This window comes from Pollicipes pollicipes, unplaced genomic scaffold (assembly GCF_011947565.3).
Source record: "Pollicipes pollicipes isolate AB1234 unplaced genomic scaffold, Ppol_2.1 Scaffold_6138;HRSCAF=7277_pilon_pilon_pilon, whole genome shotgun sequence".
NCBI lineage: Eukaryota > Metazoa > Arthropoda > Thecostraca > Pollicipedomorpha > Pollicipedidae > Pollicipes > Pollicipes pollicipes.
Genome location: NW_023596818.1, coordinates 24978036 through 25046931, shown reverse-complemented (window position 1 = coordinate 25046931; position 68896 = coordinate 24978036). Strand labels below are relative to the sequence as shown.

The 68896-nt window shown below is 54.7% G+C and overlaps 4 protein-coding genes, 2 non-coding genes and 1 pseudogene across 11 annotated transcripts; 4 read left to right on the top strand and 3 right to left on the bottom strand.

The window, feature by feature from the left end:
* Nucleotides 1-434: 434 nt before the first annotated feature.
* Nucleotides 435-2929, top strand: LOC119105262 (casein kinase II subunit alpha-like; annotated as a pseudogene).
* A 3909-nt stretch (nucleotides 2930-6838) lies between these two features.
* On the top strand, nucleotides 6839-14765 carry LOC119105959 (GDP-mannose 4,6 dehydratase-like). Its single transcript, XM_037229543.1, is given in 9 exon segments — nucleotides 6839-6934; nucleotides 7314-7409; nucleotides 7411-7563; nucleotides 8312-8504; nucleotides 9676-9780; nucleotides 10099-10226; nucleotides 10494-10595; nucleotides 11030-11212; nucleotides 13313-14765. Coding segments are annotated over 9 exon segments (1092 nt in total). The 5' UTR covers nucleotides 6839-6865; the 3' UTR covers nucleotides 13376-14765.
* A 6667-nt stretch (nucleotides 14766-21432) lies between these two features.
* On the top strand, nucleotides 21433-28943 carry LOC119105894 (uncharacterized). Its single transcript, XM_037229455.1, has 4 exons — nucleotides 21433-21664; nucleotides 24960-25197; nucleotides 26081-27845; nucleotides 28777-28943. Exons 2-4 carry the CDS (start codon nucleotides 25018-25020, stop codon nucleotides 28911-28913), a joined length of 2082 nt encoding a protein of 693 aa, XP_037085350.1. The 5' UTR covers nucleotides 21433-21664; nucleotides 24960-25017; the 3' UTR covers nucleotides 28914-28943.
* Nucleotides 28944-31541: 2598 nt separating this feature from the next.
* LOC119106369 (39S ribosomal protein L52, mitochondrial) lies at nucleotides 31542-36099 on the bottom strand. Of its 6 annotated transcripts, none has more exons than XM_037229997.1 (5): nucleotides 36051-36099; nucleotides 34496-34610; nucleotides 33847-33934; nucleotides 32909-33041; nucleotides 31542-31880 (listed from the first exon to the last, which is right to left on the bottom strand). In XM_037229997.1, exons 2-5 carry the CDS (start codon nucleotides 34590-34592, stop codon nucleotides 31737-31739), a joined length of 462 nt encoding a protein of 153 aa, XP_037085892.1. In that variant the 5' UTR covers nucleotides 34593-34610; nucleotides 36051-36099; the 3' UTR covers nucleotides 31542-31736. The 6 variants fall into 6 exon arrangements, with proteins under 6 accessions (XP_037085892.1, XP_037085894.1, XP_037085895.1 ...); XM_037229999.1 differs by lacking the exon at nucleotides 36051-36099 and adding an exon at nucleotides 35113-35136; XM_037230000.1 differs by lacking the exon at nucleotides 36051-36099 and adding an exon at nucleotides 34998-35084.
* LOC119105500 (WASH complex subunit 5-like) lies at nucleotides 35571-64732 on the top strand. Its single transcript, XM_037228966.1, is given in 24 exon segments — nucleotides 35571-35740; nucleotides 37868-38035; nucleotides 38648-38750; nucleotides 39257-39448; nucleotides 41638-41846; nucleotides 42845-43070; nucleotides 43370-43510; nucleotides 43945-44095; nucleotides 44764-44897; nucleotides 46403-46520; nucleotides 47617-47736; nucleotides 48238-48473; nucleotides 49493-49561; nucleotides 49563-49620; nucleotides 50638-50762; nucleotides 51964-52146; nucleotides 53291-53443; nucleotides 54381-54532; nucleotides 54964-55126; nucleotides 55832-55934; nucleotides 57443-57626; nucleotides 58313-58515; nucleotides 59605-59695; nucleotides 64720-64732. Coding segments are annotated over 23 exon segments (3255 nt in total). The 5' UTR covers nucleotides 35571-35740; nucleotides 37868-37907.
* Nucleotides 42306-42413, bottom strand: LOC119106499 (U6 spliceosomal RNA). Its single transcript, XR_005095155.1, has one exon. It is a non-coding gene; the product is annotated as a U6 spliceosomal RNA (small nuclear RNA).
* Nucleotides 45675-45782, bottom strand: LOC119106497 (U6 spliceosomal RNA). Its single transcript, XR_005095153.1, has one exon. It is a non-coding gene; the product is annotated as a U6 spliceosomal RNA (small nuclear RNA).
* Nucleotides 64733-68896: the final 4164 nt, after the last annotated feature.

The window sequence follows — 68896 nt, the reverse complement described above, 5'->3', positions numbered from 1 at the left end:
AGCCTCAGCAGCTGAGCACGTCCTTAAACCCAGCTGACGGCGAGGACTGACGACGCCGCTGACCAGAGCAGTTACGCGCTGCGAGAAAAGCGGCAGCAATCGCATGTCGACGTCGCGACCCCTCTCTGCCCTGAAATCTGGCAAACGCTAGACGATGAGCTCACTGGATACTGGCCTCAAGCCGGCCAGACGGAGATGGCGACCAGTGTCCCGTACCCGATCTTGCCAGGCGTACAGTACAGGTGCTGGAAAAAGCTTGCTGGCGCCGCCGCTTTCTTGGTGGTGTAGAACCACGCCCCCCCCCCCCCACAGCATCCTTCCCCCCCCCTCTCACAGCCCCCTCCCCCCCCCCCCCACCGCTGGCTGTCATCTGGAACGACTGGAACGACTCCTGTGTGGGCGACTGACCGTCCGCCGGCGACTTCTTCCCACAGATGTACGACTACTCGCTGGACCTTTGGTCGCTTGGCTGCATGTGGCCTCGATGATCTTCAGGAAGGAGCCGTTCTTCCACGGCCATGACAACTACGACCAGCTGGTGCGGATAGCTAAGGTGTTGGGCACCGAGGAGCTGTTCGAGTACTGGACAAGTACCAGATCGAGCTGGATCCACGCTTCAACGATATTCTCGGCAGGTGGGTGATCAGGGCGTAGTGAGCCGAGATGCTGCCCATTGGCACACCAAAATTTCGGTAAAGCTGGCGCAAACACGCCTGAGATATGTGCACAATTCGCCCCCTCCCCACCCCCCTCCCACACCTTCAAGTAAAAAAACACTCAGATATGGTGGATTTTCTACGATTTCGACTGGTTTCGAATGTGAGCACTGTGAGTCTCCGCTGCGTTGACTCCTTTCAGTGGATGGGGAGCACGTGTGGGCAAGAACCGCGCAGCACAACTGCGCGAACGCACGGAGTCTGTGCCCATTCGCCTCTCGTGCACGCAACAGCAGATCCCATGGGTGCGCCGCGCCCTGTTCCGTCCGTCACCATGTAGCGGCGCCCCAGATCAGTTGTCGAGGGCGGCTACACCAGCGATGCCCCCCGCCGCTAGGCACTCGCGCAAGCGCTGGGAGCGGTTCGTGCACGCCGACAACCAGCACCTGGTGTCGGCCGAGGCGCTCGACTTCCTCGACAAGCTGCTGCGCTACGACCACCAGGAGCGGCTGACGGCCCGCGAGGCCATGGAGCACCAGTACTTCTGTGAGTGGCGTCCGTCGCCCGGGGCGGGCGCACCTGTGCCCGGTCGCGGCACGGTGCTGTGGTGGCTCTGTTTGTCATCGGACCTTTTATGGGGGCGGCTGGGAAGCGCGAGGAGGGCCAGCACAGCTCATTGGCGATACGCCTTATGTAGAAAATGTGAAGGTTAAAGGCTTAAAGGCAGACCTTGTGATATGAAGGTCGCGTCTCTGTTGATCTGGCCAGGCCTGTGGCGTTCGTTATGGACTGGTTTACGAGGGGCTGACTCTTAGCCCGGAACGCCTGAACAGGTCAATCATTGACATTGCTTTCTACGAATGACTTCGCGTTGCGGCAGATCGACAACGAAAACTCGGACGACAAACATCGAATGCGCAGGCCGAGGCCCGCGTCCAAACTTGTCTGTCGTTTCTGCTCCCGGGAATGTGCGGTTAGATGGCGCTTCTTGCCAAACGTGGCGCCTTGTCTAGGCCTGCCACTCATCGGCGGTCGCTGCTGGCCGCCCGTGCCTGTCGTCTGAATGGCGCTGATCGCGGTGCTCTGTCAATATTGCGAGATTCGTCGGGCACATTTCCTGTATGCGGCATTCCTATCCAATCTCGGAAAAGTCCCGATTGGCTGTCTCGCGGTGAGCCACGTCATGCCGCCGCCGAGGACAATGTCCGCCGCTCTGAACTCTATCTCTGATAGATTGACACGTGACGGGCTCATGCCAGCGCCACAAACCGGTCTGGCGGCCGAGATTGTGGCGTGTTGGCACGCGGCATTCATACCTGCTTATTGAACACCCATTTTGAATGGCTGTTGGGAGCACGGCTAAATCGCCCCACCCGGCCGGCTGGTCTCTTGCGTCCACACACACAAACTCTCACGCCTTGCGCATCCAGCCGCCGGCTCCGTGGAATCGGCTGTCGCGTGCGCGGCTGAATCCCGCTTACTTGATTATTTATGGCGCATTATTGGAAGGGTTTCCTGCAATGCTGCGTTTAGCGACTATGAGTATTAATGAATGTATGAAAGTTGTTGCTCTTGTTGTGCATGGGGCCATATATTTCCGGAATATCTATTTGCGGGTTGGTGGTGTTTGGTGTGGGGCCAGGGTAGTCGTGTAAAGGAAGTGACTGCATTTTACCAAGTTTCGGTTTTCGCTACGGCCCTTTTATGATGCATCGGAGAGCCGCAGTAGTAGAGCCTTGCCGTTATTTTCAGCAGGCTGGTGAGGCCGTGAAAAGCGTATGAAGGATTCGTAGACTTCCCAGCTGTCACCAAGTAGATAAAGTGACGTTCTTGATGCAGACATTGTGACTATGACAACCGTTAACCAGGTCAGCTCTCCACGCCCGTCTCCCTCGCTCTGTCCTCCTCTCCCTTCTCTTTACTCCCGTCTCTCCCTCTCTGTTCCTCGCTCACCGTCTCTCCTCGCTCCGTCCCCCTCGCCCGTCTCCTCGCTTTGTCCTCCATGCTCGTCTCCTCACTCCCGTCTCCTCGCTCTGTTCTCCACTCCCGTCTCCTCCTTATGTCCTCCGTCCCCATATCATCGCTCTATCCTCCAATTCCGTCTCCTCACTGTCCGCCACGCCTTGTGTCCCCACTCAAGCTCCAAATCCCCCGCCGCCGTCGGGTTTCGAACCCGCGCCGCCCGTGGGGCTGACGCGCGCCTCGTCCCGGCAGACCCGATCGTGAAGGACTCGGCGCGCCAGCAGTCGATGTCGTCGTCGCCGACGTCACTGTCGGGCCGCAGCCGGTGGCGGCCTGCCCAGCTCGCCGGTCATGTTCGCCGGCCGCGCCGTCGCCGGCCGCTGCTGGCCAGTGAGCCGCGCTGGCCGCGTGTGTCGGCACCCGTTGTGGCCCTGCGTCGGGCCCGTGTGAGCCGGGGCCGCGCTGCGTGCGGCCCTGGCCGGCTGATGCCGCCACGCGGCTGCCCTCCGCCGCCGGAGCTGATGATGAGTCCGGCTCGGCGGCTGCCGCGACTCCGGCTCCGTGGAGAGCAGCCGGCCAACTGATCACGGCCGGGAAGGAGCTGTGGTGGTGTGGTAAGACGGCGGTCGCAACAGCTGCGAAACCTCCCGGCAGCGTCGAAGGGTGAGGCGAGACCCGGGACAGTTTGGTGCAACGTTAGCGACAGGTTCCTGTGAGGACTGGGTGCGGTGCGATCGGCCCCGCGACAAGGGGATAGATTACGGGACATCGTGGCGTAGAGGGAGAGGTTGGTAGCCATCACACACCATGGCGGGACGAGTTCGGGGCCTCTGCTGGGGCGCAGCGGGACGAGCCTGGCCTCTGCTGGGCACGGCCCAACGAGCCTGGGCTCTGCTGGGCACAGCGGGACAGGTCTCGGGGTGGCCCGGTACCGTGGAACAGCGCGTGCCGGGCGGCGATTGTGTTACGTGTGCTGACGCACCTCACCTGCCACTGTTTCTCGGGGGCATAGTGTTCGCACGGACCGGGCTCTCTTCAGCGCCGAGGTTCGTGCCGAGTTTTGAACGCGAGCGGGGTTACGTTCCGGCTGGTGTTGTGCTGCGTCGTGCGTGCGCATGCGTGCGGCGTTTTCACGTGCGTGAGAACTGTAGTCTGTTGTGAGCTGGCATGCGCGCCGGGGAGTTCTGAGTTGTGATGGAGGCGGTAGTCGGTCGGGTGTTCGGTTACGTGGAACCTGTGTCGATCGCCTTTGCAGAGGTGGCGAATGCCGCTGGCTTGCGCGTGTTGTGAAGTCTGGCGAGGGTCCGCGACCTGCCAGGACGGTGTGAAAGTCTGCCTGCTCATGAGCTACCGCGCCCTGGGCTCCGCGGGGTCCGGGCGGGTCGGCAGACCTCCGGTTGCATTGCTCCGTGTACTCATAACGAGAGTATTTAACATTCTCCATCAGTTGTGTTGATCGTGTCTCACTTGTGTCAGCTGCAGCTAATACAAGATGCAATGGACCTCGTGCGAGCGGCGTGTGCGGTTTGTCCGGTGAGACGAACTCTCCAAGGTTACAAGTGCTCCGAGCAGTTTAATGTTTAGACGCTGCGCCCCGCTTGTAGACATGAGTTGAGAGTGCGGATGGTTTACCCTCGTTTCTGGGTCAGCGGCCCGTAAGGGTCACGTGGAGGCCACCGTCGGATCACGGCGGGAAATTGTGAGGCTGTGTACTGCGGCAGCCATTAATACTGGTCACGCGCTTCTGGAATGCTGTTCACATGACGTGGGGTCAATGGTCGAAGTAACCGGCCGCTTACTTGCCAAGGGACTAAGGCATTCTGAATCGGAAAGAAGCTCTCGAGCCAGCTGTAATTCGCCCCGGGCGACTGATCAGATGTTGCGCGTACTAATTTCCATGCTTACAAGCATTCTGTTTCTCCAATTAAATGCAACGGTAACGCCGACTTCACCCGCATCCTGGACCGGGCAAGGTCGCATGGCTTCTACTGGACCGCTCGGGTAGAGTGGAGACGCCGGGCGCCGTTGGTCCGTTAGCTTCCCTGCGCCGGGTCTGGGCGCCACGTCAATTTGTTCTACGGCGAGTGCCGGCGCGGTTACGGCGGCGCGCTGCGACGTTGCCGGGGTGAGCTTGTGCCACTGTTGGGTTGGTACAGGTGCGTGAGGAGGGCATGTGGGCGTGTGCGTTTAATATTGTGATAGTCGTGTAAATACATTTGTAATTGTTGCTGAAGACAAGTGAGATCTTTAAAGCCACAAAATCTGTAGGTAGGCGCTAGTTTGTGCGTGGGGGCTGTGTCGCAAAAGGGCATTAGTGTACTAAACATTGATGTCAGCAGTTGTGTTAGAATGCTTGCATCAAGTTCAGCACTATTAGGTTGACCTGATTTTCTACAATGTTCTCAATACAATACATGGTTGTCATTAAGTAGCAATCAAGGTTTTGTGTGGAATGGCTGGTGTGCTCAGTGTTGGTGTAATGTAACATTCAGGGTGTTGTCATTGTAGGCTGCAACTCTAAATAATGAAAACTAGCATGAAACTTAGACAGTATTGGTATCAGTGTGCATGTTTAAGCTTCTAGCACATTTTTTCACCTCTATGATAGCAAGAAGGGCAATGAAGAGTGTTACTGCACCTGCCAATTGATCAGTTCTTTAGTGACATGTTATGTCCACAATATGTCAGCTACAAAACTGTCATGCTCTTCAATCATTGGCCCTTACTTTGGTATGTGGTATAGTGGGTTTGGCACTGGTCATGCCAACTTCGAGGTTTTGGCCCAAATGTTGTTAGATTGGCAGCTGTTCTGCTCTGTTCATATCTATTCTTGATGTATGCCACTGCTGGATCTAAAGGAGTGGGGAAACAGGTGGATATTACTGAAGGTATTAGAAAAATAAGTTGTCTGTTTTAGTGGCTCAGCTGGCTAGAGCACCTGCCTTCCAATGCATTTTTTAGAGCTCTGATTTCACAAATATGTCTTTTCCCAAAAAGTACAATTTGATTATTTTGTAGATTTATATAATAGCTGTTAGGTATTATCACATCTCTAGAGATGGTTTTGCTAGTATGTGCTGTATATAGGGATTCTGCCCTCCATCCTATTTTATAGCAATGCACAGTGTTAACCCCATTTGGTTTAAGGGCTACCTTGTTGACTGGTGGTAGGTGGTGAGAGGTCTCCCTCTTTGCCTTTTGCATGCCTTTTCATGCCCCCCCCCCCCCCACTCCCAACTGACCTGGTTTTTTTAATAAATTTATTCCAAATGGCTTGCATGGGTGACTTCGGGCTCAGAGTATCCGCTAAGCATAGCTTGTTGCGTGTACCCCGAACCCACCACCCAAGTCCCAAGTCATGCGGCCCAGTTCAACAGATAGTTTTGCCTCCGCCCTTTTGCCAGACAGGACTGTGGAGGTCATGGCCGGTTGCCAGCTAACCTTTCCATGTCAGTTGGGTCAAACAATGCGCCCACTCTGGGATTCGTACTCAGTGCCGCAGGATTAAGAGCCCAGCATCTTTCCCCTAGACCACGGAGGCAATTTTTTTTCTTCTTTTTTTATTCAGAATCTGGACAAATAATTTACCTGCCTATCCTCTCCATGGCCACTTGGTATCATAGCATGCCTCCAACACCCCAATTTCCTTATTCTGAGCATCCTGGCCAGCTAGCTAGCCCTAAAGTCTGGCAAGAAGTGACCTAGCTTGCTATATTAAGTCCCATTTCACTGCCAGCTCCCTCATGATGAATCTCAGTGACCAGGAAAGTAACCCCAAGACTGGGTTATTTTCCAAGACTGCATTTGCATCTGGAGCTCTCTGAGCAACCCACAGGCTCTTGGGAAAATATTGGTCCTATTAACAGAATGCACATCTATCTCTCAGCATGGCATCCATGCATTGGTGGCAGGCATGCTAGTGCCTTTGGATTTTAGGATCTCTGTCACACTCAGTGTTTTGGTACTGAGTTGTTTTCCTGGAGTTGCCTTCCCCTGGGCAGCACAGCCTCTGTTATCCAGCATTAGTTTATGCTCAAGCTAGTTGGGACCATGGTGTGACAAGCATATGAGCTCATGATAAATGTGTGGATGTGAACATAGGTAACTGTCTTTCAACAATCAATGTATTTTGTGTGTGAACAGCAATGCACAGTAGTAAATGATTCTTAAGAATCTGATTTGAACCAGACTCAACCTAACTCGACTTTGTTGTAGTCTGTTTCAGTCACCTGTCTAGTTTACCAGCCATGGCCATGGTTGGTGACCACCAGAGTTCTCGGCCTAATGTGGCCCTCATCTCAGGCATCACTGGACAGGTTTGTACCTTTCTGAAGGCTTGCCTGTTGTGTATGGCACAACAAAATTCTGCAATGTGAACAATTATGCTTGGCTTTCAGATGTCCCTGCTCATGAGCTCCACCACTCCTTCTGTTGTAATGACTGTGGATAAGCCTCTGAATGAGAGCATTAGTTATTTGCTATTTAAACCTTTTTTCATCTCTTGCCAGGATGGATTGTTGAGCACCATTGCGCCCCATATATCAGGTATCATCTCCCAGTGTTGATGGAATAAACCCACAGAAGACCTCCAGATGAACACTTTCCCACTGGTAGATCTGTATCTTGACATGCAGTGAATGATGGCAGATTCGGCATCATTCAGACGCTGATATCGGCGCACATTGACCTGTGCAGGATGGATCGTACCTGGCCGAGCTTCTGCTCTCGAAGGGCTACGAGGTGCACGGCATCATCCGACGCTCCAGCTCCTTCAACACGTCGCGCATTCCGCCACTTGTACGAGGACCCCCGCTCGCGTTCAAAACAGGGCAAGGACTTTCAGCTGCATTATGGCGACCTCACTGACTCCACCTGTCTGGTGAAGCTCATACACAAGATCAAGCCCTGTGAGGTGTACAACCTGGGAGCCCAGAGCCATGTCAAGGTGAGGACGAGTACGGCAGCAAACCCGGGTGTAACGTCACGCTTCCCAGAGTGTTTTCAATAAGCAGGTTTATAGGTACCTTTTGAGGCAGCTGTCATTGATCGCACTGAGAATAATTTGTGCTTGTGAGAACTACATGAAGGCCTATTGACTGAGAGAGGGCGATAGCGCGCGCGCGCGCGCGGGAGAGAGAGAGAGAGAGAGAGAGAGAGAGAGAGAGAGAGAGAGAGAGAGAGAGAGAGAGAGAGAGAGAGAGAGAGAGAGAGAGAGAGAGAGAGAGAGAGAGAGAGAGAGAGAGAGAGAGAGAGAGAGAGAGAGAGAGAGAGAGATAGAGAGAGAGAGAGAGAGAGAGAGGAGAGAGAGCAGAGAGAGAGAGAGAGAGAGAGAGAGAGGAGAGAGAGAGAGAGAGAGAGAGAGAGAGAGAGAGAGATAGAGAGAGGAGAGAGAGAGAGGAAGAGACGAGAGAGAGAGAGAGAGAGAGAGAAGGAGAGAGAGATAGAGAGAGAAGAGATAGAGAGGAGAGAGAGAGAGAGAAGAGAGAGAGTAGAGAGAGAGAGAGAGAGAGAGAGAGAGAGAGAGAGGAGAGAGAGAGAGAGAGAGAGAGAGAGAGAGAGAGAGAGAGAGAGAGAGAGTGTTACAGCACCAGTTGTTTTGTGTCTGGTGTACCACCCAGGTTGATGTGGGCTTATCTGGCCCAATTCTCCATCAGCTACACTAATCAGAATACCTGACTGGGCCCGGCCGGCAGGTGTCGTTCGACCTGTCTGAGTACACGGCCGAGGTGGACGCGCTGGGCGTGGTCCGGCTGCTGGACGCCGTGCGCTCGTGCGGCATGGACAAGTCGGTGCGCTTCTACCAGGCGTCCACCTCCGAGCTGTACGGCAAGGTGGTGGAGACGCCGCAGACCGAGACCACGCCGTTCTATCCGCAATCGCCGTACGGTGAGCACGCCGGCCCGCCAATAGGACAGGAGGGGACAGCACAGCACAGCACATGTCCTGTGTGCCACCCGACCCAACCCGACCCGACTTGACTCGACCCGACCCGACCTGACCCGACCCGACCTGACCCGACATGGCCTGACCAGATCAGATCAGATCCGACCTGACCTGACCTGACCTGACCTGACCTGGCCTGGCCTGGCCTGGCCTGGCCTGGCCTGGCCTGGCCTGGCCCGACCCGACCCGACGGGAGATGGAATGAGACGAGACCGGGGCGGGACGCGAAATGTCAAGGGAACTGGAGATGGGACGGGGAGATCACTCAGTTTGCGCGGCTCCACACAACATGAGTTACAATAATAATGACACCTGCCTAGTCACAGCATAGCATAGCATAGCGGCGATCGGACTGCACGCTGGCTTCACGCAGGCGTAGGCTGTACTCGCGCCCCGAGCCGCACCGGCCGGAGGCTGACGGCTGACGTGTGCGCTCGGATGCGTCCGCGATTCAGGCTTCAGGCGGTATTTCCGAGAGCCGTCGCGAGGTCGTGGTGGGTGGGCAGGTGGCGGCTGCTCGCTCCGCCGTTATCAAAAGTGCAAACAGTTTTCCTGCGCGGAACGGCCGATAGGCCGCTATTGTCCCGCTCTGGGCGGCAAACCGCCGGGAGCGGGACGGTCCGGGTGTGTGCAGGGTTGTGAGTGGCTCACACCACTGGCTCGGCTCAGCGTGCAGGGGTGTCGCACATATGCTTTCGGTGCGGATATCAGGACTCCGCCTGGGCCGTTCAGCGGCGTGGGCGCCCTCCCCTCCTGCCGCCCCTCTTCACCCACCCACGGATGGAATGTGAGAGCACAGGTGCGCCTGCTGCCGCGGACCACTCTCCCGACAGCTGGACGGACGTGCACGGCTGTTGAGCGCGCTGGCCAGACAGAGGGCCGGGCGGCAGTGACAGAGCTATGCAGCTGTGTGGCTCACATGGCAGGCACGCGTTGCTGCAACGGCGCGGGGACCGACCGAGGGACCGTCAGTAGGGGGGCGGGGCAGACTGTTGAGGAGATGCGCTCATGCCGTGGCTGGTGTCCACTTCCCGTCCGACCGATTCCGGCGATGGGCGGCAGCGGCGGATTCGGTGCTGGCCGCGGCGGTTGAGCCGATTCTGCCGTCCCACAGGCTGCGCCAAGCTGTACGCCTTCTGGATCTGCAAGGTGTACCGCGAGGCGTACAACATGCACATCTCCAACGGGATCCTGTTCAACCACGAGTCTCCGCGCCGAGGTGGGCATGGGTGCTGACCTCTCACGTTGCCGGCGCCCGCGCTGAGGCCGACGCTGGCAGGGATTTGTTGGTTGGATCGGTTCAGGTCCCGTCATATCCGCGTGTGAAATTGGATGCGGCCGCATTCTGGGGAGACACGTTGAACGGCATGCGAATTGATTCGCATTGTATGTTGGTATGGCCCATCTGGTGTATGTATGCATAGAATGCATTGCAGTGAATCGCACTGACCTCGCAGCGCACGGGTGCAGCATTCCGACCAGTGCTGCCATGCCGCGAGCGACCTCAGAACCTGTGCTTGCGTTTGCTCGCCGCCAGGCGAGACGTTCGTGACGCGCAAGATCACCCGCTGCGTGGCCAAGATCAAGCTCGACCAGATGGAGGCGTTTGAGCTGGGTAACCTGGATGCCAAGCGAGACTGGGGCCACGCCAAGGACTACGTGGAGGTGGGACTGGCGTACGGATGTGTGGCGCACAAACTGTGGGGCATGGCTCATGTTCTTATGGAGTCAGACTACGCGAATTAAATATGCAGTTTTTCTTCACTATTTTAGGTCTACATCATACAGGTTTGTTAATCCCCTGCTTAATTTCCCCTGGTAGGTTCCTTGTCAATGTAATTCCCTATGTGCTGTGTCATTCTTTTCCACATGCTGATTGGTGTCCTCCGCGGCTGCTGTATGCGTGCCGTTTGACGGGATGGTCTGTTGCAGGCCATGTGGAAGATGATGCAGCTGGATAGTCCGCAGGACCTGGTCATCTCCACCGGGGAGGTGCACAGCGTGCGCGAGTTTGTGGAGGCGGCGTTCGCCGAGGTGGGTCTATCCACCGGCCTTTACCACTTCTCTGAAGGGGAACAGCAGGCTACACGCTCTGAAAATCACACACGAAAGCGCGTGGGCCACGCACTACTTGCTTTCAAATGCTCTTAGCTTTCATTCATTGTCTAAAAATCAAAGGTGTGATAAGACTGACTTCTCATTTCATACACTCAGGCCCGCGATGTGATTTTAAAACATTGAGGTCTACCTACTGGCCTGGTGCTTTGCCCCTCCCTCCTCTCCTTCCCCCCCCCTCCCCCCCCCCCCCCCCCAGATTGTCATTGGGGCATTACCATAACCTCCCTCCACACTTACAAATCTGTGTTGGGCCCGAATCCCGCCACCGGCGCGGGACCTCCAGCTGCACCGCGCGCTCTCCGAGCCCGGCCGCCGGCGCCCCTCCGTGACCTGTGGCGTCACCTGGCCAGATCGATCGCGCCATCGTGTGGGAGGGCTCCGGCGAGAGCGAGGTCGGCAAGGAGGCCGACACGGGCATTGTGCGCGTCCGCGTCAACCCCAAGTTCTACCGGCCGGCCGAGGTGGAGTTCCTGCAGGGCGACTGCTCCAAGGCCAAGTCCCTGTTTGAGTGGAAGCCGCAGTATGACTTCAAGGTGAGACTTGGTGAGGTCGAGGTGGGGCGAGGCAGCACGACTTCAAGGTGAGACTTGGTGAGGTCGAGGTGGGGCGAGGCAGCACGACTTCAAGGTGAGACTTGGTGAGGTCGAGGTGGGGCGAGGCAGCACGACTTCAAGGTGAGACTTGGTGAGGTCGAGGTGGGGCGAGGCAGCACGACTTCAAGGTGAGACTTGGTGAGGTCGAGGTGGGGCGAGGCAGCACGACTTCAAGGTGAGACTTGGTGAGGTCGAGGTGGGGCGAGGCAGCACGACTTCAAGGTGAGACTTGGTGAGGTCGAGGTGGGGCGAGGCAGCACGACTTCAAGGTGAGACTTGGTGAGGTCGAAGTGGGGCGAGGCAGCACGACTTCAAGGTGAGACTTGGTGAGGTCGAGGTGGGGCGAGGCAGCACGACTTCAAGGTGAGACTTGGTGAGGTCGAGGTGGGGCGAGGCAGCACGACTTCAAGGTGAGACTTGGTGAGGTCAGGGTGAGGCGAGGCAGCACGACTTCAAGGTGAGACTTGGTGAGGTCAGTGTGAGGCGAGGCAGCACGACTTCAAGGTGAGACTTGGTGAGGTCGAAGTGGGGCGAGGCAGCACGACTTCAAGGTGAGACTTGGTGAGGTCGAGGTGGGGCGAGGCAGCACGACTTCAAGGTGAGACTTGGTGAGGTCAGGGTGAGGCGAGGCAGCACGACTTCAAGGTGAGACTTGGTGAGGTCAGGGTGAGGCGAGGCAGCAAGACTGCAAAGCCACAGAGTGGACGCTTTGGTCCGGGGAGACTTAGAGGCTTGTGCCGACACCTGCCCCCGATCATTTGAGACCATGTGCTCACATGAAGGTGTGTATTGTCAGTTTTGTGCACAGATACTGATCGCGTACATACCTGTGGGGTTGGCGCCCTTCGCCCTTATTTGACTGAGGGTATATCCGGTTTGTCTTACTGGTAGGCGTGTGCACTGCATTTCGGTTTCCAGCGTCGTGTTGGGCCTCTGGGTTAGACCTACGACCATCCCCAACCCCTATATTCATCCATGTCCCCTGTAATCATTCCCATCCTTATAGTTATCCCCGTCCCCTATCCTTATCCAAATCATCCCATCACCTACAATCATCTGTCACCTATAATTATCCCCATCTCATATAATCATTCCCATCCCTTATTATCATCACCATCCCCTATGATCATCCTCATTCGCTATCATCATATCCATGGGGATGGTTATCCCTATTTATGGCTCCATGACATCCTCTGTAGCAATGGCCGTCCTTGACCATTCTCGTCAGGATGGCTGTTTCTTGTTTTACTGTGGGGGTCGTGGTGCTTATCAGGATGTCCGTCCTTGTTTCGTTTTTTGGTTGCTTTTTCTGTCTGTTAAGTCCGATCCTTTTGAGTGGATGGATTTCTGGAAGCAGAGCTCATATCAACCAGTGCTTCTTGTGTAAACCCTGACCTGTACCACCCGATCATGAAATTCAGGTTCAGCAGCACAATTTTATGACCGACGCTTAGCTATCGCAACGCACGGTGCGGTCCGCCCTGCCGTCCGGCCTCGTTGACCTTCAGCGGCTGCTGCCACCAGCCGGAGGCCCTCCCAGCTGGGGGCTGGGTCGGGATGTTTTTCACGTGTCCCCTGCCATCTGGATGCACTGTGGCGCCCCATCGTGTTGTGTATTCAGGCGGGAGTCTCCGGGCTTGTCGCTGGTCGGGGGTCGTGTTGGAAGTCGTCGTGGCACTCCTGCGTGTCCGCTGTGCTCGTCCGTGCTGGCCCGTGTTGACCTTTTTAACCTGTGGGGACCCGTTCTGACACTTACTAGCTCGTGCTGCTCCATGTAGACCTATGTTAACCCGTTTTGATCCTTGCTGACCCGTGTTGACATGTGTTAACCCGCGCTGACCCTTGTTTACCCTTCTTGGCCCTTTTAACTTGTGCCGACCCGTGTTGACCTATGTTAACCCATGCTGACCCTTGCTGACCTGTGCTGCTCCGTGTTAGTTCGTGCTGACCCGTGCTGTCCCATTTGAACCCGTGATTAACCGTGCTGACCCATTTCAGCCGTGCTGACTCGTGCTGACCCGTGGCGCCTGTGCCTTCCAGAGCCTGGTCAAGGACATGGTGCAGTCTGACATCGAGCTGTTCCGCAACAACCCAAATGCGTAGTAGCTGTCGGACTCGGCCAGCGGCGGCCGTCCCGGTGGAGACCAGCCGCCACTGCCGGACGGGTCACGGGTCACGCGGGGATTTGGGGAAAGGGGAGGGGCATGGCCTGCTGGTGTCCAGCACTACTGGCACGCACGTGTGCCAATGGCCCCGGCTCAGTATTTCAACGTCCGTGGACGTCTCGGCAGCTGCTGATTGGGCATTGGGTGAAGCAGGTTTTCTGGCGCGATTCTGACGCCCCCTTGGGGTTACTTTCGCTCCCAGCGCGAAGCTGCCACGCTGTTTCGTTTTCAGACATTAAGTATTATCTGCATGTCAAGACTGTGTCGGGTATGAATCCTCTGAAGTCATAGCCCCACCGCGGATGAGAACGGCCGGTGGTCACATTGGTGGTATGCACCTCGGTGTTTTCTGGAACTCTGTCACAGTTCGGGGATCATGTAAACGGATGCATTGACGAGGCCATGTAGTGGTCGACGCCCTCATGTTGCGTTGTTTAATTTGCTTCTGAAAGTAAGCTGTCCCTGTCCCTGGGCTCTAGGGTCGTGCGTCGTGGATTATCTTTCAATCACTTGGATCCCCAAACACGGTTAACTTGTATGTGTCTCGCACACAAACGTGAGCATTCAGTTGCAGTCATGATGTCGCTTTGTTGCGGACCGGGCTTGCCCTGCTATAGCTTCTGGGGAATATTTAGTGATTAATTTGTTCAGGTTGCTGAAAACATGATAATTTGATTGGTTTCTACCTGCAATCAGCGTCAGTATCTCGGCATGTTTTTCATGGCTTGGAGGTACTAAATTTATGGAAACGTGCGGATTTGTACTTGTGGGTCCTCTTGTTGATTTAGTGGGCGTATCACTGTTCATCACGTGAACCTTTGTTACTCATTGGAATGAATCTGCTGGTGCGCGTTTTCGTACTGCGGTACCAGGAGCTTTTGTCCCAAGCTTACCTTTCGGAAGATATTAGTTGTTATTGTTGCACAAGTTTTTTGAAGAGTCGTTTTCACGTTTTTGTTGTTCTTCAGCACTGTATATGCTCGCATTGATATGGTTTCGCCGCTCGTAATGCATTGGTAATCCACTTAGGCCGTGGCAACGGAAAGTGAACATCAGGAGAATATGGGGTCATGCGCAGGGAAGGAAAGCAGGGATGCCTTTGCGCGTTAGGTACCGCATTTGCATATGTGGCAATGTTTAAAGTACATCTGCGGCCGACTCATCCTTGCAAGTGCCTTAAACGGTCTTTTCTAAATGGAACATATGTGTTGTATGTAGCTCATCGGCTCCGTGTTTCTGTGTTTTCCTTGTTTGTTTTTTAAGACGGCCGCGATGTTATGTGAGTGCATACATTCCGAGCTTCTTCCAATAAATTTATAGCCGCGTTGTGGTTCCGTTTTCATCAGACAACGAATGGGCTGCACGAGTTAGAGTAGCGATGCAAGCGCTCATCTTTGGCTTCACGGCCATGATGAACACTGACGTTCTTCCGGCTTCGTTTGGCCCCGCCACCTTCTATTTTTTAAGAATGTTTGCCATACCAATGTTGGATATCGTCAATCAGATGGCCTATACTGGCCCCTCAGTGTTGCGGTTGTGGGCCCGCGCTTGAATCACGAGACCGGCCCGATTTTTGTTTTTTAATTGGATTTAAGAAGATATGGGGGCCCGGCGAACGTAGATTGTAGATCGCAATGGGGTCAGAATTTGCATTTACATGGCCAGCCCATGTTTATTTGGAGATATTTAACCCTAGGTCAGAATCGATCAGTGAAAGAAAAAATGGTGCAGCATGGTTTTGAGCATGGACGATCACAAGACGCCCTCGTCGCGGTCCCCTTAGGTCGCACGGCGTTGACTGCGATTACCGCGAGGGGGTGGTCAATGTGCGATCGAAAATAAAGACGCATCTAAAAGAAGTACTTTTGAACAATTTAAGACATCGATTTACCAGTTAAGAAGACGGTCCCGTCGTCAGCTTCATCTGTGCGCCTTGTAGTCTGATGATGGAACGGATTAGCATTTGTAGTACCGCGAGTTAGTGCTGGAAGCTGACGGGACTATGGAGTTCAAGATGTATATATATATATATATATATATATATATATATATATATATATATATATATATAATTAAACCGTATATATATATATATAACAGCCTCAGAATTATTAATGTTAAACATACGTACTAGGGTAATCCCTGGACGGTATGTCTGACTTTGAAAGATTAGGAAACACTTTTACGACGGTCGTTCCCGCGTGCATTGCGCCGGACGCCTGGTTTTATCTCCGCAGCGGCTAAAGCCGTTCGACACGTTACGGACAGCGCAGCCCCAGTCGTAGCTGCTCTTGTTCCTAAGATTGTGCGCGCGCGGGCTCAAAACCGTTTGAGGCAATATATATATATATATATATATATATATATATATATATATATATATATATATATATGCCGTGCGGCCGTAACCGTCGATCGGGTAAGAAGACAGCCTCAGAATTATTAATGTTAAACATACGTACTAGGGTAATCCCTGGACGGTATGTCTGACTTTGAAAGATTAGGAAACACTTTTACGACGGTCGTTCCCGCGTGCATTGCGCCGGACGCCTGGTTTTATCTCCGCAGCGGCTAAAGCCGTTCGACACGTTACGGACAGCGCAGCCCCAGTCGTAGCTGCTCTTGTTCCTAAGATTGTGCGCGCGCGGGCTCAAAACCGTTTGAGGCAATTGTAGTGGTGGACCATGTGTAGCAACAGATCACGCCCCAGGACAGTGTTAACGTAGGGAAACGGTCACGGCTCAGGGGTGATGCGTTAGCCCGTGGACGCGGTGGGGTGGGACGCGGTGGCGCCGGCGAGTCGCGCGCCGATCAAGTTGCGGGTGGGCTCGAAAGGAGTATAAGAGGTGTTACTCGGGGCGCGTAAGAAGAGTCTCTCTGTCGGCGTTGCGTGTGGCAGTTTGCTGTTGTGCGTGGGTTGGTCCAGCCGCGATGTGACCCCGAATACAGCAATTTGTCTGAAGTCGATTCTGCAAGGCGATAAACGCTTTCAGGCGGGCATGGGTAGACATTTTGTTTATTTATTTTTGGCTTCACTTTGATCCATGCTATCGAACGTTTATCAGAACTTAAGCTTTTTCTGGGTAGGGCAGGGAGCTCCGTGGGTAGAGTACTAGGGGATACCTTACCACCGTTTCCGGCCAATGGCTGGAGAGAAATTCCGTCCCAGCACGGGATGTCTGCCGGCTGGCATTCTGGCAGCATAGGAGTGGGGTTCCTCGATCGATCCGGAGGCCCTTAGAGGGACACACCGTACATGTATCCCCTTCCCAGCGCGGGAAGCCCTGTGACAGAGGTGATGCACCACAGATCGACCCAGGAGCCTTAACTGACGCAACAAGATCTCTCATCGCCGCCGGTGGTTCAATGATCGGCACAGAGACTTCTGTGTCGCTTAACAGCCCTCGGCTGAACTGTGGTGGAGCCCCCCCCCCCCCCCCTCCCCTCCCCCCCCCCCCCGTTCGTCGTCGCGTGGGCCCTGACAAACGCGATGTCTTTCCATTACCTCATTGTGAACTCTCATAGTTCAAGTTATCATACCCCCTTCATTGTCAGAGGGCCCCAACAAACGTAAGAGACCCTCTAGCATTGGGGGGCCCCGGCCCTGTCCCTGTCCAGCGAAGGTTCCGCTGGCCAACCTGGGACCCCTTGCCGACACAGACGTCTTCTTGTTGGACACTGTGCGCAGTAGCGCAGACAGGGGAGTACAGGGGCACGTGCCCCCTCCCCTTAGGTTCTGAGGGGTCCGAAGGGCCCATCAGGACCCATGATTAAAGGTCCAATTTGGGGATCCGAAGGGCCCGAAAGGCCGATCGGAGGTTGCATTGAGGGGCACAGTTCACAAGTCCGGGAACTTCAATGCCACCCAGGGTGACCTGCGCGTTGATCAGGGGCCCCCTGAGTCAACAAGGGCTAGTTAATGTCGGTCAGACACCACCGATTACGCACGGTCGGCTCTGTATTGGCCCATTGATTTACATAGTTTGGGTCCCAGCATCTGTCAAGGGCACCACGGCGCCTAGCATGGGGCCTTGTGTTGGCAAGGGGCCCAAGTCTGCCAGAGACAGTGTTCGAGGAGGTCCGAGGAGCCTGGATGGCACACCCGGTGCGACGATCAAGGGCCCGATTAGGGCTTAAGAGCACGAAGTGCTGGTCAGGTTATATTCAGGGACTCCAGCCTACATGCACGGCCCCCAAATGACAACCAAAGGGCCCTTTCCTCCAATCGAGGACTTTTGATTCGATTTGGGACTATATGTCGGTCAGGCACCACCAGTACCGCACAGTCAGCTCCGTGCCGATATGAGCCTGGAAGCTCACTTCCCAAGGTGGGCAAAGGTGCTCTTGCACCGTCTGAGGACCCCCTGAGACAATGCGGGTGCCTCGGGCGGCCAGAGACCACGAGCACCGAACAGTTGGCTCCTCGTCACTCTGAACCCCAGCGGTCCATTTCCCAGGCAGGAGCAAGACCGGGGGCCACGGCTTGCACTGGTTTGGGTCCCTGAAACAATGGTTGGGGTCCTGCGTCGGTCAGGAGCCCATAGTGCCTAACAGGGGGTCATGTGTCGGCTAGTGGCCCTGAGTTGGTCGCAGGCTTTGTTTGAGGATCACCAACAACGAACGGTCGGTTCCATGTCGGTCTGAGTTCTTGGAGCGCATTTACCAGGCAGGGCAAGGCCGGGCCTGCGATTTTAATTGGTCGGGGCTTCTGCAACAATGTGAGGCTCCTATATCGGTCAGGGGCCCAGTGCCTAACAGGGTGTTCTGTGTGTCAACAATGGGCCTGGAGTCGGTCAGGGGAACATTTGCACAACAGGGGCGGGGACGGGACCCCGAATTACAGAAAACCTCTAACGTTGGTCGGGCCCTCTGACAATGAAAGGAAATTTAACTTGCGATGAGTGTTCAAACTGAGATAATGCATGGGTCCTGTATCAGTCAGGCCTCCCAGTACGCAGCGGTGGGCCCTCCCGCCCTATTCCAGCATGGGCACGTTAAGCGGAACTGGAGTCTCTGCGCCAATTTTTGAACTACTTGCGGTGATCAGGGATGTTGTTACATCAATGAGGGTTTCTTTGTTGATCCCGAGCCAACTGCGCAGGTCAGAGGGCCTTTTCGCGTCAGGAAGGGACCAATACCAGTGTGATATGATGTGTCCCTCTACAGGTCTCCGGATCGACCAGGGGATCCCGCCCGTGTTGCTAGAATGTTAGCAGGAAAACATCCCGCGGTGGAAAATAAATATTTTCTTAAGCTCCCGACCTGGAAAAAAAATGCGCCCCTCAGTGTTCTATTCATGAGACCCCCTGCCCGGAAATAAATAAAGGGCCTCACGAGCGTTGAAAAGAATGGGTCGAAATGAGTTTGAAACTGAACAAGGCCAACATTTGACTAGTGAAACAAATTACATCAAAAGATTCGAGCCTGCGCGCCCGCAATCTTGGGCGTTTCCGTAAATCGAACGGCGCTGGCCACTGCAAGTAACAAAACGCGCCCTGCGCGAAAAGGACCGTCGTAAAATAATGGTTCTGATCGTATTTCAAAATTAATTCTCACCTTTCGAATATAAGACTGGGCGATTATTTTCTTGTTTCGTTACAACTTTGAGGCTGTCCTCTCGACAGATGAACGGTTACAGCAACACGAAACAAAGAGCTTCCACCTTAACCGTTTAAGCTGACCACCAGGTCCCAACCAGCACCAGTTCGCGGTGCTGTGAGTGCCAATCCGTTCTTAACATCAATCTAAAGATCGCACTGGTGAAACATGTGCCCGGACTACCCTTTAAATGAATGTTTTGATGCTCTAAAGCTTTAAAAGGTACTTATTCCAGGTGTGTCATCATTTTCGTCCATCTGTCAGCCATGACTTGATATCAGCCACGAGACGGCGCTGCGCGACTTACGGCGACTGCAACGCCTGGTGCGAGTTTGCTTACTAAGATTTGCGAGCGCACGTGTTCAAAACTACGTGCCTTATTTTTGCGCTACAAACCGATTCTGACTGAATGCTGCATTTCCAGGAAAGCATGGGTTGGCGTATTGAATGCAAAACGCTGACCTATTTTGGACCTACAATCTACAATCTACATTCTACAATCTACATTCGCGGGCTCCCTAATGTCTCTGTAGGACCCAGATAAACATTATGGCGAGGCCTCTGAATTCTGTGGAATTAGAAAGAGCCTACTGGACCATTGTTAGATGGAGAGCGCCGGTGATTTATATCATGGAATCGTTTAGCGCATGATTACTTCAGTTTATTCTCCATTAAATTTAGCCAGAATGTATCTCTCGGTTGCCTCTGGCTTCTGCTCGAGTTATACAAGGAAAAATTTAAAAAATAACGAAAAGCATGCCCTTACTAACAAGCGGGCGTATTTGGCGATGTTTTGGCGGGGCCTTTTCACCATCAAGGGGCCCTTTGTCAATCCTGTGCCCTCTTTGCCAAGGCTCTGGCTTCGCGACTAACTGTGCGCCCCCGATCATCGCAGAGGCCCCTTAATGTTTCAGGGGCCTCGACCGATACAAAGCGCGTGCTCCGGCCTCGTTTCTGCTTTGGAAGTGGATCCCCAGAGCTCAGACCAACACGAAGCTGACTGTTCGATGTTGGTGGTCTTTGGCCGAAAAAGGGACCCGCATTGTCCAACAGGTAGCTGATCGGCGTAAAAGGTACTCTGACTACGACTTAAGATCACGGCCCTACGGGCGGAGACCCTTAATGTGACCTACAGTCAGCCCTTCAGACCGTTTAGCCTTCAAGTGGATCCTCGATCTTTGGTCCCGAGGCGCCCTTCGGGCCCCTTTAGGCCCCTCGAATACGGCCCCGACCGACTCGGGGTCACTTGCTGACACAGGACCACCTGTTCGGCACTGTGGGCACATAGCCGACATAGGGGCCCATCACTGACTTGGGGAACCCTATCTATGCAAATCGTGAGCCCCGGCCCTATCGCTGCTTGGGAAACAGGCCATCAGGCTCAGGTCGACACTGAACCAGGTGGTGCCTCACCAGCGTAGAGGCGACACTGACCTGTGTGTTCGGTTTTGGTGGTGCCCCACCGACATAGAGGCCTCCAATCGGTGTAAAGGCTCCTGATATTTGAGTGCCCGGCCCTGCGGGCTGGGTCTCCTAATAATACCTCTAGTCGCCCCTTTGGGCCCTTGGGGCTCTCAAATCAGACCCCTAATTATCGGCCTTGCGAGGCCTTTTGGGCCTTCGAAACCTAAGGGGGAGGGGCACGCGCCCCCTGTGCCTCTCCCTGCCTGCGCCACTGTATGCAGGTCAACCGCACAATACAGTTGCTGGTATGCGACTTTTGGTCTGTATCATGGGACGAATCGATTGTTGACAAGAATTGTCACGTTTGCTACTGAAATCAGTTTTACTTAGGTGTTGATTCACTTTTTCTGCGCGGTGGTATTCGAATATATGTGATATTAAACTCTGGTGCAGGGGCATAGTTTGCAAAATGAACTGGGGTCGTTGGAGGCTGGGCAGTGAAAAGATGCAGCCTCCCCATGACACACCAACAAACAGGCTTCTTCTAAGATTTTGTCCAATTTCTTCTCATAATTGGGGGGAGCTGGCGCTCAAGTTAGGGGGGGGGGGGGCTGAATCCCTCCTCAACAGAATAGGAAACTCGTCTCCAGCCCTGTACTGCTGGTTATGGTTCATGCCGGCAATGCATATTTCGTGGTAAGGACCCCAGCATTTTTCCAACCTTTGGCGAGTACTTGGTCTACTTTTTGACGTATCTAGGCTAATATTTGCGCGCACTGCCTTAAGTAATGCGCTTGAATTAACTGATATCCACTAATTACTAGTCTCGAATCATTTAAAGACAAAAATAAAATGAATTATTTGCTCATATGACTTATAGTAAAATAAGAAAAAAAGAAAACAATTTTACTGGATTATTCTTCGGCTAAATGTGCATATGCCTGGCATCGGCAAGCACAAGCGTCTGGCAAGTGCGAGATGCTCTGAGGAATGTGCGTGTGTGGATTGTGGGCTGGTGCTGAGGCATGGGAGGTGGGTGCGTGTTGATTTGGAGGGGTCGCGCTGAAGAAGCCTTTCCTTAGTCCCTGCATCTTATTTGATGTCAGGTCACCAGAACCTCCAGTGACAGTATGTGATGTAGCTGATGTAGGGCTGTTTTCGGAAACGTGTTTGACGTGAAGAACTGGCGGTATTGAATACAGAAGCAGTAGGCATCAAGATGAAGGTGGGTGGAATTTTTGGCAATGTTTGGTTGTTGAAGTGCTTTTTGAGTTACTGAGTTTACAAATCGTTGGTGAAATCGGTGGTGAATTGGCCTGGATAAACATATTTACTTGCTTTAACAGATCCATTCTCCATCTTTGTCCCTGACACAAGGCAATTAGGTGGATATTGTATTGCACTGAGTACATCCCTGGCAGCAAGTATCATGCTTCAGTCAATGTAAAATTTGTCTTTTCATTGCTTAGAGATAGTATTTATGTTCTGTAGTGGAATGTATGAGTCATACAGCAAAACATAGTGACTATGAATAATCTTAAGAGTAACATGAAACTGGGAGTGGCAGGGAGACAGTGATTTTATGTTGATTATGTCAGTGATTCTTTGTTCAATTTCACATTTAACATTCCTATTAAGTATAAAATTGAATGTTAGCACGGTGGCATTTTGTGATAATATCTTTAAACATGTTTTGGACCCTAAGCCTCTGGGAATTCTTATACCTTTGCTGGTCTTGATGTTCATCTCTCAATGAAGCCAGTGCCATAAATCATGGGATGAAAAGAGCACCAAAAAGGCTGAAACATGTTACAATGCTGTCCTAGAGGTGAGTGATCAGTTAAGGCTATATTTGGAAGATGCTTATACATCTGATAAGATATTTTTACAAATTTATTATACATACTATATTTAGCACTGACTTGTTAAAGCAGGCCTCAGACCACCCCAGTATTCACTTATCTATGCTTTTGTATTTTGCTCTCCCTGTTATGAATGAGCAAGTTGGCAGTTCCAGAAGTCTTAGGTGTCAAGGTTGGCCATATTTTTTCTTTAAGCAGCCTTGCCAAGCATGGTGTTGCAGTTGTTTTTTATAAGCGCATGGTCTTTTGGGGGCTACAGTTTTTTATTTGCCATCTCTATAATACATCATAGCTCCACTGAAACAATGCAGTATTACTGCAATTCAAGTTCTGACTTTTTACCCAATAACATAGGAAAGGTAAGACATGAAAAGTGCAAGAGTTCTCAGCAGGACTTTGAAGCTGGTATAGCCCTTCATAACCCAGTCATGCAGTGATACAGGATTGCTGTCAGCAATACAAAATCAGGTAGTCATGTTAACATAAACACACATTGTTTCATGGGATGGGTTGGGAATGCTTGATCAAGTATGTTTTTAAATATCCATGGTCAATATCTGCAGCTGGAGCCAATGGGCATGGAAATAACTGGATGTTGCATATGGGGGCACCATCTGCAAATCATTACACAATGTTCACTGACCTTTAAGTAGCCTAAGCAGCCAGTAATCAGCTGGGATGTAGAGAAATTGATTTTATATGCTGATGACAAATGACCTTCAGCATAAAATGGATGCTGGTTAGAAGCAGATATCAAGCAGCCCTTGACCAGATCATCTACTGCATCAAACACCAACTCACCAATTGCTGACTGGAATTGACTGTCTAAATTAGTAACTGAATCATTGGCTGGGCATTGACTCAATGGCAGAACATTAAGCCCTTGTCAAGGCTTTGAGATTTGCTGTTTTTTGTATAAGAAATGCATTGGATGATAGGTCTTGTACTGTTCTTCAAAGCTTAGACCAAGAGACTTTTATGTGGATCATTCATAGTGATTCTTTGTTGGTTCTTTGAGTTCATCAGCAGTTAGTAGTTTCAGTTGTGGTGCTTGTGTTATATACATGACAGGTTCATGGTTAGTCTGCGGTTCTGTGACTGAAACATCATGAAGTCACCATGCATACTTCTTTTCGGTAACAGTGGCATGTATTGTCTCCATTGGTGCTATCAACTTTACATTTTGCTCTTATTAACCGTGTGTTCCAGACCTAAAATTCTGATTGACTATGTCAATTGACTATGTTAAACTAATTTAGGGCTGATGCAACTTTAAGGGACTATGAGCTAGGTCTTCTGATGCATGCTACCTTATGACCAGCAAACTGTTCAGAAGCTCAAGCATATGTCAGCAGCTCACATGTTTGTACAGGTTGTCATCTGTAAGCAAGAGATTTAATTGGATGTAATTGGCTTTTTACTGCTCTCTTGCTTCACCTACTTGTGAACTGAGTGTGAATGATGATGAAAAGGAGAAGCAAATGAAGGTCAGATTTGCTCTAATGGATATGAATTTTTCTTGAATGTGAAAGCTGTGTTAGCCAGACTTGAATTACAAAACTGAGCACCACTTAAGTATATTTTATTACCAAAACCTGCAAAGATTTACAACCTGATCGATCTGTCATATATCTGTCCTGTCTCGTGAACATAAATTCATGGCTGACCTTTATGACATGTGGCGAGTACAACTGGCAGAAACATTGAAGTCTTGGTACAATGTGTTTAAATGCTTCATGGTATGATCATAATGCATCCTAAATCTACTTTTTTAAAGATTGTCTTGAGGGTAATGCTCTGTGGCAAAGGCTCTCCTACCAGAAGTGGAGAGGGGATTTGTAGGACCATTAGGTTGATTTCATACCCGAAAGTTCCACAGCACCCATAATCTAAAAACACTTGGAGGCTTCCATCTGTGTCATGTGTCAATGTGTCCATATTCCAAATGTTCAATGTGTCAATGGTAGCATGAAGCATTTAACATTTTTTAGAGTAGCGCAACAATTTACGAAGATGAATGTGCATACTGATGGGAATGGCTGCCCTAATGCTACAGATAAGCTGACAATGAGGCTGCTCAGTAGACATACAGGCAAAATACCTCGGGCATGAGCATACCGACACAAACAGACGACCCTCTGGCCTATCCAGACCACAGTTCTGAACGTCGGCTGGAATAGACTAGACGTAGGGGAGATGGGGATCTGGCTGCCTATTCTCACAAAGGTCAACATTGCTTTATGCCATTGCGCGGAAAGAGACACTAGAAAATTCGATACTCCTCATTTTTTACGTGTTGCGGAGCCACTGCATGTTGGGGGTCTTTTTGCACTATTCAACTGCCAAACAGCTTATCAGCTCTGCAACTCAGATGACACATTCGACACGCGTGTCACTCATCGTTCTGTGGGTCGCTGGGATCTATTACAGCAATCACGGAACCAAATATAACTTAGGCGCAAAGTTCTGCTTCATGATATCGTCTCGTGGCATTGCCGCACATAATCACAGTGCGGCACTAGACGCTGATGCGCGGTGAGCCGTCACGCCGCCGAACATCGGGATGGAGAATTCCTGATCTGGACGAACGAGCTGCTGATATTTAGTGCTGAGATTTCATGCTCTGGTTCGTTGACAGCTGCGTTCTGTTTGCTCCAGGCACTCACCACCACGGCGCAATGACATAGCCCAGGGTGAGGGGACGGGCCAAGACGTCATGACCACTCCGGAGTTCCTGCCACTCTGCGATGTCCTCTTCAACATCATCAGCCTGGCGTCCTACTTCTGCGACGTCGTGTTCGACGTGGTCACCGTGTACACTCTGCTGACGCATGACGAGCTGGTGTGGTTCACGCTGGCTCTGATCGCCGTCATCGTCTCTCTGGTCACGTGTCAGGTGAGCGGCTGTCATTTGTGTCAGGCTGTGGTCTGTTTCGTGACGTGTTGTCCAGTGTTTGCCATGTATGTATGTGGTGTGTGTGTCTTGTGCTGTGTACCAGTCATGGCCCCGCGCCCGAACAGTCCGGTCAGGTGTATTCTCCTCTGACGGACCGGGCACTCATTTCACATAGCACGACCTGACTCGATCTGCCCTCCTTCAGTATGAATCAGCTCTTATGCCATGAGGGAAAAAGGAACAGATGGCATGTATTTGTGGGTGCTGTGCGTCACTTACGAGGTGGCGATGCATGCATGATGTACTGCAACATACCCACGTTTTGCGTCATTTTTTACGTTCCACTCCTTTGTTGGTATAGTTTCAAGGCTTTAGGCAACAGATGTCATCCCACAATAACCCTTGACGCGCCATGACAAATTCTGACTCTCCTTGGACATTCAAGCTTTCACGGCACATTTAAGAATGGGTGTATATTTTTTCTTTGGTATCTCTGATATCACACCCGTCGTTACCCGTCGTTTAAATAAATTAAGGCAGTTTGTGTGCTTGAGTGTAGAGTTCAAAAATGATGAAGTTTCTCACATTGCATGTGCTATCGGCCTAATTCTAGTACATGTGAATGGATCGTCAGCGTTGATATGGTTACGTCTATGGCGGAGAGGCAGTGCTGCCGTCACCAACTTGTGATGAGTTCATGAGATCCGTCGCCTTTGTCGTGTTTGACACGGTCACGGTGTGCACGCTGCCGACGCACGACCAGCTGTTGGGGTGCCCCAGCTGCTTTGCTGCCATGTCTCGCCTGACGCGCGCGGGGCCGCTCTCGTGACGTTCCGTCCCGAGCGACGGCGCCCCTGACGAGCCTTGCGTCCGGTGCCGCCAGGTGTGCAGCATGAAGTGGTACCTGCGCAGTGTGCGTGTGGGCGAGGCGTCGCCCAGCTGCCCGCTGCCGGCCGTCGTCGCCGTGCACGCGCTGCAGTGCGGAGCCCTCTGGCGCTACTTCAAGCTCTTCATTCCCGTGGACCTGCGCTTCGTCAAGCAGGAGGTGCGCGACCTGTGCGTGCTGCGCATGATGCACGGCTTCTGCCAGGCGGCGCCGATGCTGCTCATCCAGCTGTACCTCATCTGGCGGCTGCTGCCGCTGCAGCAGGTGACGGACCTGAACGTGGTGTCGACGGTGCTGTCGCTCTTCAGCGTCTGCTGGGCGCTGGCGTCGTATAACAAGAACGTACGCCAGCACAACATGCACAAGCTGGTGCTCACGTGGCTGGGCGTGATCTTCCAGCTGCTCTGGCGGCTCGGCACCGTGACGTCACGCGTGCTCGCGCTGACGGTGTATGCCACGCTCTTCCACTACTGGGTCTTCCTGGTGATCGGCCTGCACTGGCTCACCATGTTCCTCTGGCTGATCAGTCCGAAGAACGTGTTCCACGGCGAGAGCATCACCAAGGCGAAGAAGATCGTGTTTGCAGCTGCGATCGCGTACGTCTACACATTCTGCTACATCAACTTCCAGGAGACCAAGTCGCGGCAAAAGATGGTGATATTTTATAGTGTGATGCTGCTGGAGAACACTCTACTGGTGTCCGTGTGGATGGCGGCCCTGCCGGAACAGATCGTGTGGTACCACTACATCATCCTCGTCACCGTGTTCGCCGCCTTCATCGTCGGCATCCTCTTCATGATGCTCTACTACCAGTATTTCCACATCAACAAGCTCAACTACGCGCGTTCGGTGGTGGACAAGGCGTGCGCGCAGTGCCAGGGCGGCACCTGCTCCGAGCACAAGCCAAAGGAGAACCTGTACGCCAACCTGACGACGGAGCTGGGCGGCCGGCGCAGCGTGCCGCCGCCGGCCGCGCAGCCGCCGCCCGACTACGCGCGCCTCAACGGCCAGCACAACCACGTGATCGGCGTGTTCAACTGCCGCTTCAACCCGCACATGATGAAGCGCAAGAAGAAGAAGCCGACGACGTTCGTGCCGCCGCCGCCGGTAACGGTGCTGCCCTCGGTGGCGTTCTGGCGGCGGCCGCTGCCGCGGCCCGGCGCCGGCTCCGACCACGAGGGCAGCACGGTCAGCTCGCGCGTCAACATCCAGCAGAAGCTGCAGGAGAAGAAGCAGCAGCAGCTGGCGGAGCTGCGCGTCATCGAGGAGGAGATCAAGCAGGGCAAGCTGGCGCGTCCGCGGCCGGCCGAGCTGTACGAGAACCGGGCGCTGCGTCAGCCGATCCCGCCGCAGAAGCGGCCGCCCTGGATCGAGCCGGTCGGCGGGCCGGCGGCGCGCAGCCGCACGCCCGAGGTGCTGCTCGCGCCGCACTTCCTCCACTCGCGCGTCTACGACGAGCCCGACGGCTGGCCGGCCGGCCGCCGCGCGCCCGACGACGACGACGACGACGAGGACGACGACGAGGTGACGGCCGACCCGGCCGGCGGCGGCGGCGGCGGCGGCGGGCGGCGGCGCGGCCGGCGCGGCCGCCTGCCCGACCGCGCGGCGGTGTACAAGAGCTGCCGCGTGCCGTCCGATGTCGACAGCCAGATCAGCCTGCCGCGCTCGTACACGCTGCCGCGGGAGTTCAGGTACTACCGGCAGACGCGGCGCGGCAAGCCGGTCAAGCCTGGCCAGTACGTGTCGTCCAACTCCAGCGACGGTGAGTGGTGGCGGCGCGGCGGCCGAGGGCGGGGATCCATGCTGGGACGCTGACGTACTGCCGCAAAGGGGAATGAATGTGATGGCCGTACATTTTGAATGATCACTCTTCGAAATCTTCCTTTGGTATCGAATGGTGTGACGTGGCTGGTTTGTCTGAATCACATGGAAACATCGTATTAGAACATGATATAGTTCGCAATCACTCGACGGCACGCTTTGTACGCATTGTGTAGTCTGCACTGAGCCCCTTTGCTGGGCAAAGTTTCGTAAGTTGCTCAGCTCGTTAGCAAGGAACATTATTCACAGACATATTAGACAGACACAGACATATTCACAGACACATATTCACATAGATCAGACAGTAGTATTAGCCTTATTTCTCGGAAAAAGCAGGAGAATGGAAATATAGTTTGGTTGATATTTCGGCAACATTCCTTCATCGAAACAAAAGCAGAAGTGAATGTATTTCATTTTCACATCGAATTGAAATGATGCTCTACTACCAGTTGCTTCCACGTTTCCTGGAATACTTCTGCTTAATTTACTTCTGCTTTTGTTACGATAAAGGCATACTGCCGAAATGTCAACTAAACTATATTTCCATTCTCCCGGTTTTTCCGAGGAATGAGGCTAATACTGCTGTCTTATCTATGGGCAAAGTTTCGTGCGCCCACAGCGGGCGCATGGAAGTATGCGCGGAATGCAATGTCCATGCCACTAGCGTAGGCGTTATAATCGCAGCTATTCTTCATATTGGGCGAACGGTAGCCCATATTGACCTGCGAATGCCGTGAGTTGGTGTTGCTCTTGAGCCTCCGCATGTTGGCATTGTGAGCTGGACGAGCGTGCCGCGGGGACATTGTCAGTAGTCCGGTCTGCGGTCTGTGCTGTCCGAGGAGTGCGACCTGACCTCGCCCTCCGCTCCGCAGGTGACGTCGACTCGGAGAACGAGGCCGACAACGAGACGATGCTGCGGAACAGTATGCTGCTGCACCAGCAGGCCATCCGGCCGCGGCCGTATCTGCCGCGCCGGCACGGCTACACACAGCACGAGACGCAGCTCTGAGCGGACGCACCCGGCCAGCGGCGGACTGGTGACGGCACCCGCTGCTGCCGGACTGGTGACGGCGCCCGCCGCTGCCGGACTGGTGACGGCGCCCGCCGCTGCCGGACTGGTGACGGCGCCCGCTGCTCCTGGACTGGTGACGGCGCCCGCTGCTGCCGGACTGGTGACGGCGCCCGCCGCTGCCGGACTGGTGGCGGCGCCCGCCGTTACCGGACTGGTGACGGCGCCCGCTGCTCCTGGACTGGTGACGGCGCCCGCCGCCGCCGGACTGGTGACGGCACCCGCTGCTGCCGAACTGGTGACGGTGTCCTCTGCTGCCGGGCTGATGTTGGCGCCCACCGCTGCCGCACTGGCGATGGTATTGCCATGTGGTGTCGACGGCGTTACCGTGTGGTGCCGACTGGCGGTGCGCCGCGGTGGCGCTGGTGTTGCCCTGTGCTGCGGGCTGCTGCCACCGCGTGGTCCGGTCTGGGCCGTATCGCAGAGGCGCCCCAGCGACGCTCGATAGTACGGGTTGACGGGGCGCTGACACCCGGCCTGCAAGCAGGGGCGCACTCGGCCGCGGCGCGGTCGCGTCAGAAGCCGGAAGCCGCCCAGTGGACTAACTTCATCGGATGGTGACCGTTGTCGCTGGCGTGCGCCCGGCCCAGTTCGCCACCTGCCGGCCCCGCTGGTCACCGGTCGTCGTCAGTGGTGGGCGGCCCACCACCAGCAGGCGTCTGAGTCTCATGGACAGCTGGGCCGGGCCGACCGTCGGCTGAGGCGGCCGCCGAAGCTCAATGTCGACTGTTGGGGCTCGTGCTGTCCCGCTGTCGTAATGCTGCGTTATTATATATTTATTGCGCCTTGATGACTCGCGTTCGCGCCTGTTTGGGTGGTCATGACTCCATTGTGCTGGTGCTTGGTGGAATTCGCCTGCCTGCTATGCAATGTCGATGGACCACTTGTTGTATTTTGGACATTGGCCATGGTCGGAAGCAATTGTTGAACAGCTTTTTGTGGTATTTTCCGAGTGTACCAATGAATAACCTGATGTGATACTTCCCCTCGTTAGGAACTTTTTATCCGACTTTTGCGCGCGTCTGTAGATATTAGGAATGCAGCCCATTTGCTTACCGACCGACCGTGTTCATGTAAATCCAAGCGTGCCCATGTTTTTATCGCACATGTAATCTATACCCATCATGTCGTGCCAAGCGCCCAATGCTGTGCCAACGCACTAGTGCCAGATATCGCCTTCTACTCATTGTCTTCCGTCGACCCATCGTCATCCGTGTTGACCGCCCGCAGCCGCCGCCACACTGTCGCGCGCGATCTCCTGACAGTGTCTGAGCCGGACCATTCGGGGCCCACCCGAAGAACAGCTGCGTCCGCGTGCTCTGGCGTGTCGCCCTGCCTGGTCTGGTGAGCACCACACTCTGAGCGCACCGCTCCGGTCTGGTGAGCACCACACTCTGAGCGCACCACTCGTGTCGGCTCGCCCTGTCCGCGACTCGATCTCTCACAGTGACACGAGCAGGGCGCCCAACCATGCTCTCCATCCGTTCCGTCCATTTTGTACAATAAACTCGGAGAATGGTGAGATGTGGCTTTGCCGGGCGCGTTGAAAGGGTCCGGGTCCGGTGAGTGCGGGCTGGCACGCTGTACGCACGGAGCCCCAGGGACGCACCGGATCGGGCGCTCCGTGCTTGGGCCAGAGGCGGGCGTCGGGCTAATCAAACTATAAAACAGATAATAACGGGCCATGAAGTGGAATTCACGTATTCAGCTACCTATAGTGTAAATTTGCGTGGTTCACGTTGCGCCGGAGTCTGTGGTCTCTCCGCGAGGTGGCGGCGCCAGTCGAGGGCCCTCCCACAGGCTGCGAACTGTCCCAGGCAGGTAATCCCGCCACTGCACTCCGTCGCGAGCCACTGCTGTCTCCACGCTGCCTGCAGCTTCCGCGACAGCCTTACTGCCGGCCACCCTCCATAGGTGGAAGTCGAAGGCTCCAAGCCGACAACATGAAGCGTTTTGGGGCGTTTCTTGCCTTATAGCTTTGTAGGCACACCGCTACGTTTTGCAACAGTTCGGGGTCTTGTACCCCGCGGAAGTTCAGGCTCAGCACTCATACCCTCAGCAAAAACCGAAACAACTCTTCTGACACGGGGCTCAGTTTCGCAGTGAGATGGGAGGGCTGAACCGTAAGTAATCTGGAACGTACCCCAACAATTCAACAATTTTTTCATCTTTACCTCAGTTTTCTCCCAAAGTTAACGTCCCAATCATGGTGCGGCCTCGGGGTCGATTTTGCCGGCCTGCGTGCATTACTACAAGGCAGCTAAACGCACCCTGCTGGCATGTTGCAAAGGTGGCAGACCGAACAGACCAGTCATGAGTTATCCTGTTCTGTGGTGACCACGCGGTCTACGGCCAGTCAGGCATCCGTACTTGCACGCGCCCGTTAGGTTTCAGAAGGCTCAGGCAGTCACCTTCAACACCCGGCAGTGTAACGATAAAAAAAAACAGTCCAAGCCTGACACGGAAAACGGTGCAGCGAGAATTACGGGTGGCCAGCAAAGTGTAAACACAAGCACAGTCATGATATCCATTGCGATTAAAAATGTAAACTAAAAGTAACACTTGGTATCAACATAGTCCTTAACGTTGCGGTTCTGAGCTCCCATTACCAGCGCCAGTTAAGCTGATCATATCAGACCAGAGCGATCCCTTCCGAGTCACATTTATTCTCCTCCGCATCCGCATCCGCATCACGCACTCGCATCACACCGCGGGCAAGCCAGAGAGCCAAACACCAGACGAACACTACGCGAACCGGCAGCGTCACTTGGCGTCGAGCGTTTCCGTGGCCTTGGCCTTGAGTCGCCTCCTCATCAGGTGCTGCTCGTGCTCTTGTGCCTGGCGGGTCCGCTCGGCGTGAAGGCGCTCCGCAAGGTCCACCTCTGCAGTCAGCTGCACGATCCGCTCCTGAAGCGTCCGGCCACGTCTCGTTACAAACGCGAGTCGATCACGTCGAAACATCTGAACTGGAGCCATCTGAGCTGGAATCTTGAAATAGTCATCAACTTGGCAAGCAGGCTAAAACTGACTGGCAGAGATGGACATAAGAGAAAATATCAGTGGACAGCCTTTTCATTATTTGAATTAAATGGCCTGACTCACGTCATGTTTTTTTATGACGCTCGAGCTACATTGGTCGCTGGCACATCAAGTAAATGGCAGGAATACAGAAAACAAAGCAGCGTAACAAAACATTACGGCCAAAGATCAGGAATGTATCCAACAGGCTAAAACGGACGAGAGACGAAGAGTGACGCCGGAAATGGGCAGGAAGCGGCATGTCCGAGCAGAGCCATGCACACAAGCATTCCCAGATTGTACAGTTGGTGGCTGTGTCTGAGGTGGACTTTTGATAACCCAGGGCAGCACGCGGGCTGCCAAGCGCCGCGCTGTCGGCTTTGGTGAACGCGGCGCCGGTGAAACGAGACCACACAGAGCGTAAGGCCAGGTAGCACACTGACAGCAATTCTAACCTGTTAATAGGAAAGGTTGGGGGGGGGGGGGGGTTGACAAGCAGTAAGTTAGGAAGGACACAGCCCGGCCAGATCGCGGGACAATCCAAACAGAAAGCATGCTCCACAAGCAGGGGATTAGCACATCAGGAGCAAGTCAGTCAGCAGCCGGAAGATAGTGTTGTCAGCAATCAGAAAGAAGGCACATTAGCCCTCAAAAGACATTGGTCGATCACCGCGAGGGAGTCCAGCGCATTACCCAGCGACAGGGAGCGAGTGCGCAGGCATCAGTACGTGCTGGGGCTGTTTCGCTGTCTGTCAAGTGGACTGGTGCTGGTGAGCGTCGTCTGAACATGTGCGGTGGTGTCGTCTCACCAGGAGCGTCACACGCGTGCGGTGGTGCCGCCTCACCCGCAGCATCACACGCGTGCGGTGGTAACGTCTCACCAAGAGCATCACACGTGAGCGGTGGTGCCATCTCACCATGAGCTGCCGGTGCTGGGTGGCGCGGCGCACCTGGTGCGTGCCTGCCTGCACCGGCCGACCGTCCGGGTAGCTGTAGTCCGGGCCGTCCGTCAGCACACCACGCGCCGTCGGGTTCACCGGCTGCTGGTGTCTGTCGGCCGCCGGCCGCGTCAGCCGCACGCAACGCGGCGAGGCCAGGCGAGATACGACACCGGGCGACTCTGTACGACACTGGGCGATTCTGTGCGACACTGGGCGACTCTGTACGACACTGGGCGACTCTGTGCCACACTGGGCGACTCTGTACGACACTGGGCGACTCTGTGAGACACTGGGCGACTCTGTGCGACACTGGGCGACTCTGTACGACACTGGGCGACTCTGTGCGACACTTGGCGACTATGTGCGACACTGGGCGGCTCTATACGACAATGGACGGAGCAGCGTGGGCAGGACAGATACAACACTGGTCATCTCTGGGGCCCGAAGCGGCGCGGCTAGACGGGATACCACACCGATCCACCCTGTTTGACACCGGGCGACTCTGGGACTCGAAGCGGCGCGGGTAGGCGGAATACCACACTGGGTGATTCGACCCAACATGACAATATGACATGGGTGACTCTGGGACCCAAGGCGGCAGGGCAGGTAGGATACAATGCTGGCAGCTCTGGGAGGCAGGACTGGCATGGGCATAATGCATCTTGTCTGGCCAGGGGCAGACTGACAGTGGGAACATGAAGCCCACAGTGCAGCTCGATGCGAACAACGAAGGTATGGGTCACTGTGGACAGAGTCTGAGCTGATAAAGAATCACAGCCTCAGTCAATACTGATATTATGAAACAATTGCAAGCAACTCCAACTGCATATAAGCAGCTGCCATGTGAGATCAGTTCTGACAAGTAACAGATGAATGAGCATGCATTCTATGTGGTCCATCTTGTGATAGCTTACTCTCGCCTCCAGTCTTGAAGTTTGGAAGGCAGAGGCTTTGGTGGAGCCTGGATCTTCTTGTACCATCTTATGCTTGCAACAGCACAAACTGGAGAAGAAAGTAACTCATTTCAGTAAATAGTGCTACCATCCTCAAATGCATGTAATATGTTCTCTGTCATGTCATGAAAGGTATATGGTGAATGACAGGAATTATGTACAGGAAAGACTTACATCAAAGCATAAAAAGTGAACTGCCAGGAGTCACATTAATAGCTTCCATTCCATAATCTAACCATGGTGGACTGCCCACTTTATCAATATGTGCTTGTGTACTTAATGCATGGACATTCACAACAAATTACACCATGTAAAAAATATAACATGTTTTAAGGCATTCTGGATTTCAGTCAACATCAGGAAGCACTGGCAAAAGCCTGTAACATATGTATGTACAAGAAAGATTGAGTGTAATACAAATGAAGCAGGGCTGCAAATACTTAGGCTCTTTCATCAAAGCATAAACAAGAGTCACAGTCAATTTGTTCAGGGATGGTAAATGCCATTTCATCAACTTTATAATTGGCTGGCATGGATTGCTATACCAAGGAAACATTATCAGGCAAACAAATGAATAACATTAACAATATTAAGACAAACAGGTACATACCTCTATGTACATTTGACAAGACATGTGATGCAGAAGAAACCAGGCTGCTCTGATGGATGATGCCCTGACCCACTCTCAACACTGTTTCAAGGGCCATTTCTTCTGAGTTTTACCCCTGCAATACAAAATATTGTGCATCCGCATTCCACAGCCACTTACTGCACATGCATCATGCACTAATCTTCACAATAGGTATGCTTAGGACATACAATGTCTTGCATATTGTTGTCATTGTGTAAGATACAAGATAAAAACACACAGCTCTGCTAGGTGAATGTTCTGAACCCATCACCACTGATTGCAAATCTTTAAAATATAACAAATTGTCAGAGAAAAAGTGTATGTTTCAAGGCATTCATGTTAGCTCCAGTATTTCTAAAAATCAGGCTACCACTGCATTCAATTCATTACAGCTGCATGGAGGAATGACCAAACACCTTTAATCAGCATGTTTGACAACATACTTCATTCAGCTACCAGACAGTGCAGCTTTCATTCTGACCAGCATCTAGATGTTTCACCAAAAATCCAGTGTTAATCCAGAAGATGTGCAAACTTAGCACCAAGCTCACAAAAAATACATAAGATGATGACTTAATGATAAGTGCTTCTCATACAGCTTTGCAGCTCGAGGTGGAGAAGAGAAGCAAACACTGCACAGTAAATACTACATCTTCAGGAAAGGGGAATGCTGCATCCACATAGCTGGTGCAAGTCAACTCACCGCTGCGGCAGCACTTTGCGCCGTACTGGCTACACGCCCCCACTTACAACCTCCAAGGCAGCCTCACTCCAACCCTTCCGACAGCCCTCCGTTCAAGGCCCTTGAACTGACCTGTAACCACATGTAAGCAACTACTCTGCTGGATATAAGATGCACGCCTGTTACTGCAAATGAGGCCTGTAAAATGGGCCTTCAACATCACATCCTGTTTGGAGCAGAGCTACCTGATCAAAATATTTGCTTTTTCCAATGAAAACAATGTTTGCACTTATTTCATGCAGCTGATTAGTTCAAAACTGCTTAAGTACTAAAATTGCTTACAGCAAACAGCTGCATAAGTTCTCAACGTTTATTGCGCTATTGCGATGAAAGTGGAGGTTCGTGAAAAAAGCCGAAAGGCTATGCGCTCAAACCCACAAGTCGGTCATGACCGCGGAAGGCTGGGGGTCCGGGTTCCACGCTCGGCAGGATCTGTTTTGCACGTTGTACTGAGCTGTACTGTCGTATTAGGGATACCACTCGTAAGTTTGGGCCGTGTGCCCATTGCAAGCAGAGCCTGTACTTGCATTGAGCAAATGTTGTAGTAGAGACTGCTTGCCAAGTGAGTGTTCCATTTGATGATGACTTGACAGCTGAATGAATGCCTCATTATGAATGTTAGAAAAAGTGTGCCTGGCATTACAGAAAATATGCTGTGATGGTACAATCCAGTGCTGATCCAGATGATTTGGGGTACATTTGTGCTGGGAGTTGTAATGACCACAGTTGGCAGGCTATAGGCCATTCCATTCATTCACCATGCATACCTTACCTTACCTTACCTCACCTTACCTCTCCTGATGGTGATCAGGAATTGTAAAAGGCCACTTGGCCTGTCGGTCCTGGTCTTGTCAAACTTCTGTTCCTGTAACCAAACAGTCCACAATTAGGGATAGGTTCAGTGTGGAATGCCGTAATTATGTCCCCCATACATATCAGCTGTGACTCTTCATCTGTTCAACTGAAGGTTGACAATACCACCATGTGTAAAAGAGCATACCAAGCACTAATGGCCTGCATGCTGAATGATTTATGATGCCACAAATGAATTATGGAAGTGCTGCTCTTGGTTTTCTTAGCTTGCCCTGGTGTCCCCTTTTTACCTCCAAGCTGTGTCTTGTCAGAAACTCATCTTTTGTCAGTGACACACCTTCATGAAACAGGTGATAAACTGCAATCTTGTTTTTCACCTGCGGCGACCATAGTACAATTGGAGGAGTTTGAGCCTCTTGGGATATGGGGTGCCCCACATTATGGAAGAGACGCGCAGCTCGTCGCTTTACCCGCTCCAGCCCCTCCTGGTCCATTTTACCAAACAGGCCCCAGATGATGTTACTATTCTCCAAATATGGGCATGCTAAGGAATTGAAGAGCAGTGACAGTGTATGAACATGGATGTTGGCAACCGACTGCTTCACGATCTCCAGCACATGGTAGGCCTTTGAGATCACCTCCACCATCTGCACGTGGAACTTTAGGTTATGATCCGCGTAGATTGCGAGGTCCTTTTTCGTTTTCGGTGGCATTCAGGAAATGGCCTCGGGTTGCAGTTCCTGATGTGCACTTTTTTGCACTTGGTTGCATTAAAGGGTAGCAACCACTCCTCTGACCACTTGGCCTGGGCGTTGAGGTCCACCTGTAGGGGAGATTTAGTTAGGGCCTCGGAGCAGGACAGATAATCTTGGTGCCATCCGTGAAAATCTTGACCACGCTTCGTACGAGATCTGTTTGGTTGTTCACGAAGATTATGAATAGTGTTGGCCCCAGCACCAATCATTGCGGGATGTTGCTGACGGCATCGATCCTATCGGGTGGGTAGGGAAAGCCCTAATCCAGCGCAGCAGGTTACCTCTCATACCGCAAACATCGAGCTAGAAGAGCAGACGGTTATGTGGCACAGAAGCAAAGGCCGTGCTGAAGTCTAGGCATACTATGTCCACCGACTTTTCATCCTCTACCACAGCACTCCAATCTTCCATGACATCCAATATCAGGTAATAGAGGACCACTTTGTGAGAAACCCATGCTGAGCTGCATGAACAAGTCCTGACTCCAAGAAATAGCCAATCAGAGCATCTCTGATGAAAGGCTCAAGTACCTTAAAGGGAATAAACATACACAAAAATTTTTCCTGGTAATTTAGTATATTTACAGAGTAAGCATCCAGCAGCATCATCATGGAATGAGTATCCCTGGGCATAGCACTATCAGGTGACACCCTGGAACAGGTCATCAGAATTGCTTCTAAGCTCACTTTTGGTCATCTGGTATGCCATAAGCATGTCTCCTCTACATCTTTGGTATGTGTTTGGCAGCTTGAGCGCCTCAGTATTGGTTTTGCTAGCCCACTGCCCAAAGGAGTGTTTTGTTGCTTTTCTCATAAGCCGGGAGCTGACAATGATTGGACCATGCCATGTTGGGGATGATCATTTCAATGTTCTTTTTTTACGCTGTTTAGAGTTGGATGGCAGGGCGAGCTATGTACTATATAAAATGAATAAAAACCATATAACCACCCATTATCACTCTACTGCCAGCACCAAAGACTTAATGGGGCAGAAAAATGGGCCTGCTGATAGTAAAAGTGCTTAGTAATGTTCTCTTTTCAGGCCAGCCTATTGATGAGCAAGACTCAAACAGCTTTTTGCCATGGATCCAGACGTCTCTTTTGCAACAGCCGACCCCTGTGGTCAAAACTTGCTAGCACTGGTGTCCAGAGGCAATGCCATAATAGCTGAGCTTCTGAGGCTGAGAGATTATTTGCCTGATGTGTTTCGGTAAGTGTTATTAGTTATCTGAGCATGTGTGCTTCATTTTTGTAATCCTGCTGTGTCAGGATAGTTTCTTGTTGCAAGACCCATCTTTCAACGTAAGTTTACCAACCCTCCTTTTAGTGTCGGGTTGTTATGTTTCATGTTTGTTCTTGTTACATGTTTCATGCTTGTTCTTGTTACATGTTTCATGTTTGTTCTTGTTACATGTTTCATTTTGTTTGTGATCATCCGTCATGTGCGGCTGTTATTCCACCCTTGTGTTCTCTGCCAGTCCGTATGCGCAATGTCACGCTACACACCTTCGCCACGTTGTCTCCTCCCGACCACTGTTCCCTCACCTTGTCTTTTTTCTACGTCTGCATCCAGCTGTTCTCCGTCCTACGCATACTGCGTCGTCATGCGAAGTATGTTTTCACATCTGCCGGTTTATCGGATAGTCGTCGTTCCGTCCCATTCTCCGCGTGCAGTGCAGATAATGGCAATCGTGAACGGGGCGATGGCGTGGATTGCACTAAGCCGGCTATGGCGGCGGTGACGCGATGATCATGTGACCCTATGAGCGCGAAGCGCGACATGCTATAACTGTTTATGAAGATGGTCTGTTGTTTCGGACAGGAAAGACAAGAAAGAAGAGTGGAAGAAATATGCACCAGTCATATTTGACTTCAGTTACTTTAAGATAGCTGATGCTGTGGAAGCCAAGATTGAAGCAGATGATGTGAGCATGCATAAGTTGGCAGTGTTTATCCTCCCTTTTACCGGGATGCCGTGGCTGGCCACCTGTGGCTACTTGGAATATACAATGAGCACTGTCCATATCACTGATGCGCTGATATATCTGCTGTTTCGGCTCAGTTACCAATGGGCCTTCGGAGCGCAGAGCGTTTACGTTTAAGGCTTCAGCATACTACTGCGCCCAGTCTCAGATACGCGTGCGCACGACCGGCCGCCGCGACACCTCAGCCTGACTGCTCGCCCGCCCGCCGGTGACCTTTGCGCTCGGCCGCGGCGCCGGCGTCGGTCACGTGACCCGCGGGTCACGTGGGTCAGCTGCCGCACTGCGTGCTGGAGCGGCGCGCGGTGGGACGGGCGTGCGGAACAGGAGGTACCCGCTAGCCGCCGTAAAGCTATGGTGCATGCTAAAAAAAGCGATGAACTTTGATGTGGGATGCTTGCGCTTCACGAGGATTGCTCACCAAATTTCCACATCTTGCGTCTTTCCAGAACTTACGGAAGCTGGATGCCCAGTTCAGGGAGAACTACTTGGAGGTGGTCTCGCGGTTCTACGTGGCTTATGAGAGCATATACAAGTACATCACTGATCTGAACAACTTCATACGGGACCTTTCGGATGGCGTGTACTTCCAGCATTCAATGGAAAACGTCTTTGCAGACCCGGATGGAAAGCAGCTCATGGTCAGTCATCATAACGCCTGATGGTTTACGGACAATATGTGTAACGGACGCGGTGGATCGGTCTCTCCGGGACTTGGCTTGCCATAACGGAGTGCTGTAGCAGACCGTGCTGCAACGGACGGCTGTAACGGGCACTCCCGGGACATACTTAGAAGTAACGAGTGGCGCTAAGAATTACCAGCTTTAACGGATTTCCAGCTTTAACACCGTGACCAACCGGGCTGGAAGGTACTCCGCTATAATGAAACTGCGGAGAGCGCGCCACCGTAGCAGGACTGCTGCCGGGTAGTTGTGTGGTAACGGGCTTTCTGGCAACGGAGTCTTGAATGGGCTCAGCGGACTACGCTTTGACGGACTCTTTTGCTATCTTCTCTGCTGAAGCTGACTGCTGTGATTGACTCTGCTGTAACAGACTTTGGCATAATTGGCTGCTGTGAGGAACTCCGCTGCGGCAAACTGCGCTAGCTGTTATTGATCCTGCTTCAGCAAGCTCTGTTGTGACGGACGTTTGACTGCTCTGAGGAACTCCGCTGCGGCAAACTGCGCTAGCTGTTATTGATCCTGCTTCAGCAAGCTCTGTTGTGACGGACGTTTGACTGCTCTGAGGAACTCCGCTGCGACAAACTGCGCTAGCTGTTATTGATCCTGCTTCAACAAGCTCTGTTGTGACGGACGTTTGACTGCTCTGAGGAACTCCGCTGCGACAAACTGCGCTGGCTGTTATTGATCCTGCTTTAGCAAGCTCTGTTATGACGGACCTTCCTGTTCGGACGGCTATGTCTGACCTGTGTCTGCTGTGATGAGTCTGCTGCAATGATTGTATGCAGCAGTGGTGTTTGCCACAGCAGCCACTGCGCTTGCGCCTCAGCTGCAACAGACTGTGCCATGGTAGAGTTTTCTGTCACAAAGTCTGCCGCAGCGAACCATGGTAACGGGTCTGATGTAAAGGACTCTGCCGCAATGGACTATTCTAACGAGGCCTGATGTGACGGATTCTCCGGAAACGGACTATCGTAACGTGGCCTGATGTAACGGGCTCTCCGGAAACGGGCTATTGTAACGTGGCCTGATGTGACGGACTCTCCGGCAACGGACTAATGTAACGAGGCCTGATGTAATGGACACTACCTCAACAGACTATTGTAACGTGGCCTGATGTAACGGACTGCCGCAAAAAGATCTGCTTTCTCTGATTAGTGCAGCAAACTCCGGCGTAACTGAGTTTGATTTAATGGGCCTTCCCCTAGCGAAGCCGACGGTGACAAAGTGCTGGGACGAACTGCCGTCATCAACCCCTGTGCAACCTCTGTTGCCACAGACTCCGCTGTGACGAACTCTGGCGTAACGGGCTCCGCTGCGGTCTTACTGCAACGGGCTTTGCTAAAATAGACCTGGCTGTAATGGATTTTTCTGTCGCGGAATCTGCTGTAATGAGCCTCCGTACAGCACGCCCCGCTGTGACAGGTTCCAATGTAACGGACTGTGCTGTGACACTGTCGCAACAGATTGCTGAGGCTGATTCTGTTGTGACGAACTCTGATGTGACTGACTTTTGTAACGGATCCTGCTGCGGCTACCTGCGATGCGTCGTATTCTCCGTGACGAGCCCTGCTGCAGCGAACTCTACGAGCCGCACTACTAGCGAGCTCCCTGCGACTCGTTCTGCTGTAACTCGCTGTGTTGTAACGGACTGTGTTGCGGCGTACTCGGCTCTGTTCTGACGACCTCTGCTGTGATGGTCTGAGGCGAAGGTCATGGCGACCCCTGCTGTGATAGTCTGAAGCGAAGGTCATGGCGACCCCTGCTGTGATGGTCTGAGGCAAAGGTCATGACGACCCCTGCCGTGATGGTCTGAGGCGAAGGTCATGGCGACCCCTGCTATGGATGGCGTTCCTATGGCAGCCGTCGTTACTGTGGCAGCCTCTGCTACTGTGACAGCCATCGCTGCTGTGGCAGCCGTGCTGCCGTGGCAGCCGTTGCTGCTTTGGCAGCCGCGGCTGCTGTGGTAGTCGCTGCTGCCGTGGTAACGGCCGCCGCTGTGGCAGCCGTTGCTGCTTTGGCAGCCGCTGCTGCTGTGGTAGCCGCTGTGGCAGCCGTCGCCGCCGTGGCAGTGTCTGCCCTCCCCCATGCGCCGTCTCCCCGCCGCCGCTGTGCCGGCCTCAGCGTGGCCCGTCCTGCCCCGCGGTCAGTGTGAGGCGCTGTACCTGCTCGGCGCCCAGCTGCTGACGGCTGAGCAGATCGAGGGAGACAGCCGGGAGCGCCTCCTGGTGGCGCACCACCGCGGCTCGCTGCGCCGCTCGGCCCACTGCCACCTGGACGACGTCTGTAAACTGCTGCGGTCCACTGGGCGCGTGGAGGGCGGCCGCCGGCCCCCTAACTACCCCGAGCACTACTTCAGGTACGTTGGACGGCCGTAGGAGGCATCCGCGCAAAATGGGGTTTGGGTTATGCACGTGTAAGGGAACTTAGCGGACTAGTTTCTGGCTGTGCCTTGTATCTGGTTGTGTGAAATGAGGTTGTCCTACAAGAGTGTGTTGTTACGGAATCTTGTCTTCAAAAGTGGGGCGCTTCACATTTCGATCTCATCACTTCATCTTCATTTCATAAATATCGAACTATTCATCTTCAATTTCATTTCATCTCACGTCATGCCATCTCATCTCATCGATTAGCATGGCTGCTGGCGCATGGATGACACGCACAATAGTAAAGCGCTCAAATTTTGTAAATATGATTCAGGGGTCGACGTTCTCGTGCTTAGGCTTTGAAATGCGAGAGGCAGGTGATGTCACATTAGCCTCAGCAACGGAAGGCATCGTAAAGCCCCTGTGGCGTCGACTTCTCGCAGGTCACATTTTCAAAAGTGGAACGCTTCACGATTGTGCGTGTCATCCTTGCGCCAGGGGCCATGCTAATCTTCTCTGTATCGTTCCAATTTTAGTATATGTACAGCCGGAGCTGGTACAGTTTGATGGGGGATATATGTCCTATTTGAATGACGTCGCGAAAATGTTCGTTCCTCCTAGTTTGTGTGCGCAAGTGTGCAATTCGCCAGCTGTTTCGATATACATTGCCTGAACTTTTTGTGGCACTGTAAGTTGTACTTGGCCTCGGTTTCGCAATGTTCCCTTGAGTACAAGATACACACGGCAGCGCGTACAAGCAAAAATACTGCAACTTCATTGGCACCGTTTCCCCAAACCCTCATCTGGTGGCCATAACCTGAAGTAAAAATGACCGAAACGCCCCTAGCGTCCGCCCAGCGTACTACCGACCGCAGCTGCGCACACCTAAGTCAGCGAACGGGGCGGGTACGAGCGGGGCCAGGCTCTGCGTCCGCCCCGCCCCGGCCGCCAGTCGCCCCGCCCCGCTGACGGCCCGGCGCGTGCTCTCCAGCCGGGTGCCGGTCGCGGCCGAGTACGCGGCGCTCGTGGTCGACCAGCTGCGCTCCGGCGACATCTACTGCCAGGCGGGCACCTACCCGCTGCCGGAGCACCGCGCCACGGCGCTGGCGCCGCAGTCCGCCATGCTCTACGTCTGCCTCTACTTCCGGCCGGCCGTGCTGGCGGCCGAAACGGCCGTCATGAGGGAGATAGTCGACAAGTTCTTCCCTGACAACTGGGTACGGTGGAGGACGTGGTTAAACTGATGCGACGAGAGGAAGGGAACGAGCTGGGCTGGCGGGGTTTACGAAACTTCGCTCGTTTAGACAAAATCTGATTAAGCTCACTACTGCGAAATGACTCACTGAGCTGTACACCTGTGCTACGTAGGAATGTGGGACCATGCCCATTTGATCTTCTTCAGGGTTGAGTTTGTAATTATCTTTGTTTGTTACACTACCCTGTCTGTACAGACGAACCTTGATCAGACCGCCCTCCGGCCAAATCACCATCGTCATCGTCACTCGGTCTGTGGCAGGTGATCAGCGTGTACATGGGGTCAGTGGTGAACTTGCTGGAGGCGTGGGAGCCGTACAAGGCGGCCCGGACGGTGCTGCAAGCCTCGCTGGACACCGCCGCCGTGCGGCAGATGGCGTCCAAGCACGCCGCCAAAATGGAGGTGCCGGCACCGATCCAGTCCGTTCGGGGCTGGGTCATGCAGTGTTATCAGTGAAAATGAACCTGTTTAGGTTGATGAATGTCAGCTGTTGATGCTCCCAACCACGCACGAGCAGATGATTTTGAAAATTTAACACATTTTGTTTAGTCGGTCGTGTGGTCGTAAGCTGAATTAGGGCTGTGCTATGCCAGGTCCTTCATGCGGCTACCATTGGATATTTTTGTGAAAAAGTACGGTTTGTTTCTATCCGCAGCAGTTGCTGGAGTATTTAAGAACAGTTTGGGTTTGGGTTTGGGCGATAAGAGTGCATTTCAAGCTGAATTCAGAAGTAGTTCGCTCTTCTTGATTCAGCTGCGTTGACGGGAATGGACTGGAGCGGAGGCGGAGACTCAAGGCTATGCGTCCGCTCACTCCTTACCTGGCCATGTTGCCAGGAGCTGACTGTGGAGACGGGGCGGTGGCTTCAGGAGGGCTCGCTCACTCCTGACCTCGTGCTCGGCTCCTGGCACAAGCTGATCGCCCTCATCCGGCAGTGTAACGTTACACTGCGCTGGGTGCTGCTGCACACTTCGCAGCTGCCGCCGGGTAAGGCAGCACCGCGATCAGATGCGGCGCCCGCTGCACGAATACGCGATGGATCGGTTAGTGCTTTATCTATTATTTTAAAGATTTGATCCGAACGCTTTGAACAGATGGATTTCTGGGATCGGAGCTCACGCTAAGCAGTGCATGCTGTGTGAGCCCTGACCCCTGCCGTCTGATCGCGCAATTCCAGGCAACGGCAGAATATGGTGGCGAAAGTTAAATGTGCCACGATGCTCGGCACGCTCCGTTCTGCCCTTTGACGTCGACAGACCTTTAGCGCAAGCGTGGCCGTCTTAACACGGAAGTGCAGTCCTTGATCAAAGCATGCTTTGTAAGAGCGCTTTGCAGGCTTTGAAAATGTACGTAGAGATAAAACGCATGCAATTTTATTTGTCGATCTACCGAATACAGGTGGACAGGTTGTCTTCGAAACCACAGGCAATGTACGGCAGTCGTGCCCGTACGCGTGAGATTGCGCAGCTGCACATCAGTTATAACATGTAGGCTATTGCTAGATGACCCGCGGGCCAATGGACAGGCGTGACGTCACTGACATCACCACACCGTGGCGAGAACGGCGGCCGCGCTGGCTAAGCTGACGCCCATCCGCCCTGAACACCCCTGCCGTTGTGCGGTACCTGACCCTGGGGCATCGTGGCCCTGCGCAGGGCATGAGCTGAAGCGCGGCCGACAGTACCGCGAGCTGGCCGTGGCCGAGGGCAAGTTCGAGCCGGACACCGTGTTCAGGCTGTTGCTGCACTCCTGCCAGCTGGAGCTCCGCTGCCGCCAGCTGCTGAAGCAGGTGTGGGCACCAGAACGGGGGTGGGCGAGATAGCTCGCTCCTTGGGCCGGCGCGGCTCTCGCGGGTCTGAGGAGACCGACCAGGTCCCTGGTGTTCTGCGAGGTGTCGCGTCGATCCTGGCGGGTCAGCTTTATGCTACAATGCCGGGTTTTTGTGGGAAAGCGCGTATCCTTTTGGTGCTGTCTGAAAACGCATGTGTACGTAATCCCAAGCAAACGGACATAAACGTTTCATCTAAAAGGTTTTCGATCTTTCGAACGTTGCTCTTGACATCATCTGTTACATTAAAAAGTAGCTCATCAATAGATATGTGCCATTTTCTGATATTCATGAACGATATATATATATATATATATATATATATATATATATATATATATATATATATATATATATATATATATATATATATAACAGATACTGATGACAGGAAGTGATGAGATAGAGATGCAGATGAGAGATGAAGTAAAAGATGCATCCAAAACGATAAACCATGAATATCATAAAATGGCACACATCTATTGATGAGCTACTTTATATCTCTTCATCTTTATTTTCATCTCAACCGTCTCATTAATTAGCATGGCTGATGGTGCATCGATGAAACGCGCAACCGTGAGGCATTCCACTTTTGTGGATGTGACCTAAGGGATGACCCGCTTATGCTTAGGGTCTAAAAGGAGGGAGAGGCAGGTGAGGTCACACAATCCTCAGCACCTGAGTGGGACGCAGAGTCCCACCGACGACGACGTACCTCAGATCATCGCCTCAAAGTTTTCAAAAGTGGAACGCTTCACGATTGTGCGTGTCATCCTTGCGCCAGGGGCCATGCTAATCTTCTCTGTATCGTTCCAATTTTAGTATATGTACAGCCGAAGCTCGTACACTTTACCTGGGGGCGCATGTCTGTTATGAATTAAGTTGACTTGCTGTTCGTTCCTCCTACTTTTAGTACGCAGGTGGACAAAGCATCCACTTCTTTGACATATATTGCCAGCATGCTTGTCGTCTCGTTGTGAGTTGTATTTGTCCTCCGTTTACTTGTGTTCCCATGGAGATGAAACATATACGAAAGCCTGTCTAAGCAAACATCATGTAGCATCACCGGCATCATTTCTCTGCCCCTCCACCTGGGGGCCATGACCTGAAGTAAAAATGACCGAAGCGCCCCTAGTGTCCGCTCGGCGTACTACTAATTGCAGTTACGCACACCAAAGTCACAAAACTGAGCATGCACCAGAGACTAGACAGCCGGAGCTCTTACAATGGTGCCCGGTTTGACGTCGTCTTGCATGTCTCTGCGCAAATATGACAATTACGTGCAGACCAACGTATTTAAATGAAGCCTTGGTGTCTCCACAGCCCATGACTGCTGCTTCCTCTTGCCTGGCTCATCTTTGTCCGTTTGACTTCCGCGCAGGCGAGTGTATGTAACAGCGCGTCCATGTCATGCGCCTTGTTCATCATCTTCTTGTATCATGTGTCTGGCCTCCGTTTGCCGTCAGCTGCTGGCGGACCGGGAGAACCTTTGGCGGCATGAGCAGGAGCTGGTCGTCAGCGGCCTCAAGCAGCTGTCGGCGGTCTTCTCGGGAAGTCAGACGCTCACCAAGCTGCCCAAAAACGGTAGTGCCGCCTTTACAAATGCCTGTCGAATAGCAAAGGAAGGTCCTCAGCGCTAGTTCACAGTGGGTCGGGAGAGCATTGGTGCCCAGCGCGCTACTAACAAGCAATCTGCCATGTGAAATGACTCTGTGGTTTTGATGTACATGTTCCGATTCCGTGCGAGATCTGTGGGTGGCCTGATTCGTGCCGGCGGCAAGACAGCAAGCATCGGAAGTAACGCATCCTGTTCCGTGGCATGCAGCGCAGAGTTGATTCCGAGAAAGTGCAGGGAGTTTTATTTGCATTAGCTGCACTTCGCCCACGCCATTTCTTGCTTCGTGTTGTGCGATGGAGAACGGGTTTCCAGATTTTTTCACCAGCCATCCAGCCATATTGCCTGTCAGGACATCTGGATTTGATTGGCTGTATCACTGGGCTTAGTTTGGATTAGAGTTCTCTCGGCTAGCAATGACCGTTCAAGAACCACGTGAGGAAGGAGAGCGGATATTGACAGTGCAGAACTACAGACGCCTGGGAATTATCCGCCGAGACAGGGCCCGCACGAGAACCGGCGTACGGGGCACGCACAGGGCTGCCGGGCGACACTCCCGCCAGACGACACCCCCGCCGGACGGCACTCCGGCCGGACGGCACTCCCGCCGGACGGCACTCCCGCCGGACGGCACTCCGGCCGGACGGCACTCCCGCCAGGCGGCACTCAAGTCCACTCATGGCTGGAGCATGTAGCTTGTACCGGATAAACGGGGTGCCACGAGGGTGCAGGACGAAGCGAGAATGAAGAGAGAAGGGCGGATGAAACCGCAGTCTCGACGTGTGCGGCCGACGGTGTTGTGTCGCAGCGAGGCCGGTGCACCATTGTCTGAACTGATGTGAAAAGTCGTGCTGGGCTCCAAAGCGACCGGACTCGTTCTCCAATTTCAGTTTTCCAACTCCGATGCGACTTGACTCGTGCTCTCCGGACTTGTTCGGACAGGCGTGTTATGTACCAGCAATACTGCACAAGTGGTCTTTGGACTGTGTGACCTGCATTGGTCGGATTCAGGGCACCCGGAGCCTTGGTTTTCTGACCCGTCTGACCAGACGGATTTCATTCCAGAACGGCTGGAGAAGTGGTTCGTGGACCTGTGTGACCAGGTGTCGGCCCTCTCGCTGTCCCAGTCTCCGTCGGACTCACGCCGCCTCCTGCAGGTCATGAAGGCCCTCAACGACGTGCAAGGTAACTCATGCGATGGCGTTCGTCCGCGCCCCCTCGCTCACCGCTTGTGCTGTCGTGAGTCAGAGCAGCCGGCGCTTGATGCTGCCGTGTATCATTCGGTGTGGCGGTAGGGTCACCGATGACCTGGGCTGGGTCGCTTGACCGTGTGATTGGTAGTTATGTGGTCCTTTGACGATCTTAAGACTCCAATCCATGCACACAGCCGCGGCTGCTGAGTCGTGTCTCTTGTCTGTGACGCGATAGTTTGCCGTCCCAGAGGCACCGTGTTGCCTGAACTATGCGGTGAGCTTTGTCTATGTGTGTGCGTGCGTGCGTTCGTGTGCGTCCTGCTGCTGGAGCTGACAGCACCACGCCATATCAGCTGATGCCGTCATGTCAGCCCGGTCCCCTCTGAGACAGCCACGCACCTTCCTGGTGCCGTCACGAGCTGGCCTGGCGCGACTCACGCTGAGTCCACTCGCGTCTGGCACCGCCTGACTCAGGACGGCCCCCTGCCCGCAGCATTCCACCGTCTGGAGAGCGACGCAGCCGTCAGCCAGCACCTGTCGGAGCTGCGACAGAGCCTGCGCCGCATGGTGCTGCTGGCGGCGTTGCGAGACGACATGCTGGCCACGCTCTCGGTCGTCACCGACTTCAGCTACGCCTGGCTGCTAGTGGACAAGCTGACCGACTCGATGCAGCGCAGCATCCGGCACCAGCCGGCGCTGGTGGCCAAGCTACGGGCTGTCTTCCTGAAGGTCAGCTCACGCCCGGCTGGGGCACTGGGCACTGGGCCGGGAGCGGGAGGCTCAGTCAGTCGGCGCCTGGGACGCGTGCGCTGTCGACGCCATTCGCAGTGCCAACTTCATCAAGGTTATGCATTCGGTAAGGCACCGTTGGTGGCCTGGGGTCATGAGATCTTGTTGAGACCAGAACACCACTTAGTTGTGATTTGAGAACAGCTGTAAGCTCGGAACGCTGGTCAAGGCTGTCCTCAAAGTGGAGGTTCGTGTCGAGCCGTCCTCGACGCTTGAGTATGCTATGGGATCGGGTACGGCTGAAAGCATTTGTCAGTAGTCACGAGATTTTCCTATAACGGCTAGACGCTTCCCATTTAAAAGAATGGAGTTCAAACTCAAGCACATTCGGAACAACTGAAATGGAACCTTTTGGGCTTTGCCTTTAGCCCTGGCGCTATGAATCGATAACCGCCTTAAGGAAGTGCCTCTGCCGTGTTGGAAGTGCCTCGCGTTGGGCCTGGCTAAGGCCGAAAGCTTGCATGATCTGTAAAGCATAAAGAAAGGTCTCAAAGAGACACCGAACACAATATGAGGACATGCTGCAGCAATCTCCGCACTTCATAAAAATAACATGTAAACCCGATAAGTACTGATGTGACAGATGCCTGCCAGCTCTGATGCTGCTTTTAGGCACATGAAATGCTGTCTGACTGCTTCGCGACAATGTCGCCAGCCCCTTGTGCCACTAATGACAGATGCGCACAACGCCTGTGACGGTGGTGCATGACACGTGCGACAACCGTGTGTGCATTCTGTGACAGCTGTACCTGTCACCTGTGACAGCGTTTAGGGTTTTGTGGCGGCTGTGTTTTCCGCCTATGGCAGCTGTGTGTGCCACCTGTGGCAGCTGTGTGTGACACCTGTGGAAGCTTTGTTTTCTGCCTGTGACGGCTGCGTGTGCTACCTGTGACAGCTTTGTGTGACACCTGTGGAAGCTGTGTTTTCCGCTGTGACAGCTGTGTGTGCCGCTGCGACAGCTGTGCTCGGCGCTGGACCTGCCGCTGCTGCGGATCAACCAGGGCCCGTTCGAGGACCTGGCGTCCGTTGTCGCAGCACTACTCAGCGGAGCTGGTCACCTACCTGCGCCGCGTCATCCAGATCATCCGCAGACCATGTTCGGGTGGTCTTCTGGGTACCGTTAGGTGATAGAGACGAGGAGAGAGAGAGAGAGAGAGAGAGAGAAAGAGGAGAGAGAGAGAGAGAGAGAGAGAGAGAGGAGAGAGGGAGAGAAGAGAGAGAGAAGGGAGAGCGGAGGAGAGAGAAGAGAGCGAGAGAGAGAGAGGAGCGAGGGAGGGAGAGGGAGAGGGAGAGGGAGAGGGAGGAGAGAGGAGAGGGAGGGGAGAGGGAGAAGGGAGAGGGAGAGGGGAGGGGAGGGAGAGGGAGAGGAGAGAGGAGAGGAGGGAGAGAGAGGGAGAGGGAGAGGGGGGAGAGGGAGAGGGAGAGGAGAGGGAGAGGGAGAGGAGAGGAGGGAGAGGGAGAGAAGGGGAGAGGAGAGGGAAGAGGGAGAGGGAGGGAGAGGGAGAAGAGGGAGAGGAGAGGGAGAGGGAGAGGGAGAGGGAGAGGGAGAGGAGAGGGAGAGGAGAGGGGAGGGAGAGGAGAGGGAGAGGGAGGGAGAGGGAGAGGGAGAGAGAGGGAGGGGAGAGGGAGAGGGAGAGGGAGAGGAGAGGGAGAGGGAGAGAGAGGAGAGGGAGGAGAGAGGGAGAGAGAGGGAGAGGGAAGAGAGAGAGAGAGGAGAGAGAGAGAGAGAGAGAGAGAGAGGAGAGAGAGAGAGAGGGGCGCGATGGAGAGGTCGAGGCGGGGTCGAGGGCGAGGGCGAGGGCGAGGGCGAGGGCGAGGGCGAGGGCGAGGGCGAGGGCGAGGGCGAGGGCGAGGGCGAGGGCGAGGGCGAGAGACGTGCTGAGAATGTTTCGCACAGGCTGGTACGAAACTCACTGTGGAGAATGTCCTGCAGCTGGCACTCACATGTTCAAAGTTGTTCTTGTCTGAAGTGTCTGGTAGTTTCGTGACTGTTCAGGCTTTTTTGTAGATACGTTTCTAAAGTTGCCGGTTTGATGGCACACGTCTTAGTTGTTTACCTTCGAGAGAAGACGTGACAAGCTGAAATGAATCAATGCTCATTAGTCCGATGTCGTTTGCAGTCTGTTGGATCAGATTATTGAGATACAAACTAACGAGCTGAAGGAGACTCCGACGAGGCTCGACAAGGACAAAATGAAGGAACACGCTCAGTTGGACCAACGCTTCGAGGTACGCTAGCTGTGATAAGTGACGTATGTTAAGCCATGTGCCCAAGAATGCGCGATAACGTTTGCATTAAGTCCTGCAATACGCTATATTTGAGATCCGCTTTACCTTCCTCCGTTGATGCTCACACGGAGTTGCAGGTGGAGAGGCTTGTTTCCATCCTGTCCCAGCTGACCATGTAAGGTTTGTTTTGTTGAGGATGAGCACTGCTCGAAGTGCTGTGTACCGCGAATGTAATCATTATTGGGTACAATAATGTTGTTAAGCCAGTATCTCCTGGTAAATTGAAGGTCGTTTATTCAACATGGGAGCGTTCAATTCATAATGGCCACGGGAAATCCATACCTGCGAGTGACGAAAATCACGCTCTCTTCCATATCGCATAATCGACAGTGGCTCATGATTATTGATTCACAGCACGCTTTCGACGTTCTGTCGTCCCTCGCTGATCTCCAGGTGGTTTTGTCCGAAGCGCTGGGCTGTGTCTCAACTGGTTATTCGGGCCTTGTATCCGGCTGTGTGGACCTCCGGTGTTATATGACAACAATTGACTTATATGACGACAGCTCCAATGTCGTGTTTGTGCGATCCTGGATAGTGTCGCGTTGCATCTCTTGCATTGACTTGTTTCGGTAATTGGCTGTCTCGTTATGCTGACCCAACCATTACCGCGGGCGCCGCTCCTCCGCTGACCGGCCCGCGCCTCGGTTTGTCGCACCGCTCTTCCGTTGACTGGCCCCGCATGCCGTGGTTTATCGAGCCGCTCCTCTGCTGGCCGGCCCGCGCCACTCCTCCACTGACCGGCCCCGCGCCACTCCTCCGCTGACTGGTCCCGCGCCGCTCCTCCACTGACCGGTCCCGCACCGCTCCTCCGCTGACCGGCCCTGCGCCGCTCCTCCGCTGACCGGTCCCACGCCGCTCCTCCACTGACCGGTCCCGCGCCGCTCCTCCACTGACCGGTCCCGCGCCGCTCCTCCGCTGACCGGCCCTGCGCCGCTCCTCCACTGACCGGTCCCGCGCCGCTCCTCCGCTGACCGGTCCCGCGCCGCTCCTCCACTGACCGGCCCCGCGCCGCTCCTTCACTGACCGGCCCCGCGCCGCTTCTCCACTGACCGGCCCCGCGCCGCTCCTCCACTGACCGACCCCGCGCCGCGGTTTGTCGCGCCGCTCCCCCCACTGACCGGTTCCGCGCCGCTCGCGGCAGATGGCACGTCTGACGCACGCCGTCTCGGTGCTGACGGACGGCATCCTGGCCATGAAGACCACCCTGGTGGGCGTCATCCGACTGGACCCGGCCCAGCTGCTCGAGGACGGCATCAGGAAGCAGCTGGTGCAGCTGATGGCCGAGACCTTGCATAACACGCTGACCTTCGGCGCCAAACATAAGGTGCGAGCTCATGCGCGCGCGGTGGTCGAGGTGCGAGGCACACAGAAGTAAGGGCTGTACAAAGTGTAGGGTGCACAAGGAAGTATTGATATTTGAGTTAAGATCTTTCACTCCTCGTTGTCCCACTTCTTTACCCTCTCTCCTGCTACTTTATTATATATACCTAAATTATACCTATACTTCTTTATTTTCTTAGTCCCTAGCTGGTCGACCTGTTCATCGCAGCCATGGGCGACCCTTACAGCACTGTGACGGCGAAGTCCGGCTGTGGCGCGCCCAATATTAGCCCTCGGCTCAGACCCCTGACCGGTCACATTGACCATCATCAGCCCCTGACCGGTTACGTTGACCACCATCAGCCTCTGACCAGTTACGGTGATCATCATCAGCCCCCTGACCGGTCACGGTGACCATCATCAGCCCCTGACCGGTCACGTTGACCACCATCAGCCCCCTGACTGGTCACTGTGACTGACCATCATCAGCCCCTGACCGGGCACTGTGATCATCATCAGCCCCCTGACCGGCCACTGTGGCCATCATCAGCCCCTGGCCGGGCACTGTGGCCATCATCAGCCCCTGACCGGTCACGTTGACCACCATTAGCCCCCGACCGGTCACGGTGATCATCATCAGCCCCTGACCGGTCACGGTGACCATCATCAGCCCCTGACCGGTCACGGTGACCATCATCAGCCCCTGACCGGTCACCATGACCATCATCAGCCCCTGACCGGTCACGGTGACCATCATCAGCCTCTGACCGGGTACGGTGGCCATCATCAGCCCCTGACCGGTCACATCGGCCATCATCAGCCCCTGACCGGTCACGGTGACCATCATCAGCCCCTGACCGGTCACGGTGACCATCATCAGCCCCCTGATCGGCCACTGTGGCCATCATCAGCCCCTGACCGGTCACGGTGACCATCATCAGCCCCTGACCGGTCACCGTGACCATCGTCAGCCCCCTGATCGGCCACTGTGGCCACCATCAGCCCCTGACCGGTCACGGTGACCATCATCAGCCCCTGACCGGTCACGGTGACCATCATCAGCCCCTGACCGGTCACATTGGCCATCATCAGCCCCTGACCGGTCACGGTGACCATCATCAGCCTCTGACCGACTCCATGGCCGACAGCCGAGCGAGCTGCCTGCGCGACTGGAGGAGCTAGCCCGCCGCATGGACGGCTTCCGGCGCTCGTTCGAGTACATCCAGGACTACGTGCACCTGTACGGCCTGCGAGTTTGGCAGGAGGAGCTCACGCGCATCGTCAACCTGAACGTCGAGCAGGTGAGGGACATCGGTCGACGCCCTCGTCCGAAGGCTGCCTCCAGTGGCCGTCTGTCGCCCGCGCCCGAGGGTGGCCTCTAGCAGCCGTCTGTCGCCCTCGCCCGAGAGCTCCCTCTAGCGGCCGTCTGCCGCCCGCACCCGAGGGCGGCCTCTAGCGGCCGTCTGCCACCCGCGTCCGAGGGCTTCCTCTAGCGGCCGTCTGCCGCTCAAGGGCGGCCTCTAGCGGCCGTCTGCCCTCGGCCACAGGCGGGCGTAGTCGGCGCACTCGGTACTTCAACCAATATTTCGATACGATTACGAAACTCTTCGTGGCGGACGTCCTACTCACCATTCCACGAGCTAGACGCGACATGACCCGTGTCGAAGCAGCATTTTATGGAGACCGCGTTTCCAGAGGACTGAGCCTTCTGGTAACACGTACTAAATCTTGAGCATCGTTTAATCAATCAACAATGCTGCTGACATAGTGGTGCACACCGCTGAGCGATCAGTCAGCACCTCTCAGGCGGCGTTTGACAGGCGCCCGCCCGACTGTCCGCTGCGCTGGCTGTGCCGGGACAGGCCTGTCAGTTCGTGGACGGCATGCGGCCCGGGTGCGCGCTTCCGGTGTTGAACGGCCCCCTCGGCCGCAGCCGATTAGGCGCCGTGTCTCCCGCAACAGCCGCGCTGAGATCGGCCTCAAACGGCTGACCTCAGCGGCGTTGGTTAGGTGCAGGGTTCTGGACCGTTTTATGTTGCGGCTTCTCGCTAGGCGTCCCGCAGCTGTGCGATCGGCCGTGGTTTCCATAACGTAACTGTTACTCGGCCCCGCAGCCCTGGCGTGGGGCGCCCGCGGCCACGGCGGCCACATTAGCGGTCACAGTCGCAGCCAATGATCAAACCCAGCCCTCGCACATCGAGGTCTGACTTCCCACTGAGGCCTCGCGCCCGCCGCCAGGAGTGCAACAGCTTCCTGCAAATCGGCGTGCACGAGCGAGACAGCGTGTACCAGTCTCGCACCGTGCCCGTCCCACTGTTCCCGCCCACCGACAAGGCGCGCACGTTCGTCGGACGGCTGGCCGCCCAGCTGCTGCTGCTCACCGACCCGAGGTCAGGCTGATGACCGTGCTGACTCAGGTCAGGCAGCGAGCGTCGCGGTTTTGACCCGGGGTCAGGCGGGACAACTGCGTGGTGGGCAAGGCTTTTGTGTGTGGTGAGGATAGAGCTCACCACCTGCCCGCGCCGTGCGCTCTTCAGCAATGTTTCTGTCCGGTGCGCCGTTGTTTCTGTGGTGATCGCCGGCGGTTCTCGGCATGTGGTCAGAATTTTAATGAACAGCCTCTTGACGGCTTGCGTCGGTCGTCTCTGTGGCAACCCCGCCAGCAGCAGCCCGACAACTGGCCGTGGGTCGGCTTTTGAGCATTAGTCGATTGTGCGTGGGCTCGTCGGCGCAGACCGTTCTCGGAAGCGGTCAGACGGTCGAGCCGGCGGGCGGCCGGTCGGTGCGCCCCGCCGTCGCGCTGACCGCCGCCCGGCCGCAGGTCGACCGTCTACATCCGGCCGCTGATGGCCTGGTACTGCCTGCGCTCACACCAGCAAGTGGCCGACCGGCGCCTGCCGGGCCTGCTGGCGGCCGGTCTCGGCGTGGCGGGGCTGGCTGGGGTCGACCGTCTGCTCGCCTTCTTCGCCGTCACCACCCTGCAGGTGCGGCCACGGCCGGCGACGCCGCTGGGACGCGTGCGAGGAGCGCCGACGGCCGTGTGGCCGGCTCAAGCCACGTGATGGGAGAGGGGACAGTGTGACGGAACAGCCGCCGTCATCGGCTAAATGTAATCAGTCATGTGTCGGAGCTTGGCTGTGGGTGTGTTGGAATGTATGTTGCTCTGTGGATACCACGTAGTTTTCGTGGTCCAAACCGAGGGAAATCGTGGCACGAAGACTAGGTCGCGACATGACATGGGTCGCGACATCGCGACATGCGACGTTGACAGTGGGGATGCGCCTGGATACACATACCAGACAGCGGGTGGAAATGAGGGTACTCACTGTCGGACAAACACCAGCCGTTTAAAAAAACAAGGCATATTTATCCTATTATATGATATATACGAGGCATGTTTCTCCTGGGCAAGGACATGCATTCACCCGTGAAATGATAAAGAACAGGGATATGCCGCTACTTAAGTGAAGCGAACAGAACGGTAAACGATGCGCATAACAGTTCAGATGCACTCATCGACATCGCGCGGAGATGCGCGAAAAATTCAAAATCATGTGTGTTCGTTGCGTATGTGCCGTGGTCGCGGTGCGCACGCCAAGTTGGCCGGCTCCAGCAGCGGCCGCAAGCCCGCGTCCCCAGCATGCCGCGCCGCCCATTCCCCGCTAACCGCCACTGTCACTCCCCGGCAGTCGATCATGGCCCTCATCGGCGCGCACATCGGCAAGGACAAGACGTGCGTGGAGGCGCTCTCGGCGCTGGAGGCGAGCCTCCAGCCACACGGCGGCCCCGTCGGTACGTGGTGGCCGGCCCCGTGCCGCTGGCCGGGCGACGTCAGCGCTGTCACCGGGGCGCCGGTGGAGTGACGTCACTGGGGCGCCGATGGAGTGGCGTCACGGTGCGCTGTGTCAGCTCCTGCCACCGGCACAGTGTTAACCAGCGATCTGGTGTGCGCGTGTTGTGCAGTGTCGTGCGTGTCTGTATTCAGAGGTTCGAGGGTGGGTGCGCGTGGGGTCACGAACTTGCCTGGTGTGCGTGTGCTGGAACGAGCGGGCCGTGCGCCGAGCGAGCCTCAACGCCAATTCGCCGAAATTTGTGTAGGTTCGGCTGCCCGACCGGTGTGGGGGAATGCATGCTTTCGACGGTCGTTTTCACAACGGTTGTTCCAACTACTGATCGCACCGCCACCAAGCTTCCATCAACATTAAGCGCTATTGCCACCGAGTGACAAACGGGCAAACGTCTTGGAAAAAACTTTGGTCGATGTGCGTCAACTGCCACGCGATGTCCTGCGAGATCCGTGAGCAGCATGCTAGGAGGTTTTTGAGAATTGACGTCAGGTATCGACAGCTAGGACAGGTATAGACCTTAAACTGGCCGCACGATACAGGCGAATGTGCCGTCTGCAAAGCATTAGGTCATCTCAAATCTTCCGAAATCGGCATCAGGCGCAACGTGCTTCCGTTTGAATCCAGAGGCTGGACCACAAAAACTACGCAGACGTTAAGACTAGTTAAATATGGCTAATGATACAGCGAACTACCTAAAGCCCAAATGCACAAAACATTCGCGTTTTTCTGAATCTGTGATCGGATGAATCGCTCCGGAGACTTAGCCATTCAAATTCATCGATTTTCCCAATCAGAACTGTCGGCTTGTTGCAGGATCACGGCCAGCCAGCTGCCAGGCGGTGCCAGGCTTATCTATCCTCGCGCGAAGCCTGATTTAATGAATCCTTTGCCTGCTAGGCTCGCGAGATAGGGATATTCCAATGCATTCATAAGGCCCATTCGTGGCGATTCCCGAAGGCGTCCGATTCTCTGCGTGTGTTTTGGTATCATCGACATGGTGATAGCGCTGATGCCTGCGATCACTTCCCTCGTCCCACGCTGCAAATGGCGTCTTACCGGTAACTATATGAAATGTTGTCAGCGGCGCCCAGAGGCAGCGCCAGCTATTTCAGTGACGCGTTGGAATCTGAGTGCAGGGTGCAGCGTTAGAATCCGGGCACGTGGCCACCTTATCGTGGGTTCAAAGCTTACCTGTTTTGGTTTGTAACTCACGCTGCAATCGGCGCGAATGACTTCGAATCTTGAGGCCACGGCGGTGCCGTGCCTGCCGAAAAGGCGACGAGGTCATTTATCTGCCCTCCCCTATTCATATGTGATCCGTCTATCCCCGGAACTTCTTTGGCGCCGCCTTTGATCTCGGCATGCTTTGTCAAACTCCCCTTCCAACACCCTCAGTAGTCCCACATGGTCCCAGTGACTTCTTGTGGCGAGTTGTTCCTTCCTCTGCCACAGCCAACCCGAGCAAGGTGTACGGGCCGGCCGTGGCGCGCCTGCAGCGCCCCCTGGCCACCCTGCTGGAGCACGTGACCCGGCTGGGTCAGCTGACGCTGCTGCGTGAGAGCGTAGCCGCCCACCTGGCCTCGGCCGCCTCGTTCGACTCGCGCCATCTGGCGTCGGCGCTTGCCGCCCTCAACACGTGAGTCCGGCCGGCCGCCGGACGTCGCCGGAGCGTCGGCACGGTCCCGTATTTGAAACAATCATTGTTCTTTATGTAACGATTACGTTAGTTGACGATTATTTGAGCTCGCTGGTGCTCCACTTGCTGAGCTTCGTGATGACCACAGCCATTCGCAGCAGTCCCGGGGGAGATGCTGGAGTTGGTTTACCGGGTACACGCGCGGCCGCCTGTTCATGTCCCGGTGGCTGGTGGGCTGTTCTGTGAGCACCTTTCCGTCTGTGTACACAGAGTAGCCCACATGCATGCGGGTTCCGATGACTGACTCGCAGCGTCCTTATAAGTGCAGAGGGCCTCGGTGTGATGTTTTCTCCTCAGCCCACCCTATCTACGGTTTTCTTGATGCTGTCTTTACTGGCCCGTCATGTTACCTGGACCCAATTTCTACGGCCCTTTAATGCCGAGGTTGCAGTTGCTGGCAAACAGCAGCCTGTGGGCTGTATTAACTAAAAACCTGCGGATCCCAGAGGAAATTGAGTGCTCTAATCCCCAAGGTCTACCTGCGGTGAGTGACCCGACCCTTGTGACCCGCCGCAGGGCGGTAACCTGGCCCTTGTAACCCGCCGCAGGGCGGTGACCTGACCCTCGTGACCCGCTGCGGGGCGGTGACCTGGCCCTCATGACCAAACCCTCGTGGCCCATCGCAGGGCGGTGCTGACGGAGCACGACGTGACGTCGGACAGCCTGACGCCTCTGGTGTCGGACCTGACACCGTACCTGGACTGGGCTGGTCTCTCCGACCCACTGTCGCGGGTGTACCTGATGGCCGAGCCGCCTCCGCGCGTCGCCACCGTCCTGCTGCTCTTTCTGCTGGCGCACGCGCCCAAGCTCACCTACGTCAAGTCGCTGGGTGAGTGCGGAGGCGGGCGCGCGTCGGGCCGCTCGCGTCCAAGGAATGGGCGGTGTGGGTGGGGCACAGTCATCCTCACTGTGTCGTTCTGAATCACGGTCTGGGTGCAGTGGCACACGCACGCTCGTATGTATCAACCACGGTGTAAAGGAACCTGACACCCGGCCTCGAACCCTCCTGTCAGATTTACAGGGTAAGTGGAGTGGTCACTCACGTCCAAGCTAACTGAACCCAGGGCGGGGGTGCGCTGGTCTGTGGGTCGTTGTCTTCGGCACATTTGCCCATCGTCTGAAGTTTTCTAAAAATAGGAGACTGCAGAGCATTTTCATTATCAGTTTCAGAGCTCAACCGCAGCTTTTATATTCTGTCTGCCTTAGCTGGGAGGTTTTTCCATAGCCAACAGGGGTATGCATGTGTGAGTAGAAGAACGCCACGAATCGCCATGTCCCAGCGACCACTTATATCTACTCTTCCTCGCTTTGTCGCTGATGACGGCGCGCTGCTACGGCCGCTGCCCTGTCCGACACCACCGGGTCTGAGCTGCGTGGGCGTGTCAAGTGCCCGTTGACCTGTGACCTGGGATCATCGCTGTCATGTCCGTCATCCGGCGGCTTGCGCCGCCCGACTGTGCCGTGATGTGGTTACGACTTGTGCCGTCCGACTGTGCCGTGGTGTGGCTACGACTTGTGCTGCCCGACTGTGTCGGGATGTGGTTACGACTTGTGCCGCCCGACTGTGCCGTGATGTGGTTACGACTTGTGCCGTCCGACTGTGCCGTGGTGTGGCTACGACCTGTGCTGCCCGACTGTGTCGGGATGTGGTTACAGCTTGTGCCAGTTGACTGTACCGTGATGTGGCTGCCGCCTGCTGAGCCTGCTGACTGTGCCGTTATGTGGTTACAGCTTGTGCCGGCTGACTGTACCGTGATGTGGCTGCCGCCTGCTGAGCCTGCTGACTGTGCCGTGATGTGGCTGCTGCCTGCTGAGCCTGCTGACTGTACCGTGATGTGGCTGCCGCCTGCTGAGCCGGCTGACTGTGCCGTGATGTGGCTGCTGCCTGCTGAGCCGGCCGTCTCCGTCCGACCGTCAGGTGGTCTGAGCTGCGTCAAGGCGTCGGAGCCGCTGGACGCGGCGCCACTCGTCTCCGGCCTGGCCGTGCTGCTCGGCCAGCTGCCGGACGCCGTCACGAACCGCCTGCTGGCGCCCGCCGGTCAGGCGGCCGGCTCGCACGCGGCCGCCGCGCCGCTGCCGGCTGACGCCTGCGTGCTGCTGGCGCTGCTCGAGGCGCTGGTCGGGGCGCGCCGGCTGCCCGAGGCGACGCTGACGGCGCACGTGCCGGCGGCGCTGCTGCAGCTCTACCGCTCCACGTGGACGGCCGACTGAGGTGGAGCGCACCGGCGCGTCGGTCAGGGGCTGAGCAGCGGTGCTGAAGGACGGAGTAGCGATGCCGGTCGGGACCAACGGAGACGAGGTGTACCGGTCGGGATGGACGGATATCAGGTGTACTGTTCGGGACGGACGGGGGTCGGGTGTACCGGCCGGGATGGATGGATACCAGGTGTATCGTTCGGGATGGACGGGGCCGACGTGGCCGACTCCCGCGGGACGAGGCAGGCCCTGTCTTCTGGCGTTGATGGCGAACCTGGGCGGCGGGGTTCCTTGCTGTCCGCGCTAATCCCTGTGATACGGACATCTGGTACGAGCAAAACAGCTCGGGCCATCGTGGGCTCTCTGCGCGATAGAGATGTTGGCCGGGAGCAAGACCACTATATCCACGCGGATCACGCGTACCAGGCGGTCAGTGGGCGACGGACGCCGGCTGTTGGCATAGGCTGGCGTTTGACATGTATGCGTATGAAATGTCATGCATAGTGATACAACTGAGAATGTACCCATAATCTGTAATTGCATCAGGGTATCGTGATACAGTGGCATGGTAAGCTGTGAAGTCGCACCAGAATATAAATTTATGAAGGAAATAGCCGTATATCATCCAGATACTATGATTGCCTAGATGTACTACCGTATTTTACCACGTTCTTGTGTTATAGTCGCACAGTTGTACAGTCGTATTATACCATTGTATTATTACCGGCGTATACCCTGCGAGCTATTGTCTGGATGCGTTACTATTGCCCGTGATTTGTGACCGGACCCAGGCTGACTGCATAGAAAACGGAGAGTTTGTCGAGACACTGGGTGAACACCCATGCCATATCTCGGCATGATCATTTGTACCCTACCCCATTTCCCAAACTGGTCCGGTTTAACCAGCCCGTAACATGGTTTATGTCACGTGCAAAACTTGGCCGTACATATCAGTAAGATGCTCGCAGCACAGCGCTCGAAAACCGTTAATCGTCCCTTGAAGCCTTCAGGATGATGTCATGGGTGCCGGAACAGGGGGGGGGGGGGGGGGCCCATACCCTCCCCCACTTTTTAAAGTGGGGGTGGGGCAGCTGTGTTGACTGGCCCCCACTTTTCAGATTAAGGTTGCATATAGCCTACTTTTGCGCCACATTAAATATGCATGCCGATTTGCATAGTTCATCAGCCATCTTTCTCAAGATGCGTCATCTTTTTCGTTCGCTAATTAGCCATCGCTTAGTGTCACAGCCACAGGCCGACGCCGCGCGCCCTACGGAGACTGCAACAGCGGGAGTTGGGGCTGTTACTGCTATAGCCTGCGATCGCGCATGTTCAATAACATATCACGTGCTTTTTAATCAGCAACCAACTGTGACTGAATCTTCAATATTTTAAGGCGAACATTAATTAGCATTGCAACCTCAAATTTGGAACCCCGTTTCACCTATAATGTACGTTCAGGGAGTCTTCAATATCTCTAAAGAGCATAGAAAAGCAGAACTGTAGTCTGCTGCAATTATTGGACCACCTTCGGCTATCAGGCACGTTGTTGCGTCAGTGAGGGTTTCTATGCCGATCCAAGGCCAGCTGCGCTGGTCAGAAGACCTCCCGTGTCAGGGAGCGGAACAATATGATACAACATATATTCTAATGGCCTCCGGATCAACCAGGAGATCCCGCCCTGTGTCGCCAGAATGACAGCCAGAAGGCACTTCGCGATGGCAATGAGTGGCCCTTCAGCTTTCGACCGGAACTGATAATGTGTCCTTGGTACTCAAGGGGCCCCTAGCCCGGAAGGAAAGAAGGGGCCCGTTATTATTGAGTAGAGTAGGATTCTCATTATTGTTGAATGGAGTTGGTCGATTTTTTTAACGAACGGGGTATCCCATGTTTGCCCAGGAACGTTCATTTTTTTCAGAATAGATGAGTGAAACAAATTGCATCAAAAGGTTTGAACATGTCCGCCCACAACCTCGAGAGCAAGGCCGGCGATGGCCTCGGTTGCGGCTTCCGTAAAACCGAACGGCGAACGGGCACAGCACCACTTCGCGGTGCTTTGATGGCCAAACCGTTCCTATCCTCGGCCTGAAAATCGCACGCGTGAAATACGCGCCCCGGCTGCCTGCTACATGTGAGATTTGACGTGAAGCGTTCAAAGGCACTTCTTTCAGAAGTGTCGTCATTTTCATCCACCCGTTGGACACGGCTCAGTATTAGCTGCTGGGCGAACGCCGCGCGGCGTAGGAGACTGCAACGCCTGTCGTCGAGGTTTTGGTTGCCAGGATTTGCGAGCGCGCGTGTTATAAAATCGCTGTTCGTGCGAAAGAGTTCGTTAGTATTTCGGAGGACCATCGACTTGATTCGAAAACAGACGTTGAAAAGGAAAAGTTTCTATTAGTCAAATAGTTGCAACGCAAATGTAAGAGAAGGATGGAAGGGCGGCGTCGCACACTCCGAAGTCGTCGTCGTCGTCGTAAACGCTGACGCGACTCGCGTCGAGCCGCGCCGTCGGAGCCTGAACGTGGACTGATCGGCAGGGACCGTGCGTCCCCGCACGCGTGTCCCCATGAACCCACGTGATCCACATATGGGCTCCAGATGGTGGGGACCAATCGGTAGAGGGGCCGCTCACACCATCGCGGAGACGCCACCGCCGCGCCGGCAGCGAAGGCCCGTTTGCTCACTAACAATCGCGTTACATAAATTACATCACTAGTCGATTCTGGCTGACAGACATTCCCAAACAAGCGTGGCTTGGCCATGTTAATACACATTGTTGACCACACGATTCACAATCAAATTTTCATCCCTAAATTTTGATCAAACATATCGATCTACAACATTCCTACCCCTATGGATGTCACGCTGGTTATTAGTTACGGCATTGCACGGCCTTGGTTGAGGCACCTTGTGGGGAGCGACAGTCAGAGCCGGGGTTAGACTTTCTCTCGTTCAGTTGTTCAGAGTTCAGTTCAGTTCAGTTCATTTCAGCTGCTTGCTGACTGCAAGACGTGTGTCGCGTGAAGTAGATTTTTGGTGGGACTGTTTGTTGTTTATTGGAGTGTTAGGGCGCGCCGACTACTGTGGTCATTTTGCGCCCATAACAGCTAAATGACTACCTACGAGGGTAAATGACTAATATGTATATATATATATATATATATATATATATATATATATATATTAGTCAGAAATGAGAACGATTTAGTTGTGATAGGAACTCGTCACCAATGATGTCTGAATACGTGAACCCGTAATAACATATTGACAAGAAATTTTCGGCAACCTAAAAACTTCATACAAGCGGTATGAACCATTCAGGCAGGTGTATATAAAGTGCAGAACTTAACATGCGATACGAACCTGCGGGTATGTTCGATATATGGTGGGCTGTCACAGTAAATCGGAGAGCGCCAGGGACGGCGCCGCCGGGCCAAAGTACCTCAGACGCTCGGCGCGTGGTACGGGACAGCATACGAGCACGTGTTCCACTGTGAACGTGGCGCTACAGTGGCAACATCGTGATAGTTCGTCGCGACGTAGTAAGTATCGATGTGTAGCATAAGTATGTCCAATCCGCAAGCGACACAGGATAACTTACTCTCGTCTATACTATCGATAGGATGACTGTCATTCCTGAACAATCGGCTTAGCGCTTTTCAGTTTACTGGTGTCCATCACATCCCATGTGCTCTACCATTCCCCGCGTAAAAAGGTAGAGATGGCTGAGTATATGCCTGTAGCGGGTATTGGAAACGCTCTGCGACAGGGACGAAGAGTAGCGCGCTTCGCGGCAGCGGCAGCGAGCTCATTTCCCGCAATGCCAACGTGGCTCGGAATCCAGTAAAGTACTATGGTCTTGCCAGCCCGGTACAGAGTGTCGAGACGCAGTAAAATATCCTGCGTAAGGGGATTTACCGGATTAAAACGCCTTAATGCCGAAAGGGCACTCAGGGAATCTGACAAAATCGCGTGCAGACTGTATTCGCCCACCTCTATAAAGCAAGGCGCCTTAATGATGGCCACGAGCTCTGCAGTAAACACGGACACATGGACTGGCAGTGTAAATGATCGCGTATCGGGACCACACACAAAAGCGGAACCAACACCCGTATCCGTTTTGGAGCCGTGTATATACGTAATTGTGAACCCCCGATATGTTTCGATATGTTTCACAGCTGTTAATCTGGCAACTCAGGGAATTATATTTTCCTTCCGAACCTCCGACAGCGGGACGTCGACAGTTGGCGATACTATTACCCACGGAGCGGTCGGCAGGCTACGCGGGCGTGCCACACCCCGAAAAATTTAGCCACTCTCATGAAGAACATCACGAACACGCACACAGAACGGCACCACACTTGTTGTTTGTTCGCGTTGAAAAACACTAGATGTGTGTGTGTGTGTGTCGGACATTAGATGTGCAGTGGGACACCGTGTTGAACCTGCAACGGCGCCCCGTGCCGGGGGAGATCGAGTCCCGGCAGCGGCTGAGCGTCGTCAGCCCGTCGCTGGCGACGGGCTGACGTAAAAACAGCGACGGCCGGCCCGTCGCTGTTTTTAGATGGAGGTACGCCCTTGGCCCGTCTGCGCTTTGCGGAGCGTGAATGTGGTTCACTGCATGTAGTCTGATCCGAGGAAGGCAGCCAGTGGTCAACAAGTTGAACAAGCAATACGAGTGACGAGTCTGTCGTTTTGAGCCCGCGGGAGCTGCCAGCAACGGTGACCGCTGGGTTACGGTCTCGTTGGTGACCGAGGTCTGTGGCCACCCAGAGGATCGTTGGCTGCCGTCACGTGTGACCCAGAGATGCACTGATGACTGTGGTCTGTGGCACAGGGCTCGCTTGTGACCGTGGCCTTTGACCAGAGGCTCGCCGGTGACACTGCCCCGTGATGGGTCCGCTAGTGACCGTGACCCGTGATAGTGTCTGGAAGCCCTGATGGTTACCATGACCTATGACCCAGTGTCTCGAGGGGTCTCTCTGGTGATCGAGACCTGTGACCCAGTCTAGAGGTCCCGCTGATGAACGTGAATTGTGACCCAGTGTCTCTAAGGGTCTCGCTGGTCACCGCGATCCTTTCCATAGTCTTTGGGGATCCCGTTGGTGATGACTTGTGCTCCATTGTCTAAGGGTTTCGTTGGTGGTCGCAACCCAGTTTCTCTACGGTTCCCATCAGTGAGTGTGACATTTAACCCAATTTCTAGGTTGTGACAGGGACATGTAACCCACTGTCGAGGGGTCCTGCTGGTGACTGCCACCTGTGCTTCAGGGGCTCGCTGGTGACCTCGCCCTCGATGAGCATTTCCACCCAGGGCGTGGGCAGGAAACTTTCGATACGGATCTCTCATGACTATTAAATGCAGAATGATGGCTTACGAACGTACACACAAATCTCGATACGACAAATAGCCAAGGCCGGTGCTTGTTTTGGGGAAGGGGAGGGTCAAAATTACGAAAGCAATGTGTTTTTACGAGCTCTTCTCGAGGAACATCTCCTGTGCAGTCTGATCCTATTCTCGTTAACGTGCTGCGCCTACCTGACCTGACTCGGTCGAACTCGTACCGGGTCCGATGAGTTCCGGGAGAAAGTCGCCTCATAACCTCTTCTGACCTGAACTGACCTGACCTGATCGCACCTGACTTGATCTGACTCGACCGAGCTCGCACCCGGTCCGATGTGCCGTAGCAGATCGTCGCCTATAACCTCTCCTAACCTGATCTGACTCCACGTGACCTGACCTGACCTACCTCTCCGACGTGACCTGCCCCGGCAGACTTCTCGTTCGTGCTGCTGTGCACGGATGACGCCCAGATCCCGCTAGCGTGCACGACCGCGCTTAGTCTGAGGAAGGAGGGCACCAGCGCTTCGATCGTCTGCCTGTTGGCCATCCAGGGCGACCTCCCACCACAGCGCAGGTCGAGCTACAGCCCTCAACACACGTCGCGTTCAGATTTCCCTACCAGAGCTCTCAGGCGCACTTTGTTGTTTTTGTTTTTTGTTTTGTTTTTGTTTTGGGCAATTCAGTGTCTACCGTCGAGTATGTCGATGAACGGCATGGCAGTGTAATTACTTGTCTGCTTTATTTGAAACGTTCTCAGTTCTGTGACGTTGACCACGACGACCGACTCCCCATTTGACGAGCACATATACTCCATTATCGTCGTTCTTGTCGTTGCTAAGATGAGTCTCTGTGACGCTCTTAACCACACGAAGTGCACCCGCCGTCACTGTTGAAAGTTGTGGGGGGCCGGCGTGCACGTGTGTACCGGCCGCGTGCGGCCACCCGCCGCGCCGCTCACCACGGCCGGCCGGCGCAGGCTGCTGCTGCAGCTGCACATGGACGAGATCATCCAGAGTCGAACGCTGGCGGAGCAGACGCCTCTCCACCAGCTGCTGTCCAGCCGGCCCCAGCTGGCGCTGTTGCTGCTCTGGAAGCTGCCGCGTTGGCGCTGCGTCTACGTCAACAACCACTGCTTGGTGCGTCGCCGGCCGACGTCTGCCTGCCCACGTGGAGCGGGGGTGGGGGTGGGGAAGGGGGCGTGCAGAGTGACCGGCTTCAGAACTGGCCGTTGTTTTAACCAGATCGTATGAGGTTGAGATGGTGGTGAGCCTCGTTCTTCTGTGCAAAAACTTCTGCAGACCACGATTCGGGTGTTGGCCTGTGTAATTACGCAGGGTAGAGGTGTGGTAGGGGCCTCCAATGCCTGACAGGGGAGGGATCTTATCCTGACCCTTGGCTCTGATTTTGTCCGCGATCGCTCCAGAGGGAAATTACGCATTGAATTTGGTTGAGTTGGTCCTGTGCCACGCCCTCCGGTCCCCGTCTTCATGGCTCGATGACAACCAGCGACACGGCCGGCCGCTATCCCAGGCTATCCGCTGCGCCGACACGCTATTCCACACGGGCACCGAGTTCGCCGCCGTGCAGGCGCTGGGCGAGCCGGCGCTCGACGTCTCCGTGTTCAGCGCCAAGCCCCCCAGCCAGACCTTTCTCCGACTGGTGAACATGGCGGTCGCATCCCCCGACGGTCAGTTTGAGACCTTCACCACCGTTGATCTCCGCAGCAACGACAACGACTGCGGCAACGACAAACTCCGGTGCTTTGCTCAAGGCGTCTCTCGCCGGTCATTGAGCCCGTGTTCCCTGCCTGCGGTGTCACCTATACCGGGTAGTCGCGTCTGGAATCGCTTTCTCTGTGGCTTCCCCTGCCGATCAGCGACCCAAGAAGCCTGTGCTCCTCACCAGGGCTCGTCTCGAGACGCTGCCGCCCCATTCGCCCCATCTCGAGACGCTGCCGTCGTCGCGCTCCGTGAAAGCCGTCTGCCATCTGGCGTTGCCGGGTCGTTGCAGGGGATGTGGCGACCCTCCTCAACACGTACCTGAGCAGCTCCAGCCACCTGAGTCGCGCTGTGGTGGAGGGCGATGTGCCAGAGCGCTTCTGTCGGCTCTCCGTGCTCTACAACTACCCGGCAGCGGCTGGCCCGCGACAGCATACTGCCGAGGTGAGCCGGCAACTGAGGCTGTCGCTTGTCAGGCCCGCGACAGTATACTGCCCAGGTGAGCCGACAGCTGGGGCTGTCGCCTTCTAAGCCCGCGACAGCATACTGCCCAGGTGAGCCGACAACTGGGGCTGTCGCTTGTCAGGCCCGCGACAACATACTGCCCAGATGAGCCGGCAACTGGGGCTGTCGCTTGTCAGGCCCGCGACAACATACTGCCCAGGTGAGCCGACAACTGGGACTGTCGCTTGTCAGGCCCGCGACAGCATACTACCCAGGCGAGCCGGCAACTGGGGCTGTCACTTGTCAGGCCGCACGGGGGGCCTCAAGAAGAGGAGCGGACGGGTAGAATGGTCCCGGCTGCCGTCTGGCAGCCACACCGCGTAATGCCCACTAGCGTACTTTTAGTCATACACGCTACAAATCTGTCAGGTGCGCACCGATGCCGTCATGCCGTCATGCTGCTCTGACGTCAGCCGTTTCAGCATGCCGCGTTTCCAGGCTGTTCCCCTACCTCCTATGCCTCGTCATGTCCTCTAACGTCCATACGTTCCAAGTGTCCTGCTGTATACTTCAGCCTATCTTGTTCCCCTTTTCCGCCTTTTGGCCCCGCATCTTGCCGTCCCGTCATGTGTTGCATTCATCATTCCCTTCAGTGTTCAACATCCATGCCTCGCATTGACATGCCTGTATTTACCCCGCCCCACCGCCGCTCCCGTTGCACCCCATCCTTCCGAACCTGCCATTCGCCTCAGCGTCAAGATCTTCAACTTCTCCTCGTCTCTGCTGGCCTGGCTGGAGTCGGGCGCGCCGGAGGACCTGCCGCCGGTCGTGGCCAAGCTGTTCGCCAAGTGGTCGGTGTTGCACGCTATCATCGACCCGGAGCTGCCCCCAGGCGCCGGTGACGTCACGCGCTCGGCTGGCGCGCGTGGTGACGTGACGCGACCTTACGAGAGCGCGCCGTGGGCGCCGACACCGCGCGCCGTCGAGGAGGTCGTGTCGGCCGACCACCGCGCGGAGAAGATCAAGCCCACCACCGAGACGTACGGCTGCTAGCCGGTCTGCCGGACGGTGGGCTGCGGCCGGTACGGGTGGGGGAGTCGAGAGGTGACGATCACCGGGAGCGAGGGGAGGGTAGCGCGGAGTGGGGAGCGTGGAGTGAGGGTGGAGAGGTCACGTTGTCGACAGTCACGTGGAGAGAGAGAGAGAGGACTGTGCGATTGTCCCGTTTGGCACCGTTATGTCTGTGTTCGTGTCGAAAGTATCTATTGGACGGTGCACGCTCCTTTTACTAGAGGACCCACTGGCAGCTTATAACGTGTGCGGTTGGTGCCGAGCTGCGGACATTCGTAGAACGCATGCGTGGAATGCCTTCGTTTTCGCAAGCTTTCAAAATAAATGTCGTACTCGAGAGAATGGCAGCTCCCCATCATCGCACATAACGCAAAGATAAATAAACTGACGCGATTGTAGTTTGGGGGCGATGAGCGCCCTCTGACCGAGGCGGCGGG

Excerpts from the sequence above, each read along its gene's own strand:
- LOC119105894 (XM_037229455.1), top strand. The coding sequence starts at position 25,018 with ATGACCACTCCGGAGTTCCTGCCACTCTGCGATGTCCTCTTCAACATC. Across the intron at positions 25,198-26,080 it reads TCTCTCTGGTCACGTGTCAG|GTGTGCAGCATGAAGTGGTA; the intron begins GTGAGCGGCTGT and ends CGGTGCCGCCAG. Across the intron at positions 27,846-28,776 it reads GTCGTCCAACTCCAGCGACG|GTGACGTCGACTCGGAGAAC; the intron begins GTGAGTGGTGGC and ends TCCGCTCCGCAG.
- LOC119106369 (XM_037229997.1), bottom strand. The coding sequence starts at position 34,592 with ATGGCCCTTGAAACAGTGTTGAGAGTGGGTCAGGGCATCATCCATCAG. Across the intron at positions 33,042-33,846 it reads CTTCAAGACTGGAGGCGAGA|ACACCAGCAGCCGGTGAACC; the intron begins GTAAGCTATCAC and ends GGCGGCCGACAG. Across the intron at positions 31,881-32,908 it reads CCCAGCACCGGCAGCTCATG|GAGCGGATCGTGCAGCTGAC; the intron begins GTGAGATGGCAC and ends CGGACGCTTCAG.